The 72,089-nt window shown below is 40.8% G+C and overlaps 1 protein-coding gene across 1 annotated transcript; it reads right to left on the bottom strand.

The window, feature by feature from the left end:
- Nucleotides 1–13,034: 13,034 nt before the first annotated feature.
- Nucleotides 13,035–64,242, bottom strand: CRPPA (CDP-L-ribitol pyrophosphorylase A). Its single transcript, XM_033165360.1, has 10 exons — nucleotides 63,849–64,242; nucleotides 58,275–58,554; nucleotides 47,938–48,087; nucleotides 45,901–46,005; nucleotides 43,776–43,821; nucleotides 36,369–36,466; nucleotides 35,664–35,756; nucleotides 34,362–34,454; nucleotides 32,886–33,008; nucleotides 13,035–13,510 (listed from the first exon to the last, which is right to left on the bottom strand). Exons 1-10 carry the CDS (start codon nucleotides 64,217–64,219, stop codon nucleotides 13,406–13,408), a joined length of 1,464 nt encoding a protein of 487 aa, XP_033021251.1. The 5' UTR covers nucleotides 64,220–64,242; the 3' UTR covers nucleotides 13,035–13,405.
- Nucleotides 64,243–72,089: the final 7,847 nt, after the last annotated feature.

Here is a 72,089-nt window from a genome sequence, read left to right as displayed (position 1 = left end):
GGAAAATAAAGACCTGGTGCCCAAAAGGCGACCAGCTGCACCAGGCGAACTCTCTCTGGAGAAAGGCCAAGGCCAAGCTGCCATGACAAGGACATTCTCACCTTCAGTTGCCGCAGGCTTCACTTCTGATGGCAGTGGGAATAAAAACAGGGTAGTCATTTAATACATCGCCTGCCTCCAAAGAGGAAATGCATAACCCCCCAAATAATAATAATAATAATTTATTTGTACCTCACCCATCTGGCTGGGTTTCCCCAGTCACTCTGGGCGGCTTCCAACAGATATTAGGATACAAAAGGAGGATAGTGATGTTCTCAAAATGTGCCTGTGCTAATTGAGATGCGTACATGCACATTTTGAAACAATGACCACCATTTAGAATGCAGCCACCATAGTGGGAAAGGCCTGGTGTCTTGTATGCTTGCTGGGTCTGCTGCCCAGTTGCCTACTATTGGTGGACAACTTCAAGGTCCCTGTTTTCCCTCCTGGTGGTTCTCTGCCTTTAAACCAGACTTGGACAAGATAGTCCTCCAGCAGAGGACTTCTTCAGAGGACTGCCCTCTGACAGCATCTTCAAATACAGCTCCTGGCTCAGCTCTAACCATTACTTGTGGCTCAGCCTTGATACCCTATGAAGAAGGAGACAATCTATGCCTGCATCAGATGTATCTCCTTACAAACATCAAAGAAACACAGAGATAGGAAGCAGATGCTGAGCATGATATGAGACCTTCCGGATCATACAACTGGCCAGCACTCTCATTACATTAGCCAACTAAATGCCTATGGGAAGGTCACAAGCAGGACAGGGGCTGAAACAGTAGTGTGATCCAGTTCATTATGTGCGATAATAATCTTATTTTTATTTGAGCTTTTGCTGCAAATTACCCAGTGTACTATACAGGGCAATTTGTTCCTACATTCCACAATGCTGATAGTTGCAGGTGTGAGTAATCCAACCGCAACCAAAGCAAGGGCGTAAGATACAGAGTCACAGCACAGTAGATTTACTCCCTTGAAATCCTTGGCATGGAATCATGTTTAATAAAGTGAATTAGGAGGAAAACCACGTGGTGTTTTTTATAACTGCACTCCCTTAAAAATTGTCCAACTGCAGGGGGCATGAAAGGACCACTGAACAGTTATGTATCTTACTCATAGAATTTTACAGCAGATCTGAAAGCTTTCTAGGTGAATAATGAGCCTTGTGTTCCTTCTCCTTTTTGAAGCTTTCCTGAAACAATAATAATAATAACCAAAATGCATGGAGCCCTGAAGAGCAGCCCACACCTAACTGACAAAATGATGCTAATCAAGAGTATTTCTAAATACAATCTATATATATAAAACGCAAGTGTCTCTGCATCCAGTCCCTGTGTCTCTGGGTTTGCGCTACTGAGCATGTGCCCCACGGACACAGGGATTGGAGCAGAGAGACAATCGGGCCGGGAGCAGCGGCGGCAGTTGAAGTGGCGGTTGAAATGGAACGCTGGCGCTCCAGAGGCTGAAGGGCGGCCGAGAAGGGAGGCCACGCTGCCACTCTAGCCGCTGGGCAGAAGGAGGAGAACCGGGGGGGGGGGGAGCCTCCCGGGAGATGATGCCGCCGCCTCCGCCTCACCCCCCTCGCTTCCCCACCCACCGCCCCACACTCCAAAAGGGGCTGGGAGCCCCACAAATCTGGAAGGAAACCTGTTCTACCGTCCCCCAGCCCCACACCACTCCAAGGAAAAAAGCCCCCTCCTGTCGCTGCTCTCCCTCGGCTGCCCCTTCCCCCGGCCAAAAGACCTCACCACAACGGCGGTGGGAGCTCCGCAGGAACCTACCATCATGGCTGCTCCTAGCCCTTAACTCCATTCCCTCAGCAGCAAGCGCAGGCCTAGCCCGCCAGGCAGCCCAGACCGGAGGGGTGGGATTAAGGTAGGATTCTGCTGAGCTCGAGCTCGGCGTCGGCCGTGGGTGTCTGCGGCAGCATGTTATTTCTGGGTGAGTGATAGGCATGTGGAGAGCATCGCGTGCGCGGAAAGTGAGGGGAGGAGGTGGAGGCAGCAAGCCATGCTTCGTGCAGTAAGTATGTTTAGGACAGGAACAATAAAAGGAAACACGCTGTCATTTCTCCCTCAGGAATCTTAACGCCGTGTAGGGAGCGCATGGTTTGCCCTGCTCCCTGCACTTCAGGACTTTGGGTTTTGTGTCAGAAATGTTCTAGCGCCCGTTATTTTAATGGGTTTAAACGACTAGTAATATAATAATATAATATAATAACAAATATTGATATTAAAATTTGGGGTCATCTGTGTAGGCCCCACTGCATAGACAAATGTGAAACTTCCACTCATCCATCTTAGGCTTCCATGGGAGAAGTTCTGTGGATTGTGTCCCAAATGAACACAACTTCTTTGTTAACAGGCAGACAAAAGCAGGCAGATGTGTAGGTAATGTTTGTGGTTTGGGCTATCAAACCCTCTGGGAACTAAGGGAGTAGACCTAAGTTGCCACCCAGCCCAGACCAGACCAGCTGAGTGGGGCTTTATGGCAGAGCATTCTTGCCCTGCTGAGCATGGCAACTGGGGCAAAAGGTGGAGGTGGGGTAGGTGGACAGATTTCTCCACCACCCTAGAGCTGGCTGAGCAATGGGATTTGAACTGGGCCTAAGGCCGTCATCTAAGGCTGGCTCAGCTCTGCTCTCATTTCTTTCTTTTTTTGAAAACATTTTTTTTATTTTACAAATGTAAATTAATTACAATACCAAATACATATCCATAAAATGAGATTTCTCTGAATCTCAAGACTTTCCCCCACCCCCTCCATGGGTCCTATTGTCATCATTTCCAACTGCATATTATTTCATAGTCTATGTTTTGTATCTATCCATATTGTCCATAGCAGGCTTCCTCAACCTCGGCCCTCCAGATGTTTTTTGGCCTACAAATCCCATGATCCCCACCATACCAGTGGTGAGGGATGCTGGGAATTGTAGTCTCAAAACATCTGGAGGGCCAAGGTTGAGGAAGCCTGGTCCATAGTAATTGTTACATTACAAGTCAGATTAAAATCCTGCTAATGTTTTCATCTGCTTACAGTGGTCTCCTAAATAAATTATAAACTTTTCCCATTCTTTCTTGAATTTCTTGTCTTCTTGGTCTCTGAGTTTTCCAATCAGTTTTGCTATTTCAGTGTAGTCTAATAGCTTAGTTTGCCTTTCCTCTCTGGTACGGACTCTTTCTTCTTTCCATCTCTGGGAGCCCTCGTCTCATTTCAAGGCGCTCTGCTGGGTGTCAGCACAACAGTTCCTTCTGCCTGCAAATGGGGCGGTTCAGCAATGAGGACAGTGGGCAGCAAAGCCAGGAGGAAAATGGCCCTCAACGCATCTCCCCCTTTACAAAGAGTTCCTACATAGACCCTTTCACTGTCCCTTTCCATGAGCAGCAAAGCATAGAGAGGGCAAACAAGGACAACACTTCTCAGCTCTGCCCCATCCTTTCCAAAAAGCCCTTCCATGGGGAGAAGAAGTGGAATGACCTCAGCACATTCCATCTGCAACAAACAACTCAAAAAAGGGGTGATGATCCTCTCCTCCCCTCCCCAAGATGCTGATCTACTGAGGTGGCCATCCGAAGGCCGCCGCTGGAAGCTCTATGGCCAGTCTACCCCATGCTTGACTTCTGGACAGAAGCTTCCACCAAGACTCCTCTAACAGGGTACACTGCATTAGGGTTACCAGACGTCCCTGTTTCCTGGGGACAGTCCCCGGATATGCGACTAAGTCTCCAGACAAATTCCATCCCAGGAATGTCCCCGGATTTCATCTAATGTCCCCGGGAAACGCAGCTGCAGCAGTCTCAGCAGCCCGGAGCAGTTGGCTCTGGCTGGCTTCAGGAGCTGCTCAGAAGTCCCCATGTGATGGTAGTGCAGGGGCTCTAAGATGCAGCTTCCGGGCTGCCTCCACCTTCCCTGACCCCAGCAACTAAGTTGTGAAGAGAAGCTTCATGCTGCCTATCGTAGCAGCCTCCCAACTCCTACTTGCATGCAAGCAGGAGTGGGGCAGGGATCTCTCAGCTGTTTTAAAGGAGGCTTCACGCTGCCTATCAGAGCTTGCGTGCAAGCAGGAGGAGGCAGAGATCTCTCAGTCAGGCAACGGGAAGCCTCCCTTCCCAGCTGAGGGATCCCCGCCCCCTCCTGCTTGCACGCAAGTAGGAATAGGATTGGGGCTCCTCCGATGGGAAGGGAGGCATCGCTCTGCCCGAGCCTCGCCACTGTCGCCGCTCTCGGCCCTCCTTCTCCACCTTCCATGCCTGACCCACCGCATACCACTTCCTCACCACCACCACCACCGAAGAACCAACAACTCTCATGGAGAAGGGAGATAGAAGCCTCGGAGGAAGGGGAAACGTGGCAGTTGAGGTCAAGGTGGCAGCTGCCCCTCTGCCACCGCATCGCTGCAGCATCAACATCTCGAACGTGTAGAATTTATTTATGTATTTAATTTATTTATTTAAAGTGTCCCCAGATTCATTGAAAAAAATCTGGTAACCTTACCCTGCATACACCACTGGTTCAGGACAGGACACCACTTCACCCCAAATCTTGAAGACTAGGATTCCACCTGAAATATACTCGGAGTCAAAACACCACCCAATGCCTTAACCGCCACTCGTGGTGGTTCTTTAAGATGCCTTGCTGCCAATCCACCTACAGCTGCAACCAACCAGAGATCCCCTCAAACAAATTGGCCGCCCAAAACTCGTTCCCTACAGTGGATAAGTCCTAATTATCCAACAATGTCGGGATGGGGGGTGGCATGACTACCAAGTTGCTTAGTCGCTCCATCGCAATGCCTTGTTCCTTGCCACTGTTGCTGTGAAGGAGCTCTGACCAATTATGAGGCCTGGATACTGAGGACACAGCATTTAGACATCAGCAACCGCTGCCTTGAGGAGCTCAACACCCTTCATGGAAACCAAGCCATTTTCACACAGCTGGAGGCGGGAGGCATGCAAGTCATTGCCTATGGGGGGGCAGACTCTGATTGGCTTGATTTGAACTCAACTTTTTGGTGGGAAGTTCCTGCCCTGTGACCCTGCCAGTGAGGGAAACTCCCAAACAGCAGGCCCAACACATGTATTCTGGCTGGCAGGGATGGCAGGCAAGGGCGAGGGGCCGCAACCGCTGTGCACATGAGAAAGGGGTGAGATGCATGCCATTCTGGACAAAATATGGCTGAGGAACCTGGCTCAAATCAATCCCGGAATAGTCCTAAATTCCTAACCAAAAATCGGAAAATTTTAAGCAGAGGTTGGCATTTCTTTTTAAAAATATTTTTGTGCCATTTGCACTAGTTTGCTGTTCAGCTTGGAGGGTGGAGGGAAGAGAACGCTCGTCTGAGAAATCCACTTGCCAGACAATGTTGCAACTGCTGCCCATTTGGTTTGATTTATTAAGAGCAGGAAATACAATAATTCTAGCTTTGTGTTTTAAACCTTTGTGGGGAGGAGAGATTTGTGCCCCTTGAGTCTCTGGGTGGCAGCCTTCCTGAAGGTACACACAACACACTCCAGATTAATGAAGGATTGTTGTACTTTCAAACAACGAGAAGGTGGCTTTTGTCTTGTGCACTCAAGGCATTAGGAACCCTTTGTTTTTGCCAGCTTAGTATGATTTCCTTGAGCGGGTGCTAAACAGCCACTCCCCAAATCCTTTACAGATAGTTGGTTTCCTCCCTCCCTTTTCTCAGATGAGGGGAGAGGGAAGATTACAATTCCAACCCTTAAGACTTTTTAAAATATTGTTTTTATGGCAACTTTCAGAGAAAAGCCTGTTGGAGGTCTGGAGTGCATTGAGGCTGGCCCACTAATCCGTTTCTTACATGCAGGAATGGATTTTAAAGGAATTCCTGGCAGGGCAGGCTGGGGGTTTCTAAGGATTTAACTGCTGGTGCACAACGCTGCCACAAGCAGCTGCCATGGCGAAGGGTTGTCCCTTTCCACACCAGCTGTTGATCATCTGTACTCCGTTGGCAGGGGAAGGTACATCTGCTCTGAGCCCCACCAAGCAGAGCAGGGGGGTGCCAAAGACCAACAGCCTCAGTTCCTGATCCAGCCAGGCAAGGAAAGGAATATTGTGCCAGACCACGGTCTTGGGTTAGAACGCAGGAGGGGATTGCTTAAGTCAAGCAGGGTGGGCTTCAAATGGGGGGGGGGGGAGAGGGATGGGCTGGCAAACTAGGACACAAGGAAGCAGACAGGAAAGGAGGGGGTGGAATGGGAAAGCACAACAAATGCAGAGGAGATGCTGAGGAAGTGGGGTGGAAAGTGAGACAACTGAGAAATTCTCATTTTCTTTTGCAACAGCATCTGAGCAATCCAGTAGTCAGCTTTGTTAGAAACGAGGTGGGTGAAAGGAGCTTGGTTTCTTACGCACGCTGTGTGGGCTGGGTGTTGCAGGAACTGGGCCTAGAGGCACAGATAATGAGTCAAGAAGCAAGCACCCATTTGCGGAAGAACACAACCCTTGGCCCGGTGGTTGCCTGGGCCAAGTCTGAAGGCAAGAGCGAGGTCTCTGATTTAAGGTTCCTGGGAAAACAGAAGCAAGCAGAGTTTCGACCTTCCAGTTCTCTTCTGCTCAGAAGTCTCTCTCCTGCTTTGGGCTAAAGGATGGGGAAAGCTTCAGGTCAGAATTCCTTCCCACCTGTCACCAGCGCTTTTCCAATAAGAACTCCTCCTCCTGCTAGAACTTATTGAAATGGGCTAATGGGTGGCTCTCCATTCAGCGGTGCTGTGCCCTGTGGAGAAAGGTGGCTTTGCTTTTATGCTTCCTCTCTTCCAGAGCTGGCCCAAGACATTTTACTCTCTAAGGTAGAGAGCAAAATGGCTTTCAACAGGGCTCCCCCCACCCCAAGGCGGAGCTCACTAGAGCTTAGCTCCGGCACCTCACAGGGTGGGCACCATTGCCGTTCTGGAGGCAGTTACCTACCTTTGCCTATTGGTACTGCTAGCCCTGCAGCCTTTAGCTCTTGGGCTACTATAGCTGACTGCACCCTTTCACTAACTGGAAGTGGCAAACAGGTCAGCTGCATTGGCCCAAGCCAGAATGTCATGTTAGAGCATTGCTGGAGGAAAACTATTCCTCACTCTTCCCATGTGAGTCCAGGGTTTAGTGCCTGCTTAGGGCAGGAGGGAGAGTGGCAAGTCTTAGGCTATCCTGCCACATTTAGTTACATGATTATTTTAAATTAAAGAAAACATGTGTATCTCATGTGGAATTAATACTAGCTTTCCAGTTATGCAGATTCTACAACTGATGTGAGGTGGAGCCCCTCTTCATCCTCTGGCACAGTGGAAATGGACACACCTAACTTGTGACTGACTCACCGGATTATAAATTTATGAGTGCTCAGTATTAACTTGCTCTAGTAGGTTCCAATTGGATAGGATTAAGACACTTCTAATTGATTTATCATGCAGTTAATTGCTTTCATTTTCTTTTAGGCACACAGCATAGAACCTGCTTCCGCAAACAGGAACATAGAAATGGAAAAATATGTATTTGCCTGTCAACTTCTTGCTTCATTGAAATGAGGAATGCATTTTGTGGGGGGGGGAATTACCAATGGGGAGGAAATGCCTTTGGGAGAATTGGCCACACCAAAAAAGTGGAGGAAACAGAGGCAGGTAGCCAGTGTTTTCATGCATCAATTTCGTCAAAATAGGGATGTTTATTGGAATATGCATTCCATAAGAAGTAATTCTGCGTGGACCAACAACATCCACCTGCAGATGTGTCTTCCCTGTCAATGTTCTGCACAAGATGTTTTCCCCTTTCCTCCCAATCCATTTTCTTTTTATAATATAAGCCCGAGGGCAGGGACTGCCTTGCATGTAGTGATCTGTAAGTCACTCTGGGAACCTTGGGGGGAGGGCTAAAGAGTGGGATTTAAAAAAATACCTTTAAATAAGTTAAATGTAACCAGGTATGACTAAAGTTGAATAGGGGTGAGAGCATTGGTGCACTGTTCCGTCAGGCAACAATATTGCTAGTGCAGTAACAAGAGGAGCATAGGCACAGCCTAGGGGGCTGGACAAGAGGGATGTATTGCCTCAACTCACTGCTCTGATCATAGCTATCAACTTTTCCCTTTTCTTGCGAGGCGAGGAATCCTATTCGGTATAAGGGAATTTCCCTTAAAAAAGGGGAAAAGTTGACAGCTATGACCCTGATGCTTCCCATGTTTCTGCTGTGTTTTTTATGAAGTACAGATCTTGCCCACTTTGCTCCTCCCCCTTTGCACATGGGAGAAACAAACTATGATCGCTGACTTCGCATTATATCAGAACTGGGTTGATAATTGTTTTGCTCCAGACACACAATTACAGACTGAAATGTTACACAATGTGGTTTGCTGCTTCTTCATGCTAGCATGAAGTGATATCAGAGCAATATTGGTAAATGATTAGCTGTGGCTTACAGCAGCCTTTGCCAATCTGGTGCTGTCCAGATATTTTAGACTATAGCTCCCATTAGTTGCAGGCAGCGGTCATGCTCACAGCAAGAGAAGTTGGGAGGATGCCAGATTGGCACAGGCTAATTTATTGTGGGGTGAAAAGTCGGCCGATATGTGTGCTTTAAAATTAAAGAAGCACTGTCTAAATATTAGGAGGCATAGGACACACAAGAGGTCAAAATTCTGGTTGCAGGATGTGGGGAAAAATAGAAGAGACAATATAAGGGAAACTTTTCAGAATAACTCTAGCATTGTTAGTTTCTGATAAAATCTACTGAGATTTTATGACAAATTCTGTTTCAGGCACAAATAACTTCCCTCTAGTGTTTTTTTTTTTTTTTAAGGGGACATCTATATTTATCATCCGAAACAAAATAATTTATCAATTTAGCAGTAACAAAATGAAATTGCAAGAGATGATGAGAACCAAAGTAAAACAACAAAAATCAGAGCCGTGTTTTGCCTAGGGGTACTTTCATTTGCTCAAATACATCATCGAGATGTGTGACTGAAAAATAAAACTTTTATACTTGAGTCTATTGTACTGCATAAATATAAAGGTCAGCGACTCACAGAATATACTATCAGCTGGATCACATCAAGGGTTTATTTCTTTTGCAAGTCTTGGCATCTCTTCTAGTTAATTCAGAGACAAAAGCAAGATGTGGGTTCAGGTAAGTGATCCTTGAAACAAACAAGAGGAAATACCTTTGAATAGCTTTCTTTCAAAGTCATACAGAAAAAAAATATTTTATTCAACAAACCATGTATTTCAAGTCAGGATAAATATCCAATAATACATTTTTAAAAAGAAGAAGCCACTGGGATTAGAACTAAGTAATTCTACTGTCAAAAAAAGAGTATGGAATAATCAGGTGGGTTACTTTAAACAGTAAAGATAATCAAACACAATGGTTTGAATGACATAATAATATTTGGCTATGCCTACAGTTGCTTCTCTCTAGTGCAGTGTTGATTTGAATTGCTTATGGAAGATTTGCTTCTTATTGCCTGCTCTTTTCCGTAATCCTGTGTTTGAAGTGCATCTTGTGTCTGCTTGAACTGAGGTATACCAGAGCAAAAGGGCTTTCTCTCCGGATTTCTGGCATGATCAGGTTCCCAACATGCTTCGGTCTATTTCTTTTAAAAAGTAAGTTGTAAGAAGTGGTTTTTAAACAAATATATATATATATATGCTGGCTTTTAAGCTCAACCACTGAGCTGAGCCTAGATCCCTTCCTGCTAGTCCTCAACACAAGCTAGTATTCCTGACCATTCTGCTTCTCAATGCATAAAAACATTATACCAAACCTAAATAGTTTATATAAAAAATGGACAATGGGGCCAGCTGCTAGCATGATCCTGTATCATACTTTGCAGGACTCTAGTTAAAGAAAACCACAACTGGAAGGCTGCCTAGATAGTTCAGTTAGAAGATAATTAACCATGGGAAGGGAAAGCAAAGGCATTGGTGTTGCCCATCAAGAGTTGGCACCCCGACAGCACATCTGTCACCTGGCCAGTCTCACCCTACTATGGTGAGATGTACTCTTGCAGTCCAGGAGACTGCAAGAAGATCAAACCTATCCATTCTCAAGGAAATCGGCCCTGAGTGCTCACTAGAAGGACAGATCCTGAAGTTGAGGCTCCAGTACTTTGGCCACCTCATGAGAAGAGAAGACTCCCTGGAAAAGACCCTGATGTTGGGAAAGATAGAGGGCACAAGGAGACGGGGATGACAGAGGATGAGATGGTTGGACAGTGTTCTTGAAGCGACTAGCATGAGTTTGGCCAAACTGCGGAAGGCAGTGAAAGATAGGCGTGCCTGGCGTGCTCTGGTCCATGGGGTCATGAAGAGTCGGACACGACTGAACGACTGAACAACAACAACAACTCTATGTACTGTGTCTAATGCTGCTATTCCACAAGCATAGCAGACTTCCACTTGTGTGATGGAACTTTCCCCTTCACTTCCCTGCAGCGCTTTCCCCACCCTCAAAATCTTCTCCAGAGGGCAAAATCTGGAGCAGATTTTGAGGGTGTGGAGGTAGTGGAGAGGAAGTCCTCTTGCATGAGCGGAACTCTATGACTGCAGTGTTGGATGCAAGCCATAGCAGTTATTTGTATCTATAGATATTAATCCACATATATAAAAGTTATGTACAGTGGTACCTCGGGTTAAGAACTTAATTCATTCTGGAGGTCCGTTCTTAACCTGAGGTACCACTTTAGCTAATGGGGCCTCCTGCTGCTGCTGCGCCGCCGCAAGATTTCTGTTCTCATCCTGAAGCAAAGTTCTTAACCCGATGTACTATTTCTGGGTTAGCGGAGTCTGTAACCTGAAGCATCTGTAACCTGAAATGTCTGTAACCAGAGGTACCACTGTACATCTATCGTCTTCTGATCTATTTTTTGTGATGCCTTTTTTTTGGCAGTGTGTAAGTTATTATATTACCAACTGCTGCTGTTAAATCTGCATTAAGAACAAGAGCACAATCCAATTGGAAGTTAAGGTTCTTATGGGAAGATACTACTATTTGACCTGCCTGCCTGCCCTAGTATCATTAGCTGATCTTCCCTGATGTCATAGAATGTAGAGACATATTCTTTTCATGCCATGGGGTTTGAGTGGTGCAAAGAAATTTAAATCATTCTGGAGCTTTTTACACAAATATTCTAGACAGGAAGCAAAAAGGAGAATAGTCACAGAGCAACAACATGGCATTGAGGGTAGATGTTAAATGATGTAAATTCTATATTTGATAAAAAGTGGCAGGTAAATGGTTACTGAATCTATAGATGATGCTAATCATCATCATCATCATCAGAATTCATAGCATTATCCCATACAACAGGAGCCCTGAAAGGTAGGTCTGTATTATTATCCCAATGCTGTAGACAGGACACAGAGACAGTGGCTTGCCTAACACCTCTAGTGAATTCATGGCAGAGTTGAGTTGCAAAATCAAGGACTTTGATTCAAAGTTTCAGTCACGCATACTTTGTTTTGAAATTTCAGTCTATGCCTTAGGGAAATTAACCTAATACCGTGCTTCTTTGTCACCTACCCAAGCATTGAGAAAGGTTGGGAACAACTGTTCAGTGTAAATGCCTCCTTGCAGAAACTGCGGAGGCTCAACTGAAGGAGCACAACTGTACATATCAAACAAAAAAATGCAAACAAAGCTTTGTAAAGTTATCAAAGGACAAGAGAATAACAAAGATATAGAGCCTCGCATCCCATGTTTGTTTTTACAACTCTCTATCAAATTGCAAGCCTGAAGACTTTCTTACTGATATTTGTAAGCTCCTCTGTTAATCGTTTGTTGGCTGAATAGCAAAATTAAAATGTTCTAAGTAAAATAATAGTTTATATGGCCGAATCATGCAAGACAGCTCTTCCGACTCCATTTCTGAGTGTTCTCTTCACTATACTTCCTTGAGGGTGGTAAAAATAATCTTGCCAACAATGACATGAGCATTTGAAATGACCACAGAAAAATGTTGTGATGATTCAATCAGCCTTACTGTAATTGATTATATTTAGCTGCATTAAACAAAGCTGCACCCAAGGATATGGCCCAAGGGTCATAATGCGAGTGCTTTTTATTTGCTTGTCAAGCTCAAAGAGGTTGTGCATGAATACCCGTATGAAGCTGTGCACTGCTTATTAACCATTAACCATCATTGTTTTAGTTCCCTTACAGATTTACTGACATACTGTATGAAAAGAGTTGGGTTGAAGAAGATAAACATAACTGGGGTTTGCTCATTCATATTTTACGTTAACAAGATACAAGGCTTCCCAGATAAGGAGCAAGAGGCACTAACCACCTACTCCAAGACAAGAGCCCTACACTTAGGTATTTTGAGATGCTCCACATCTTACCTGGCAGGCTCAAATATTGTGGATACTGTTTTCTGTAGCTATCACACATGAAATGCAAACAATATACTAGCATCTTTAAACACAAGACAGATCCTTCTCAACACATTCTGTCCATGTTTAAAGATGTGGGTTATGTCATCCACAATGTATACATTTGTTGCAGGAAACACTGGTGTAGCCACAAAGAGAGTTTCTGCTGCGCAAAGTGTGGATTTGGCCTAAGGTTAACTGATGACAAGGCAGTATTCTCAAGAGACACAACCAGGAATCGGTCTTTCCTTGCTGGCACAGGGTGTCTAATGCATGACTTTGAAATATGAGGGGCTTCCTTCTTTTCTTCATTGCGAGGGACAACGCCACACATGAAAAGGTGAACATCTGAAGTCGAGCGAAAAGCCCACTTACTACTTTATCTGGAGTTCAAAGCACAGCAAGGTAGTGCAATACCAGTATGAAATGTTCTGCTTAAAGAACACCTGTAATTGATTTCCCCTGATTTAAACCAAAAAGTTATTTGAGAGAAAATGAGGGAAATACTGGTTGCCTTAAACCACAGGGTTGGGTGGTGGTGTTATGCTTGGATCCTGCTTTTGGGTTTCCTACAGGCATCTGGTTGGTCCCCGTGAGAACAGAATGTTGGACTAGATGGGCTCTTCTTATGGCTTTAATTAGCCAGTGCAATAATACAGTAGCACATGCTTAGCACTTCCTCGTGGTATAGCTGCATTTAAAGCACTTCACTCTGGCTAGATTATGTCCAAACAACTTTGAAACAATTCACTTCTGCAGTTATATCCCTTTAGAATACAAACAACCTTATTTATCATAGTCCTTAGTTCTCGCTGCCCAAAGGCACTCATGGTAACACATAGCATAACATTCTGAACCTTATAGTAGCTAAATTTCAAATAAGACCTCCCTCTTAAATATTTAACTGCCACCCTAAATGTACTGTTGGTAGATTTCAACTTAAAAAGCCTGCATTGACCCCCTCCTTGAAATATCTTCACATCTCCTTTTCACGCTACTAGAAGCTGTCCAACGTAGGCAGGGTTTCTGTCTCTTATTAATGCCACGATAAGAGCAGCAGCTGAATCCATGGCCTCTTGAGGCTTCAAATTGTCCTGAAAGAGAGCAAAAATATACCCACTATCAGATGCTTTCATTTCTAGGATGGGAAATTCAAAATATGAATTTAAATTATTACTGCGGAAATGGTAGGAAGTAGGAAGAAAAAGTAGGAAGCAGAGGCCCATATCTCAGTGACACCTGACATCCTTTGGCTGCAGATAGCCAGAGATTCAATTTTTGAGATCTACAATTGAAAAAGAATCTTAGTAGCAGAACAGAGAAATAACTTTCCATAATACAGTGGAGAGCAGGTTACAACAAGTAAAGCACAACATTAATATTAAATTTATTATTATTTTTTTAAAAAGCAATTTAAACAATTAAAAATTACAGAAATATGGTGGGTGCTAAATATATACAATGTATTTTAGTGTGTGTGTGTGTGTGTGTGTGTGTGTGTGTGTTTTTAAGGGCAATGAATGCTGGAACACAAGGCATTACAAATGATTCCCTCTAAGAAATAATCCCACTTTTATTTAAAGTATTTTGTTTAATGCACAAAATGCACTAACACTATTAAGTTCATTTTTTTAAACACTGGAGCTATTGTTTGAAAGAATTCAATACGATTCTTGGTGTCATCCACAATTTCTATACATTTCATTACCGAACAGTCTGTTGCTACCAGTACAGAAATACATTAAGCGACTGGCATGAAAACGAACACCAATACTATCAAAGCAACCAAACTTCCCCCATCATTTCCTACATATTTATTTCCTACATTTCCTACATATTTATTATGACTATCCTATTATTGGTCTCCTTCCTGATACCTCCTTCCAGTACCTAAGCATACTATTCACGTCTAATACTATTTGTGGTATTAATTTCTAGTTAAAGAAGTTTGAATTATTTGCTTTAAATATCAGTGCACTACATTATAGGGTTGGATCTAACAGTGAGCAGAATACAACCAGGAGATTTGGGCTGCATGGAGCAAAATAGTTAGATGCTCTTACTATGCCTGTGGAAACCGGTCTGTGCCTCAACTCCACTTCAATAGAAATCTGGAACTTAGCTGAGTATTTCCTGTTCTCTTCATTCAGTTTGCAAATTTTTGACTGACAATGGTCAATGCAAGAGGGTCTCCTCTATTGACAGATCCTTTGAATTTACAGATTGCTAAACATTTTTGCTGTGTTCCCAACATGTTTAAGTGCAGAACCTTTAGTTTCTGAATAACTGCTTTATGGTTCGGATTCATTAAACCCAAATAAAAATAGAAACCAGAATCAGACAGTCTTTCTAATATCTAGCTGGACCTGTGAGTGAACACTTCGTTCCAGTGATATTTTGATAGCAAAGAACCTTTCTTGGAGTTTCTAATGAATTAAACTGGCAATGCAAACTGACTCAATAAAAGATGTCATGGTCAATCATATTTACCACAAGTGCTGCTGCTTTTCTTTTTATACAACTTTCTTTCTATAGTGTTACAATCCTGCTTTTCAGTATTCTCATTGAGGGAAGCCAAATATTCAACAATGGGAAACATCACAGACTTAGATACTTGAAAAGTTTAGTCATATTGTAAACCATTAAAGACAGAAGGACAGGAAAAACAAAACGAGCAGCCGAGATCTTGTTCTTGTCCCACACCAATTATCTCACATTACCGACCACCCACTGCTGCCTCTATGGTTCTGGCATCCCAAATGTGTGATGCTTATGGAACATGTACAGAAAATTGTTTTACTCATTAGTAAAACCTGCAACAGCAATCCTAGTAATTGATCTTCCCTATGTATCACGTAAATTCTGTGGTAATCTACTTCCCCATCTCCAAAATGTAGACCGTATTGTTGTTGAACCGCAGGATCCATTAACCTGGTATAGTTAATGTTGTACTGAAAAATCTATCTTCCTGAAGTGTATTTTTTTAAACTGTTATTTAAATGGATGATTTACTGCATTAATATACCAACCAAAGAACAAAACATTTACAGCGCCATGTGAATGCAATTTGGAAAATAAAGCATTTTGGAATCTTGCCAGTCACACAGTCTATAAATTCATATTACAAAAGTTTGATTCCGCAAAAAGATATGCACCCTCTGCTTTTAAATAAGAAATGTCTTGTAGCTCCAAATGGATTCGGATGTACACTTACTACATCTGATTCGAGTGGTTTCCCACTATGTGTGGGCACCCATACCACACACTGATGTCTACTTTTGCTTCAATACTAGTTGGATTCTGGTAATACACTGCCGGAAAGCAGTCTCATATTAGTTTTCTAGTAGAGTTATTGGTGCTCAGTAACTTGTATTCTATACATTCAGCTATGCCACCGTATGAAGCGAGACCACACATACAACACACAAAACAACATTGCCTAGACAAGTGGGCGGGCCTTGGGAACGGACTGGAGGGGAGCAGGCTTCACTCGGGTCTGCCCTCAGTAGCTTTAAGGCATTCCACAATCAGGGTTCCACTGCCAAAAAGTCCTCCTTCTTGTTGACCAGGGAAAGAAACCGGGCTTCTTTATGTTCAGAAGCTTTCCCAGGCCCATGCCGCTAACCAGCTCTGCACCACACCCTCAAGAGCTTTTGCCTGGCTTAAGCATAGCCTACTATATAAATATATAGTATTCCATAGCTAGATGTAATTAACGAAGATGTGGAAAGGGCAAATCCACAAATGGTCAACTGCGTCATTCCAAGCACCTCGTCTACATCATCAAACCACAACTACAAATTGATTGTTTCCAGATATAGTGGTGACAAGGCTGGAATAGATAAGAGCCGTTTTATCATCAAAACGTCTCACAGGCATGTCACAGAAGTCCTCCAAAAGTTTTAAAATATCACTCACAAAAACTCTGCTGAATAACCTCCTGAGCAATCGTGAGCAATTCAGTGGGAGGAATCATGTTAATAGCCCAATACAACTCACAATTTCATAGTGAGACAAGGTTTTTAACAGAGGCACCAGCCACGTCAACTGGAAACTCCTAGAGTATTCATAAATTTATGGGATTCCAAAGTCTCCCAGGATGGACAAACTTAATGGGCCCAACTCTTCTGCACAGAGGAATGGTTGCCTGCCTAAATTCATGATAAAGCAATTTAACAGTCTGGCTCTGACTATGACAATAGGGTCTCACCTTCAAACCACCTGATAGGTGAAAAATACTAGGTTCAGAAATTGCCCTGGAGAATGCATAGGCCCAGTAACAACACATACCAGCCCCACTGTTATCATGAAGCCATGACAACCTGAGGTGAGCCTGTTAAGGCTGTCTTGGCATGAATGTTGGCCGATTCAGACTGCAACAGGTTAAGCCAACTTTTAAAAATCATGCTGGGAGACAAGAAGGCCAAGGCATCATTGCCCACTGTATCTTTTTACCCTGGGTTCAGCTGAGTTGAACTTCCACTCCAACTGAAATTAAGAATAAGCTTATTCTTGACAGCTGTGTGTAACTATATCAAAAGATGCCCAAATGTTAGTTGCCGCTAACAAGAACGTGAGGTGGTATTCTTCTGCGCAGCACATTTGGCATTTCTTTTGGGTGGTCTCAGTAAAGAATTCTGAAATAATATCCCATAACCTGTCTAACAGAATCAACAACACACCTGCCTCCAACTGAGGGGGCAGGGAGAGACTGACTGCTATAACTGTATCAAGTTTGGGAGGGTGAAAGCATTATTAAGATGCACAAACTTCATTTCCTTTTGCTGGTGAGGTGTGGCATCATCACAATGGTTTTGCTCCAAAAGCCCTTGGAAATCTGGATGATGTACTAAAACATACATTGTATTTTGAATACCCATCTTTCAGTACATCTGTATCAGTATAAACAGAAGATTGTCAGTTGGCGACAGAAGAAAAAGGATAGTCTGTAAACTATTTTTATGGCTGCTAGGAGTTACATTTGCAGCTTGGAAGACCCACCACACTCCTGTGTTAAGGAAAACTGGTTAGACATTTTTGCACTACTGGAAAACACCCAACCATTCACCCAGACCATGGGTGGAAAGGCAAAAGATAACGAAGGAAAATATGCCAAATTACCTTTGAGATGTAGATCACAGACAGGATGCCTGTGACCCTCCAGACTGGTTGAACTATATGAGGCATATGGTTCATATATATGCCTCACTCACTCACATCCATTTATAGCATGTCTAGTCTATTCTAAGAAAGTAAATTAACAATTTGAGGCACTAAAGGTGGACAAATTGTAACAAAAAAGATGATGAATTTACAGACAAAATGTTTGCGATCAGGAAACCTCTTTACCCAAAAACACAAGAATGCAGAAACTACAATCTTCCAGACACTATTGGACTAGAACTCCTGCTGACTGGGGATGATGGGAGTTGGAGTCTAACAACATATGGTAGGTTGAAGGTTCTCTACCTCTGCAAAAAATACACCCTTGCCATTATTTGTGCCCTTACCTTACAGTATTGTACTTTCACTGAACTGAATGTCTTTGGACAAGATAAGTGATGCAGAAAAACAACAGAAAGTGCAACTGCCCCATTGCTTCCTGTTTTCCTGCATCTTAACATCTCATCTAAAACAGAATGCATTCAAACTGCATCGGGAATCTGCCTATTTAGAGCAGGAAGAATTTAGAGCGGGGGAAGAATTAAGCGTTCTACTTGTGAGGAAGCATATCAAGAAGAAAACAACATTTTCATTTTCTGTTTTCCTATGTCCATCATGCATACACATATCGAGAATACAACCTCCAAATTCAGCTCTCAGGCTTCAAAACCTAGAAGTATGTCCGGTGTGACTCATACTTTCTTTTGCTGAAAATTCAAATTAAAACCAATTATTTGCTGAAAAACACTGAATAAAAGAAAAATAGCAGTGAAAATATATCTTCTGTAAAAAAGCTGAATTCCCATGCACATATCCCTGAAAGCAAGCATCACTGGGCCTACTTTTGAGTACATAGGTATAGGATTGTGCTGAAAATGCAAGTAAAACAGTGGGAGAGGAGGAAAAGAGCCAACAAACAAGGGAATTGAGTAGCAACTAAATTCTAAGATAATCTAGTTGTTTTTGCTTTTTTCCTCATTTCCACTTTTGTTCCTACAAAATTGTTTTGTCTCTTTCACTCAGATTTGTGTTTTTAATTGTGGCGAAGAGTTAAATAAAGATATTTAATTGCTCTGTGGAAAAAAATGTACATTTGTGTTTTCTGTTAAGAGTTCACCCTCAAAACTAGCTAGGCTTCAGCATAATCTAAAAAGAATGCTCCATGTTACTGATTAAAACAGCAAAATGACATGACAATGCCCATGAGTAACTCCTTCCCCTCCAATAGTTAGACAGCAATAAAACTTGCTTTCAAGCAGACATAAAATGCACCAACCAACTACAGACTGTACTAGACACATTTGCATAGTACACTACATAGCGCCACTGGTTTCAATTTGTATGCCTGAACCGCATCCCCAACTATGATTCTACTGGATAAGGATTGTTCTTGGCTACAGCTCATGGTTAGCAATCTAAACCATGAGCCCCGGTTTAGAAGCCAAACTGTGGTTTTAGCACAGCATAATAGTAAGAATGACCAGGGTAGAGCAAAGTGACTATCAACTCCTCTCCAGGGTCCTGCACATTCACATGGTTCAGGTACACTAAGGTATAAACACAAAGCTTGTGGTGTTTTATGAACCAGGACATAGTAAAAATAGTAAACTAAAAGCAGTGAACTACTTGAAGCTCCCATTTCACCCATTGCTGTAAATGGGCTCCACATTCCCTTATAGCTTATCTCTGTAAGGGAAAACATGGGGAGGGGTTTGGGAACATAGTGTTATATAGACCTTTGCTGCTTCACCACTGACTTCCAGCACAGTGTTTTTAGACTGATTTGTTTTTATAAGGTATTTTAATGTTATGTCTTGCTATTCAAGTGACCTACCTTGGAAGGTCTTAGCCAAGAACTATCTAAAATTATGGATCCTAAATATTTCCATTATCACTATTATCTGTAATTATTCTGTGTGGGAGTGCTGGGGTATTCATGCAAAAAAAATTGTATATGTACACTCCTTATTTAGCCGTTTCCTTTCTTTTCTACTACATTCCATGTATTGATCGTGAACGACATTGTGTCAATGGTTTCTGAAAAACATTAATTTAGTGCTATGGTCTTATGGAAATAAAATGATAAAGTTATCAGAGACGAATAGCCAAAATAATATTTTTATGCCATTATGATAGATGCATAAAACAAGGGTTATCTACAACATGTTACAGTAAACTAAAAGCATTCAAGGGTTGTTTCATACACTATGTGTGCAGGGATATTTTAAGAATATACCTAAAAATGTAAACTATAAATGCAAATGCAAGTATTACAAGGGCATACTTCCCAAGGAGCAATTATTGTGCCATAACATAACCAAATATTGCAGCCAAAACCTACCAAATTAATGATTTTTGGATATTTGTAGTTGTATCCACAATTGCTGAAAAGATTCTGTTACTAATCCCACTTAAAATATTGTTTTAAAAATGTCAAACATTACTGAATCAGAGTAGCTGGGTACAAAAAGAATGTCCTTGAACCCTGAATACATTAGGTCCAGAGAGAACAGGCAATACAATCCAGGACAAAGTTTTCCATGGACCTAGGATGGGGACTGCGGGCCAAACTGCGGGAGGCAGTGAAGGATAGGCGTGCCTGGCGTGCTCTGGTCCATGGGGTCACGAAGAGTCGGACACGACTGAACGACTGAACAACAACAACAGGATGGGGAAGCTGTGGCTGTTGAACTCCAACTCACACCAGCCCTAGCCAGCATGTCCATTAATCAGGAACGATGGAAACTGTAATACATTGACAGTGCGAGGGCACAAGTTCCCCATATCAGCCATAAACAGATGCAACCCAGAAAAGCATCTGCAGGACAAATAGTGCATGGTGACTCAAAGAAGGAAGCCAAAGCACATTCTGGGGACTAAGCATTGAAACTCCCATTATAAATATGTGTTCTTTTTTAAAAAAATATTTTTATTAGAGATTTTCTTGATTTACAAAGGTGCAATGTCTCTCTCATATTTTTTCCATGTAACATTTTTACACATCAGTTTTGTTTGTTGAGACATTCTGTGATCAAAGCTGGAAAGCAAGAATGGTCACCATTTAAACAGCATGAACATATTCATGTAGAAAGAAATGTGTTTTTCAACATTGCATTGTCAGAATGCATGCACTAGCATGTCTTGTGTCAATATAAAATGTAATAATTTTGGCAATACATTTATAATTATAATCAGGACAAAATGAAGATCTATTGCCTTTTACTGTAATTATATTAATAAAACCACTGCTGACTGATGAAGAAATATGATATTTATGCTCCAGGGATTGAAAAATGAGAAATAACTGACGGTCAAAATAGTTGAGCAATCTAGTTTCTGGTGCGGTATTTCACTAGAAAGATAACGTAAGCCCTTCCTGAACTCTGGTTTCTTCTGATCCCCCTATTTTAGACAGCCTCATTTCACTGGCAACTGTGTAATTGACTCACTAGCTTACAATTATAACATATAACAACAATGGTGATTATAAATACAACAATTCCATTAAAAATACAAAATGGTTGTAACTCCAAGAGCAATTTGGTGCAAAAATCTCTTTGACCTCATTGAGCTTTAACTAGCCAGTATATACAGCTGTACTCTTCTTTAAACTGTAACTGAAAACTAGTGTTAGAAAACTGTTTGCAAATTAATATTATTTATACCCTATTTTTCTGTAGAAGTACACCTAAAACAGCTTATAAGAGTAGAATGGTATCTGCCGCATTTTAAGAGTCATTTTAGAACATTCCACTCTTGCATGAAAATAATAATTTAGGGATGTCTTGGCTCCCTGGCATCTCCAGACAGGATTGGGAACATCCCGTATCTGAAACCCTAGAAAGCTGTGACCAGTTAATAGAGGCAATAAATACTGAGTTAGATAGACCCCTTGATACTATGCAATTTCCTATGTTCCTGTTTTAGCCACTGACTTCCCTAATTATTTTCTAAAAAGTAAAAAAATGCACTGCTGCATTCCCCCAGCCCCGCGTATTACAGTTCAGACACCTTGGATCATCTGCAATGAAGACCAAAATGTATTTTATATCTATTGATGAGCTAGCTCCTGCTCACTGGCGTAGGAAGGGCGGGGCGTAGGGGGCAGGGCGCCTTGGGCAGCGGGATCCCGATAGGGTTCCATCTCAGCGCGCCCCACCCCAGAACGCGAGCTATGTCCCTGCAGCCAGCGTGCCCCACCCCCAGAACGCGCACCAGCCCCGCCCCCGCCTGCTTCCCGCCCCCGGTGCCGGAGCATGAAGCTCCACCACTGCTCCTGCTGTAAAATTTTCCATGGGGTAAAGTAAATCGAATTAGACAAACTGATACTCTCACAAGCTACACATGAAGAGGTATCACATGTATGCTGCCTTGAGTACTATGGTGGAAGGAAGTCAAGATATAACTGTTATACAATATATTTTTTTAAATGTCCCCCCCCCCAAATCAGGCACTAGTTTGTGTGACTTTTTTAAAAAAAATTACTGATTTGTCAAGGGACACTCAGCTAATCATATATCATTTTTTCTTTATTTAGGAAGATATATAGCCTACACATTGGTACAAATAAAATGTGTGTGTGTGTTTGCTTTGTATTTTGCTCATTAAGTAGTATGCAAATGGAACCATGCACAACTGAAAACAATTTAACAAAAAGTACAGAAAAACATGGGGGCAGTCCACAAAGTAGGTCACACATTTAAAGGCCTTTTTAAAAACATTCATTTCTTCCCATCACTTTATTTCATTTTAACCAATACCACATCTCTCTTTTGTAACTTTGCTCTCACTTTCCCTTCCCTGTGTGTCATATGCTACTCAAAGAAGAAGAAGAGTTTGGATTTGATATCCCGCTTTATCACTACCCTAAGGAGTCTCAAAGCGGCTAACATTCTCCTTTCCCTTCATCCCCCACAACAAACACTCTGTGAGGTGAGTGAGGCTGAGAGACTTCAAAGAAGTGTGACTAGACCAAGGTCACCCAGCAGCTGCATGTCGAGGAGCAGAGACGTGAACCCAGTTCACCAGATTATGAGTCCACTGCTCTTGACCACTGTATGCTGGACCTCAGAGTACATGGCAGGACACTGTATTGGTGGCTTTATTAGGCTGTAAATATTTTCCAGTGTTACCTTGTATAATAATCTAAAGCAGAGGTGGCTACCCTGTGGCCCTCCAGATGTTGCTGGACTACAACTCCCATTATACCTTACCATGGCCATGCTGGCTGGGGCTGATGGGTACTGTATTTATGAGGGCCAATGGTTAGGCCCCACCCCATTCAGAAACTGTATTTTGTTCTTAATTCTATTCTTACCTGCCTGCAAACAGACATAGAGAGCCTAGATATGAGTTGCCTGCATATGGTTCAATAAAATGAGTTGTGTGGCCCATATCTTGTGCTACATTGGATACAGTTGTGTTTTTCTGCACTTTTGTCATGATCCATCTTGTTGTCCATGGGTTGTTAGCATTCTTAGCAGCATGAGTAGCACTTTAAATTTTACAACATCATGTAATATCACATTCCCTTTGATGAGCAACAAAGTAAAAGAAGAAACACAATCAAATTCAATGGATTCAACCTCCATGTCCATATACCTCAGATGTGGTTTATTTGGTACACACATCATTCTAGTACACACATCATCCAAGAAGCTTTATTACTATTAACCATTACCATTAACCCTGGTGGAAATAGCTTCAGGTTCAAGAAGAAACAATTTCAGTGGGACCAGAAGCACATTTATGAGCTAGTTCACAGATCAGGCCTACATGATTGTCTTGGGAAAAGAAAGTAATAATTCTGAGTAATACCCCTCCCCACTCCCTCACTATATTTAAGGGTCTGGTGACTTCTGTTTCAGTCAAAACAAAATCGAAAATTCTTTCCAGTAGCACCTTAGAGACCAACTGAGTTTGTTCCTGGTATGAGCTTTCGTGTGCATGCACACTTCTTCAGATATTCTTCTTCTTCTGTTTCAGTGTATCTGAAGAAGTGTGCATGCACACGAAAGCTCGTACCAAGAACAAACTTAGTTGGTCTCTAAGGTGCTACTGGAAGGAATTTTATTTTATTTTATTTTATTTTGGGAAAAGAAAGTTAGACTGTATATCTTTTTGAAAATGATATGCAAAGTAAATAAATAGAATTTAGACAACTAGAATTAATTGAATGTAACCAAAATTTGCATAAGGAACTGCTGATGTGGCCATCAGGAAAATTGCTCACTTCTTATCTTTTTTGAATTTAGTTAATTATACTACACCATCTTTTTTACTAAATCTACATGTACATCATCATGAAACACCCGCAGCCAGCATATTATTGCCTATCTATTGTAGAAAGCAATAATTATAGCATTTAGCTCCATTTGCCTTGATGTTCTGATACAAGTTACCACTGATTTACGTAACCATTACATTCCAAGTACAAGACGTATTTGAAAGGCCAATTATATTATAATTATTATTTGTTCATATAGCAATTGAATGAAATTTTTAAAAATGTTTTGGCACTTTTATAATTAGTGACATTATTTACACAGCAAACACTTGCTACACTCAAAAGAAAGAGCAGTGAAGTTTTTTACCTTTGGTTATAAAATACATTTCACCGTATGTGATTAATGAAGGAGTGGGTTTAGAATAGCATTTTGGCTTAAACCACAAAAAGATGTTTGCTTGAGTGATAGAATGCTTCTTACAACAATGCAAGTTACTGAGAGATCACTAAAGGGAATCAGGGCATGCGTGGAAATGAACCAGAGAAGGTAAAATAATATAGATGGCAGCAGAAATAATTTTAAACTGATTATAAAGAACTTTTGAAGTCTGCATGTGGGATTGTTAAAAAAATCTTTAATTAGGAGTTATCCCCACCCCACCCCCACCCCCCGCCATGGTATGCTGCTGCTGCTGCTGCTGTTCGCATCCATCTGTATAGGGCCTTATATGTTAGCACCAAAAGATTGAACTTGGCCCAGTAACAGATCGGCAGCCAGTGCAAAATCTTGCAAACAAGGGGATATATGCTGGTGTTGCAGCATGCAGTTTGTCCCTTACTTGGGAATAAGACCCACAGGAATTACCAGGACATAGACTTAGGATCCGGCTGCAAGCCCATATGTAAAACTGATGTAACTGATCTATTCTTTTTCCCCCAATTAAATATTTTCTTGATTTACAAAAGTGTGTGCAATGTCTCTCTCGTATTTTTTCCATGTAACATTTTTACAAATCAGATTTGGTTGTTGAGACATTAGGGAGAGAAGGGGGGAAGGAGGTGGGTGGGATGGGGGGACGGGTGAGGTGGGGTGATGATGTTTCTATTTTCCTTAATATGTGTAGGGTTTGGTGTCAACGTTGTTTGTGTAGGTTCTCTGTTGTTTGCTTGTGTTTCTTTGGCGATGAGAGAGTAGTATGGGAAATAGCCCTACTAGAAAAACTAACCAGTAACCTGAAACTAACACGGGGACAAACAGAAGAAGACACCTTCACCCCGGTATGGTTCCCCTTCATCACACACACAGCCCAACAAGACAATGACAAAAATCTACCGACAGCACACAAATCAATATGGCTAACCTGATCCAAAACTCCCACCAACCCCACTCACACAGAAAACCAAAGATCACCACAGCCAACCACAAATGAACAATCACACCCTACGTAACTGATCTATTCTGAAAAAGAATCAAACTGAGAAGTCATGGCTGAAGTGCTGTCATTAAAGAGATAATGGAGGGGTATTTAAGTAGCTGAACATATTTGATACCAAGCTACATCCACAAAATTCAGTAGCATGGATGAAATATTTTTAATGTTTCAGCACCTCAAAAACAAAATGAAACCTGAAATGCAAATGTAAGAGATTAGAGGCTAATTTCTCACAACAGTTGAGAAGAATGGTGTCTGTAAATTTAATCTTATATCCCAAGTTCTAAAAATGCTCGAAATCCTTTTAAAAAATATATATACTATATATCTGAGGATTCTGGCTCATTCTAGGAGCACTAAAGAAAACCTTTGCTGGTGCGTGGCCCCTGTAGGGTTGGTAACCCTGCGGTAACAGAAGATAAATTTAGTCACTCATCTTTGTCAGCCTTTTGAAACCAGCGAGCTCTGATTTATGACCCTGGCTTGTTCATTAACTAGTTCCCTCAGTTCAGACACAACAAGGAATTCCGTTTAGTTTAAAACCAGTAGCAAATGCTTCCGAACTTCTCATCTGGCACATGCCAGAGAAGGCAAGCACTCAAACCCAGTGCTCATCATGGTTCATGCACTTAACCATGGTTTAGTATTACATCAGAACTGGCTCAGTGTACCTCCAGAAATCTCACCATTGCAGACCTGTTTAGAAGCATGGAATTTATCCCCACACTAGCAGTCCATTTCTTAGATATGAATCATAACAATCAACACTGAAACATTCATCAAAATCTATATTTTATAAAACAATGCAAGAAGCACAAAATACATTAAGTCAATTTTGGAATGAGTAATTCAGATGCCCTGTCTTTGACAACTTGTCTCTGATCATGAATCAGTTGACACAGTGTGTACTTTTCACTTGTTTTGGCAAACATGCTGGTTTCCATTAGCAGCATACTCATGTAGTGTTTTCTTTATACACTGTTATGTTTAAAACAGCAAGTCTGTAATAGCTTTCAAAGAGGCCTGATGTATTTGTGGTGAGGTTTTTGTTTTGTTTCATTTCAAGAGATGGTTATAAGATTCCTGGTCTGTGGCTGGCCCTTTATGTTTGGAATAAAGAACCTTTATTAGCATCTCATATCAATAAAAAAAATCCACAATAATGTGGGTATTGTGGTATTGCACACACAGGATATTAACAATTTCCATGGTCTTTTTGAAATATCACTTTGTTTCTGAAAGGCATTATTCCTGCATACAGGTGGAAATTCAAAATGCAATTATTGTGCTGCTGGAAAAATTTAATATTTCCTCAACGAGTGTTTTTATTGCAAGTGCTACATGGTGTGGATTGTACCTGTGATATCGCAAACAAAAAGGGCTAGAACCCAGCCTTACCCATGCCATTTATATTTTGTAGATTTCTAGGGTTCTGTAATTAACCTAAAGAGGCCGTATCTCTGATTGCAGTATTTAAGTGTGAAACAATCCTCATTGTCTGAAAATATTTTCAATAACTGGGTCTAGATCCTGTTCTAAAGCATAACATTATTGCACTTTTATGAAGTTGCTTGATTACACATACTGTAGTTATTTGTCACTCAGCAATTGCAGTATCAATTGATGGTTGGCATTTGCAAAACAGTCTTCAAAGATAAAACTCCAGAGGGAGAGCTTTTTTATCATCTCATCACTCTAATTTTCAAAGGAAGCAATTCACATACTGAGTTGCAAGTCATTAAGTGATGAGAAATCAACTACATGCATGCGTGAATCGAGAGTCCAAAGAAACTAAACACACATCGCCTAGATTTTATGTTCTAACTCCATGAACAGTAATTTAATTACACCAAAAAATGAGGGGCGGTTAAGGTAACAGAATGATTGAATATGGAACACTACTTCCAAATTGAGTGGCTAGAGCAGAGGTTTTCAACCTTTTTGAGCCCACATCTCATTTGACCAACTACACTCTTTCTGCAGCTCCCCAGTGGGGAAATGCACTCCAAACCAGTTATGTCACCCCTTGCCTGCAGAGCTGACAGCCCCTCATCCCTTTTTGAACACCCACCCTTGGAGTGTTCCCTCAGCCTCCTCTCCTCTCCCCTCTCCTTAGCAGTCCTCCAGGCAGACGCCGCCACTGCCCCTGGTCTCTGAGCCGCTGCCCCCCGCCCCAAAGAGAGGTGCCTCCTCATGCTGCCCCACAGGGGCAGAGGTTGTCCTCAGCCTTAGAATCCTGAGGCCAGCACCTTATTCACCTTATTCACCTTGGCAGGCAGCAGTGACAGCAGTGGGTGCTGCTGGGCCTGCATGGTGGAAAGGCTCCCCTTTGACACCGGGCACTCAGTTCCCATCAAGCACAAGAAAGGCTAGTGTGGTGCCTGCCTGCCTGCGTGCCTGCCCAGCATCCCACATGTTTGTATGTTCCCAACAGCAAGGGCTGGGGGGCTGGCTGGCTAGGCTCCCTCACCTACTTGCTTGCTTACTTACTCTGAGGCCACCTCAGCTCCTGGCAACCAGCAATCCCTGGCCAGCCCCCAAGGAACCATTTGCCTGGGGAGCTTGTAGCCAGGGCTGCTGCAACAAACAGCTGCATAAGCCTTTGGGAGGCAGAGACATGAGAAGGCCTCAGAGGAGGGAGGGAAGGAAAGAGGGACAGAGGCCAGTGTTGCCTGCAGCACCCCTGTCCATCATTCAAGGCACCCTAGGGTGCCACGGCACACTGCTTGAAAACCACTGGGCTAGAGGATTTTGTTCCAGTTCCCGTTATAACAGTAGCAAACTTAAAAAAAAAAAACCAGACAAAAATCACATGCAGTAAACTGGATTGTATCCAGTGATGTCCTTGTGTTCATGGGATAGCTTTTGAGCCAGAGGAGACCTCTACTAATGGAAAAGCGAAGCAATTTTCACCAATTCCCCCTCTGCCCTCCAAATCTACTCTACTGGGATCAGGGACTCTCCTGAACAATGATGGGGTACAGCAGCCCTTTCTTTTGTTTCTTCTTCTCTCATCTTACCACCCCGCATAACAAAACATGGCAATGTGCAAGGAAAAAGAGGAAACAGCAGAATAGTTCATAGTGCCACAAGTTTTTAAAAAGCTAGGAGAAAGCAATGTTTCATCATTCACTGACTACAGTTAAATTGCTTTCACCTCTCAAATGTGACTTGCCCTCATCACTGTAAGAATAATTTAGTGCCTACAAGATGTGGGTCACAACATTGATTTGAATCGGTGGGAACAATTGTGAAAAATAAACCTAAGATTTACTGCTAGTTACGCATTAAAAGAGAACTATTTAAAAATGATCCACAGGTGGTATTTGACACCAAGTAAATTAGCCAAAATGTCTAGAATCTAGATCTAAGGATGACTTATGTTGGAAGTGTAAAGAAACATCAGGTACATTTTATCATTCATGGTGGTCCTGTAGAATAATAAAATAATTTTGGGAGATGGTATATAATGAACTTAATAAAATGTTTAGAAGAACATTTCCGAAAATGATTTTTTGGGAAGAATAACAACAGAAATATCAAAAAATCAAATTACTCTTTGTATGTATGTGACCATAGCCACTCGAGTTCTGGTAGCACAAAACTGGACGAAGTACCAACATGAAAAGAACAGCATCTTAAGCTATTAGAATATATACAGCTGGCCATCATGACAAATAGATTAAGAAATAAAGATGACAATAATTTGAAAGAGGATTGGGTATTACATATAGATTATATGGAAAACTATTATAACAAAAAAAAAAAAAACCGTAACAGACTGACAAAAATACTCAGCAGTAGAGTCTATAATGTGGGATAATATAAGGTAATGAAGGGTAGAGTAAGAAAATGAAGTTGAAAAGACAGCAGTTAGGAAACCAAGGAAAAGGTGGAAGGGGAATTAAAGACAAAGTTTAGGTGAGTAAAACAATTTGGAGGAATAAACTATGTTACCGTACTACTAATATTTATTTATATATGTCATATTTATGTTATTTTTCCTTCTTATTATATAATACAGTATGCATTGATGATATGATAAAACAGAAAAGCAAAGAAAAATAGATTTTTTTAAAAAAAGAATAATTTAGTGCCTAGAAGTCATTTGATTTTTTTGAATTTTAATGTTGTAAAGGCAGGATACAAATTTAAGAAACTGGTAAATAGGAGAGAGGTGTATGCACATATTACAGTGAAGGATTACAGTGCAATCCTTCCAATATACAATACATAGTGAATATGTAAGTCTTCTGTGCTTTTTCTCTAGCAGGATATGTTCATCTTATTGCTAGGAATACACAGATTTACTCAAGCCAGATGCAAGTAATTGCATTCCTTTTGAATTTGTGGTGGAAAATTCAAGAATTTATAGGCTGGCAATTATGGACAGAGTACAATATATTTATTTTATATATTGTCTGTTGCTGCTACCTAGCATTAAGAATCCCCATTCAGAATTAGCACAAAATCATACTTCACGGAATGAAATAGTAAACAGAAGCATTTAGCGGCTAAAGCAAAATTAGGTTTCCAGATAGATTGTAAAAATCAAATATAAGTGGATCAGATTGTCAAAAATGGAAATTTGATACATTATGACATTGTTCTTTTCCACCCATATGGTAGGAAAATGTTTCTCACTCTAACTCAAATACAATTGCAGACCAGTATGTATTTCTTCCACAAACTACATTCATAATTCTGAAGATTAACCCCTTATAGGAGCAAGCACAGGTGCAAGGGAAACAATCTGTATAAAATATATATGCAATATAATTTTTGAAAGACTAATCTGCAGTGAGCCGCTAAGCAACTTTATACACATGCATACTTGCATACAATTGAACTTTCTCAGTGCATTAAACTAAGCATGGGTGATCTGCCACATGTGCAGGTATCAGCTACAGATGTTATTAGGAGTTGCTTCCAAGTAAATAACATTAGGTTCAGGATGTCAAATTATAATAGTCATTCCAACCTAAAGGATTAAGCAACACTTAAAATGGAGCACCAGAGGTAGATGGGGGCTCTTAACTAGCACCTGAATAACCAGAATTTACAGATTTAGAAAAGTAGGGTTTGTTTTGCCATGCTAATGTGTCTGCTTGGCCTTGCTCACATTCCTCTGCATCACAGCCCAAGTAACTGCCCGAATCACAGTCTGTGACTCATGGTTTGCAGGTACTGATAAACAATGGGCTGGCACTTAACAGCCTTGGGCTTGTGCACAAAGCCTCTCTTTGCTAGCATAGTCATGATGAGATTGAATAGTTTGCTTCCAGTTTCAATTAACCACAGTTTAGTGTTATGGCCAAACCCTAAACAGTAGTTGGTTGAAACAATCAGCTTCATAACCAATGGTTAACCATCGTTCGGCTAGGTTTGAACACAAAACTAAGCAGGGGTTAGCCTTAATCTGAAGCAAAGCTTTCCAACATCAGGCTGCAGCGGAGGAGGAGAGGGAATGGGAAGCGCTTGAGCTAGGTTTGTTCTTCATAGTCATAAACAATTCTTTATCATGACATGCAAATGTGGGCACTGAATCCTAAGAGTCAGAAATTCCCTGAAAGAAGACCTCATTTACACTGTAACAATTCAGTAGAAAAGTACTGTATATTATTGTATAAAAGTATAGGCAGTGACCATTTTGAGTGTCCCGTTGACGCATGACCACTGACATATGTGCTGCTTTTGGCCTCAGAAGGGGGCAGAATGGGCTTACAATGTCCCAGAATGCAAGTTGCTTGTACTGTATATATTTCCTAAATCATTGGATATGGGCCTGAGAGATATCCATTAAACCATGAAACACTGTGGGCGATGTTGTGGGAAGCTACTCTGCCTCACAGGATTGTTGTGAAGAAAGAATGGGATAGGTTCATGTACTCCACTTGGGAGAAGGATTATTTGCAAAACATTTCTCTCAGTTAATTGATTTAACTTTCCGGAACAAAAAATCCTCAATATTTTCCCAGCCAAAAGCAGAAAAAGTAAGGTAATATCGGAGAAGAATCATCCAGTATTTAAATGCCTGAAGTAGTCACACAAGTAATTTCAAAAATTAACCACAAATTTAAATGCTCTCCCACAAATTGAAAACAAAATACCACCCTTGGTGAAACATCAGAATTTTTTAATAACAAACACAGCCCTCGCTTGGAAATGGACTGAGAAAGGGAAACTTTGCCTTTTTAGAATAAGCATTTCAAGCTTTAATGAGATTAGCCTTTCTAGAGCTTTCATTTACAAGAACTACTAAATCAGGCACCCAGTTTTTAGTTTCTACACATCTGTTGTCGGTATTCTTCTTAACCAAGTTTACCTACAGTTAAATGTAAGCCCTGACATCACCCTTTAGATGGCAATTCCTGCAGCAAACGTGTAGCATGAATGGTGGGAACATGCCATTTAAAAAGCAGTGGAGATGCACAGGGAAACCCAGAGCTCACCAGGCCCTCTGGCACAAGTACATAATGATTTAGATTAGATTCACATATGAATCAACCATTCACTGTGAAAGAGTGTGAGCTACAGCTACAATTCTGTGAGCTACAGCTACTATTTCTGGCATTAGCAAGCTGACAATATGCGATCTACGTGGAGATGCCAATTCATATAAACCACACAAATATCATCATATGTCCTGGCTTCCCTTCCAGCATAATCACATAGGGCCTCATGCGTCAACCAGTCCTATAGCACTCCCTGACGATATTGCTATGTACGTGATCATGTCAGGCTGAGCTTCAATCCTTTTAGGATTAATTCTCTGCTTCTGCACTATTATTTCATCACAGATTTGCCCTCATGCATTTCACAAGAAAATTGCAGCAAGTGTCATCAACAGCAATGCAGCTGATTTTATTTGAAAGCATACATTTAAGTGAAGATCTGTCTTTCTTGATTTCTTACACACAGAAAGTACTGCTGTGACACACTATATACGTTCTTGGAATTATACTTACTTGACATCAAGAATGGCTCCAGGCAATTATTCAAGGACTGACATTTAAAATGACAATTCCCCAAGGCAGAGTGTGATATATAAACAGAGCCAGAAGGAACTGTACTCCTGTAGCCCTCATTATACTGGGATTACATGGCTTTCTCAGAAACCTACCGGTACTTAGGCTTTTAATCACAAATTCCTCTCAGAACCACGGAACTGGAAGGGGCCCCGAAGGCAATCCCGTCCAACTCCAAGCTCAATGTAGGGAATTCAGAATTAGAGCATCCTCAAAAACTGGCTGTCCAGTCTTCGCTTAAAGTCTTTCAGTGAAGAGAGGCCACCCCACTTTTTTCCAAGTAATTGGTTCCATTGTTGAACTGCTCTCACTTTTAAGGTGTTCCTCCTAACGTTCAGGCTTTTCCTCCTTCCTACACCCTTCTTCTTTTGTGTCAAGTCCCTCAGACTGTAAGCATTGGGGCAGGAACTTCTTTATTACTAATATCTGCAAGCCACATTAAGGATTCTGCAGAACAACAAAAATGGACAGGAACCTTTCCAACCTAAAAAAACAGTTGTATTTTTGTCACCTTTCAGATTTTTTAAAACTTACCAAAAAAAATCAAATCAGGTGGGTCACAAAAATACATTCATAAATAGGTAATTCACAGATACTTCACATTCATTCAGCTACATACCTTTTGGTAATGTATACTGAGACCATATAGCAAAATATTTTTCTTTTCCACTTCCTTTGCAAATTTAGCGAATCTTTGCATTGCACTGATAAAAGACACATTTTCGAAAAAATCCAAGTATACCTAACAAAGGGAAAGAAGAGAAAAACTAATTTTTAAAATTAATTAAACTCCCAAGAAACAAATTAAAAAGTAAAGAAAGCCAATTTATTGCTATTTAGAACTGCACCAAAGAAAATATTCTGTGAAATCCTTTTCTATACTTTGTATATTTAAGGGTGCAGTCCAATGATCTTAATAGTATCTGCAGGCAAAAAAAGGGGGGGGGGGCTCTGGCAGATAGTGAAACTTTCTCCCATTCCTGATGCTTTGCTGGTGGTGTTCCACCAGTGGTGGAATGAAAAATGGGGTGGTTTAGAGGCACATCATGAGTGACCAAAGATCCACAGAATCTTAAACTCTCTTGTTTCAATGACATACCTCTAAACTGAGCCTGAAACTAGTTCAACCCAAGATCTAGCATAGTTAATGCCTATCAACAGGAGTCAATGGGAGGAAGCAAAAAGGATACACACACAACCAGCTTCCACAGGATGGTTCCACTGCCACCTGGACTTAATAAAGTGTGACAGGTCTGCCACAGATCTTCACACCATCACCATCAGTCGGATTAGTTTGGCCAACAGATGCAAACATAATCACGCTTCCTAGGGAGCAAGCTTGACTGGACATTACTTCTGATTTACCATGCAAACAATTGCAAAACAGATAGAGTGGTTCTCCAATACTATCAAAGGAAAAGTACCATACCAACCCTGCTTACTATTTTAGTACATTGCTTTAAATGTTATTCTGGTTCAGAAATTTCCCTTTAAAATTTCAGCTGGAGTTAGAGGTGACAAGATACACACCACCAACATGATTAGACAATCCTAATCTAGAAAAGCATGGAATTTTACAAGTTGTTGGCATTCATCTGTCTCAACCACTATGTTAGCAGGACCAAAATGACATCCCCGGGGTGCAAGTCTAGGCAGTGTGTTTGGAGGTCTTGGCCTGCCCAGATGACAAGACCCTTCTCTCAGCCTTGCTGATGTGGTCCAAAGGAAAGCAGAGCAATACAGTTGGCACCAGCTTGGCTGCAAGAGTTGCTGGAAGGAGGCATAAAGGGCACCATCCAGCCTTCTTAAGGGCTCCACTCCAGATTTTTGTAGAAGTCACAGGTGAGAGCTGAGTGCAGGGTGCGAACCAAAGGTGGACAGACTATCCCAGTAGGAGCACAATATGTCCCCTGCCAGAGGCACTACCCCTCCCCTAACACCCCATTCAATAAATAATACAGTTTTGACTTGCCTCTACTTGGTATCTATTACATGTTACAAAGGTGACACAGACGCTTTAAAACAGAATCTCATATGCAGTTTGATGTATTGGAAAACTTACATTATAATATAATAATGTAATATATTAACCTACCGAGATAAGAACAACAGAGTATAAAACAGAAGCATTTGTGTTTTCAAGTATTTCCACTAAGTGATGTGTTTCTTGGAAGTTAGACATGTTATCCTAAAGAAAAACAAATTTCCAGTTAAGAATAATGCTTTTAAAATGCATAATGTACTTATTTAATTACACTATCAACTTCCCTTGCTCAGGGAGGCTGTGGCACACCTCCCTCAAGCCTATACCATACTGTAACAAATGAAGCACATGTAATGTAAATAAAAGGATATTATTCCCTAATTTGCTACCTTCTCCCCTTCCCTCTGTTGTCTTTTTTTGTGTTACTATAAATCCCTCGGGGGAATTTACCTATTCCCTTGTACTTTATGAAGTTGATCTCCACTGAAGTGGTGCTATATGACCAAAAAAATAACAATACATTTGTAGTATTGCACTAATATTACAACTGGATTCCCCTTTCCTGTGCATTGTAGGGTTACAGAATCTCAGGATTTGTAATGGACAAAAAATTATCGAAGTGATTTTTTCCATAAGGAAAGAAAAGTGCCTTTATGGAGCCACAAACAAATGTAACTTCACTGTAGAAGAGACAAATTCTGCCTTGGCAACACAGCAGGTGCATCGAAGAAACATGTTGGCAGAGCAAATAGAAGAATGTATTTTTAAATGGCAATCTGCCTAATATGTTAACAATCATATAAATAACTTCCGATAAAAATCAATAATCTCATACAAACCAGCCAAGTTGCAGCATAATGAAAAAAAACAGGATCGCTGATTGGGGGAAAATGTCTTACTGATTACAATTGAGGTAAATCATAGAGACACTTTGGGATCAAAAGCAGTAAGGATTTTGTGAAGTGTGTTATACTCTTTCAAATGTACTTAAACAACTGTTTCCCCTAAAGTTATGGCTTTATGAACATGTAATATTAAATAAAGTGGAAATACCGTAAGAAATGAAATTAAAAAGACAATAATTGTACTGATTTAGGAATAACTTTCTACAATGTATTAAGAATATGAATAAAACTTTAAATGGGATGTATCTGGTTGTAAAATATATCAACATTAATCCACCTCAGTCAATAGTTCAAGTATCAAACTGACAGAACTGATGTCTACATACGACATATGGCTCTGTTAAACTAAAACCTGTCCTTCACAATTGCAGGCCTGAGTTTCATCAGTTTGACAACAGACCATGAAGCTTGTAAGGAAGCCAATTTTACCAAGGACAATGCATCTAAGTGATGCTGTAAAGTTAAAATATGTGCTCGGAGACTGCCTTTGATCTTCCATAATACTTACATTTATGCAAATAAAGTTGTAGCATTGTCCTAGTAATATATTTTGCAGATGACTTTCATTTTTGCAAAGGGACGTTGATATAGCTTTAACCATCTGAAAAGGGAAATTAAGATTGTATCAATGAATACTCCCCTAAACAATGTTGTTATCCTGCACATCTTAAACCACAAACCACTGAAGAATCCATGTGTTAACTACCACTTTTAAACAATGTAAGTAACACTTTGTATCATCATACTCATGAACAGAACAAGCATACTCAGGCCCAGCTCCCACAAGGTTTGGTGTGAACTAGAAGTGTTCATTGTGGGAAATTTCTAAACTATGGTTTAATAGGAACCAGGCCATAAACTCATCTCATGCCCAGCTATAGGCCTCCTTAGCCAGTCCAAGCAGAACACTTTTCAAAATACTGGTCTGATCTGACTGTCCTGACTGACTGTAATAAGACCCAAGGAAGGAAGCAATGTATTAAAAACCCTGGTACAAGGAGTGATTGATCAGCTGCATATGTTCTGGGAATCTAAACGGAAAACCAACTTAGGATGCCAATTCAACCCAAGCTATAATAATCCCGGGGGGGGGGGGGTAATGCCAGAGGCCACTGCATTTAGTGGCATGCTAAAAAAAATACTTGCACATATCTTTCACACTGGAATTCTCCTTATGTTGATGATGTCGAGAATCAAAATCTAGTGTACTTACTTTCACATGACTCTTCAGTGTTTCATGAAGGAGAAATCCTACTTGCACGGCATCTTCCTTCATATTAGTGAGAACACAAACTTGTTGTGATATGGTGTCTAATAAAGAAAATTTAAAACAGAGAGGGGAAACAGTTGTTATCATCATCATCATCATCATCATCATCAATTCTCTAACTTATTTCAGTAAACAATTATTTTAGACAGGGTTTGTTTTTATAGAAAGAGGAATCGTGTTTTCTGCACTTGGAAAAAAGGTTTTATGACAAGGGTTATATACGGGTAAATAAAGCATTAGATACATCATCAGCTACCATGAATATACTGTACTCCCTCCCCACAACCTGAGGATTGGTAAATTTAACTTCCTGGCTACTATTACAGATGCCATCCCTATCCAACTCAAAGACAGCTCAAGTTTGTGAAAAAAAGAACTGACCATACACAGCCCAATGTTTTATCCCATGGGACCCTTTGGGAGGAAGAGTATTCCCTACTCTTTCTTTTTTGTGTTGTTTGGCAAACCATTGAATGTGTAAAAACCATGATTCAAAAGCTGCTGTCACTGGAATAAAAATGAACTTAATAATACAATAAGCTTTCTCTGTTCTATTTCTGTATCCATTTCTCCCACTGCATCTGTCATCCCATCTATGTTACATGACCGAGCCTTGTGTTCCATGCACCCTCCTACTACACACTGCACTTAATTACTTCCTCAGTTGCAGCAAACAATCAGGATTGCAAACAAGCTTCAAACCATGCTTTATGATTTTGGTTTGGGAGGCAAGCACCAACCAGTTGGGATGCAAAGAGCATACTATGATTTGCCTCAAGCCAGAAACGTAACCAATTACACGGAGTGTGCAAGAGGAAGAGTTAGTGTGCCTCTTCCCACATTGCATAACTATGATTTGGCACTGCATACGAACTGACCTACTGGGTGCAACCTTAAGCAGCCAACAGTGCATGCAGGAGAAAAACATTCACATAATCGAAGGAGTTTTGGATATTTTAATAGAAGCCCATCACTGAAAAAAACAGGCAGCCTAGATAACTGATCTGTTCCACTATATGACCAGCTACAACAAAAAATAAAAATAACTTCACTGCACTCATTTTTCACCCCACTTGTTCATTAGCTACCTAGGTTTGTATTCTATGTGAAGAAATACTAATGAACAAAGCCCAGTGTATTCAGCACCATAAAACATAGATATATGATTATCCTTTGTTACACAACACACTTAATTCAAGTGGGATTTGAGCACCCACACTCTATTCCTGTGATGTGGGAGCAGAGCAGAAGCTACCTACACTCCAGTAAAGTGGCAGGGTGAAAGGGCGCTACTGTCAATGCAAGTGCAACTAGGGATAGGTTAGATAGCACTGATATAAAAGGGTATGTTCATTCGAATGGAGAAGCATGTGGCTGCACAATGAGGTAGTACGTCCAAGCAGGGCATAGTAAGTGATTTATTCCTTAAGGGCAGCCCCACTGTGAATATATTAATTAACACTTTTTTAAAAAAGCGAGGCTAAACATTAATCTCTCATTAAGCAAGTCCTCCATTAAAGAGGGCACGTGTTGCGGTGTGACCTGGCCACCTGACCTAGTGATGTGGGTGGGTAATCTTGGAACAGCCACAACCCCTGATAGGTGAGTCCCGCGTTGCTTGGGCTCAATCTGACCAATGGGGTGCTCTAGAAAGTAGCAGCGCGGGACCTATATAACCCATGCGAAGCTTATGAGCTTCCTCTTTCGGGTTTTCGCATCAGAACACGGAACATAGGATCGTGGACCACTGTTGCTCTGAGAGACTTCAATCGTCATTTGGTGATTGCTTCCCCTTTTTACCCTCAATCTTCCCTTTAGTTTTCCCTTTAACTATCCTGCTTCCCTTAGTCTATCCATCCCATTATTTGAGACTTTGCTTTGGGGGCTTGTCCTCCCCCCCCCCAGGCCTGCAGGCCTTCGCAGATAAACCTTTCGATCCCCCCCTGCTGTTTCCTCCCGGGTTGCGGGGAGCCTGTTGGGGGGGTGAATTTTAGTCCATTTAGGAACAGTTTCCCAGCGGTCGTCCTCTTCCATCGGTACGTCCTCTGACACTAGCGGCGAGGAAATGGATTCCCCTCCCATCCTTTATTGGGGCCATATGGAGGGGTCCTCTGGGCTGCCTCGTTTTGGCGTGGCTGAGGAGAGCTAATACACACAGAGCCAAATATGGGAAGGAGTTGGCAAAATAGGGAAGGAGTTGGCATTGGGCAGGATTGCAGGCCCATTCCCTATCCTTCCTTTCCCTGACCTCCACCTTTCCCCATTGGGGGTAGTGCCTAAGAAGGCGCCAGGGGAGTTCCGGCTAATTCATAATTTATCTTACCCACAAGGGACTTCAGTTAATGATGCTATTCCTGCGGAATTAGCTTCAGTTAAGTATGCCACGTTTGACCAAGCAGTCAAATTAATAATGAGTTTTGGGAAGGTAGCTTTGATAGCCAAATGTGATGTGGAAGCCGAATTTCGCCTGCTCCCGGTGCATCCCCATGATTTTAAATTCCTTGGATTTAAATTTGAGGGGAATTACTATGCAGACAAGGCCATGCCAATGTGATGTTCCGTATCTTGTGCAGCTTTTGAATCGTTCAGTACTTTTTTGGGATTGAACTTTGTTTAAAAAGTTAAATACCTGGGTGTGAATATGACGGCAAAAAAATTAAATATGGTAAAGGAATCCAGGGACTCACTGGTTTGGCAAACCCCAAAAGGGGTTCGGCCCGCACCCGAGTCCAGGGGACATCAGGGTGGCTGTTTGGTGCTCCCTCCATCAGCTGTCGCTGATGTTCATCCTTGGCTGTCCTATGAATGTGGCTCTGGGACAGCGCTGCCTGCATGGGTGCAGGGAGATAGTCGAACCAGAACCTATGCAACCACTCACTTGATTGTAATCAAGAAAGTTGTGGCCTGAATTCTGTCAAAAACCAAACCAAATATCTGACTCTTGTGTGAATTTATCTTGGGGAAAGGTAAAAGGTCTAAACATGCAACTGCTAAAATTTGGGATCACATAATTCAGCAGTCAAGCAAGTGTGCAAGGCAGAGCTACAGTTCTAAAAATTATAGGCTCATTCTTCATCTATTTTTGAATGCACATTTCAAGGTATCCCGAAAGGGAGACTGAAGCTTTACATGTTTCAACTGGAGGTTCAAATATATAGTTGCCCTAGGGGAAGAAATCCTTAAAGAGATTTTTTCAGGATGTTTTTGTACTATCCAGGTTCTAACTACTTTTCTAAATGAGTCATCCTAACTGCAGGATGAGGTTTCCCTATTTGCAGACTAATAATATGAGAAGGGGGAGAGAGACAGACATGCGCCACTTTGTCTGCACATCCAGCAAGTTCTTACCTGTTTTACTTCAAGAGCATTAAGAATGCTTTTTTATTATTAAACACGTTCTATTATTTTTCCAACATTGGTTGTTGAAGAAAGACAAAGCTAAAAAATGGAACACCATTACACTTTAAGAAATCATTTTATGAAGATAGTGAATCAAATGTTTAACATATTGGAACCACATTGTTTGGTACTTGAATGATCATTATATTTTTCTTACCTACATCAGTGCTCAGTTTAAAAGAATGGAATGTGTCCTTTATCAACAGCTTATATTGCCTACAGCAGAAAACTTTAGCTAAGCTTTCCTAAAGCATTTGGAACTTGTTAGCTGTATGTGCATAGGTAGGATTACATTTGTAATACAGATCACCAAATACTGCTCACATAATTAAAAGCAGATATACTAATTTCTTTTAAACTCTTTAATGCCATATCTTAATTGTGATTTGATCAATCACATCGGGAAACAACAAGATATTATTTGCATTTATTTGTTGTAAACTGCTGCTCAAATGTCTAGGGAAATATTACTGAATAACAACTTAATGTTTGCACAGCACAGTTTGCACTGAATAATAACTTAATATTCACTTTCAGGTGGTCATAGTACTTCATATTCTGTATCTTATCATGATAGTACTTCATATTCTGTATCTTACAAGGATATATATAATGGTTATATCCTTATAATCACTACCATGTATAATTATCCCCATATTACAAGTAACTGAGGGGAAATCTGGCTCCCTTAACACCACCTAGTGGCTTTATGGCAGAGACAAGATTTGACCCAGTGATTTCCTGGGTCATAGCTCAGATTCACAGGAATGGGGAACCTGTGACCTTCCAAATGTTGTAGGATTACAACTCCCACCAGCCCTAGCCAGCATGGCCAATGGTCAAGGATGACTGGCATTATAGTCCAGGGACTTCTGGAGGGCCACGGGTTTCCCATCCCAGCTATGATACCTCTCCCTAATCCTGGCTCACCAACAGGAATGGGAGAGAAATTTGATTCAGTTTGCATTTAAAGCCAAACCTACCAAATATGCGAACTGAAACATAGCTATTCTTCAAATTTTACACTCACTAAATTGTGCAGTGCCATTCGCCAGCCAGATACTTGTAAGACTCTAACTTGCTTAGCTTCCCATTAGGTACCATTGGACAGCTCTTATCTTCTAATAATGGATGTACTTAAACCAGGTTAATGTTTAAAGTGATTTAGATGATTATAAAACTGATCAGCTACTATATTATGCAAAATAAGAGGCCATTAAACTACAAAGTTAATATGATCATACATCTATAAAGATAAGGTTAACCCCACCTCCCCTAACTCCACCTCCCTTTTTACATTGGATTCCCACATCCTCACTTTTTCCATGAATGAAGCAAGCTGGATTTAAACACATGGATATGTCACATTAGCATGGCCCTGGTGTGACATATATGGCATTCTCCTAGTGGTCTCTTATCCAAGTTCTGGCCAAGTTGTGGAGAGCCAAATCTCACCCCCTGATCATACAGTCTTCAAGATAAGATGTATAGTTTGGCTATGTACAATCCTAATTCTGTAGGAGAAGCTCACAACCACTGATTCAATCAATAAAACAGTGGAATGCATTTGCATTAACATAGCCTACAGAAATGGGTCGACTTCAAACACTTGAATACCATTGTAAAATCCCATTCCTAAATATATTACATGGAAAGAAGCCCCATTGCGGTCAATTTATATTTAGGGTTGGCATGTAACATTGCTACTGTGCAAATATTTACATTTTCATAATTCTCATCAAGGGTTCAATGAGACTGTAGCTGGGCTAGTTACTGAAGTTGTCACACCTAGTGATTTATACACAGCAGCTACACTACCTAAGTACAATCATTTCTAAGACAGTTGCCATTATGTAAAATGTCACCTAAGGAGCTATAATAAGTACAGTATAGGCATATGCTTGGAAGAATTGCGGATAGGTGGCTTGAGACATATACAAATTCCCTTTACACACAAATCTGGAATAATTCAAGCAACCTAGGGTATATGCTATATTAATCTCATTTGTTACTTTATATGCATTGAAGTCATTCACATAATTTTAAAGGGTGATCTCCTACTATGCTGTACATAGTATAGACCCACTGCAATTAACTGACTTAAATTAGCATATAATTTCTCAGCAATTAAAAATATATTTAAATGTCATTAACTTTCATAAGATGTTTGGAGAAAACTGAATATTTTACAGCTGGTTACAGCTGTTGGAAATATTTGTAGAACAAAAAAGAAGAAGAATTTGTATTCAAAATTCAATAGTCTTAATAATCAAGTACCTTTGTATGAAGACATCACAGATTACTGACTGGTATAACATTTATACTACAGAAGTAGAAAAATCTGAATGACTTAAGAAAATATTTTATAGAGTTAATATTTGAACAGAATGTACTATCCAATTGTACCAAAAGAAGAAGGTAAAGAAGAAAATAGAAAACATAAGATGTGTCTGGATATTTTTTGTTTCTACTAAGGTGACTAGTAGAATATGTGCCAAGAAATGCTCATTGTAGAGAATAAGAAAATCCATATTGCTTCAGACTGGTTTGTTTATGTAAATTAAATTCAGCTTTTTTAGTCTTGGCATTGTGAACCAGTTTAAAAACTTGTTAGTCTGAGCTTGCACAGCAACTGTGGGTGGGCGAAACAAGTCTGCACAACAAATACAATGTTGCTTTGCTGAGAGAATGTCCCTAAATACAACATGAAGTGTGGTTTTAGCTCATTGTAACTAGTTCCGTATTTACAGTATTTGTAAATCTGTCCTTCACATAGGAAATCCCCATATTTAAGTGGCTACAATTGTTTTAGATACCTAAGTGCACCAGAAATCACACATTCCCATGAATCTTCTAAATGAACAAGTACCGTATATGCAAAATGAGGAGCCAGGATCCAATTTTGCTTCTAATTTGTAAGTGAAGTTTAAGTATCTCCTTCACACAGGTGTTTACCTTTCAACGACAGCCATTCCACTGCAAACCATAGCAGTCTTAAAACTTAAACCGCTTGAAGAATCAGGTCCAAATGTTTTCAGAATACACAGTTACGAAAAATAAAAGGCTTCAGTGTGGCAGAATCATAGTGTATCCTCTAATGACTCCTAGGGCTGGTTTCCCTTTGCAGTGAGAGGGAATTGCACAGAACAAGTCGCTATAGACACTACAGATGAGAAAGCAGCTCAGTCAGGCTCAGTTGGTTCTCTTCCACTGTTTCTCTAAGAAGATACAATGATTGCTACCACCATATCCTATGAGGAACAGCAGCAGCTTGTCAGGAGTTCTGAGAAAGAAAGAGAGATATCTTTGTATCCAAACCAGCCAGCTAGGACTTCTTCCTCTTCTTCCTCCTCCTGGAATCAAAGCCCTAATGGTGCAGATCTGTCTCAAATAAATGTGGAGTGCAACACTAAATGAGATGTGAGAATCTGTCAAGGTGAAATATGAAGGTGCAAGGTGATAGCAAGGTGAATGTTTACACTTCTCACTAAGAAAGAATCTGTAAAGCTACTTTTACATGTTAGAGCCTTGAAATAGAAGCCAATACAAGTTGAATCTGTGCAGCAACAACCATGATGTGTAGTGTCACTAGCCATATGGATCTTTCACATTGTATCTCCCTGCTGGTGCAATGCCCATCCACAGAACAATGAAGTCCTCACTACTATCTTGATTATGTACTTCCTGAAGTTCTGTTTTCCCCTTGGATAGGCTTTCATTTTGGTTGAAAGGTCAGCATTCTCTGACTTGAATCAGAGACAGTGCCCAAGGCCTATTTTCCATTTGCCTGTTTCCTTTATGCAACTTTACATGATTAAAGGAATAAGCTAAAGCTATTTACATGGTTTTATTATTTTACCAGTCAACTTTAATATCTAGTGTTTTCACACACAAAATGTGGTTTCACCTTTGTGACTATATGAACTGGCAGACTCAAGGAGAAGCACATACCCTTAATTAAAGAATCAGCTGCATACAGATCCCGCTTGTAGGTCACCTAAAGGACAGATAAACCTAATTAGTTCTTCCACAGGTTTTTAATAACACACACACACACAGACAGAGAGAGAGAGAGAGAGAGAGAGAGTACCTAAAGACAATTTTCCAAACTGAAAGACCATCAACACATAATATTGTCATTTTATTATTGTTGTTATTTTAAGTAGCCTTCCATCTCAAGGCTATGTACAAAGCATAATGGATGAACTGAAAAACAGTTAAAACACACACAAACACCAAATATGATTTTAAAAAAACACACAGAATGGATGCATAAGGCAAAGACCTATTCATTCAGCTGGTAATGCTTGTTCGTAGAAAAGGGTCTTCAGTTATTTCCAGAAAGTGCAGATAGTGGGTACCTGTTGTGTCTTGACAGGAATGTTGTTCCACAGAACAGGGACAGCCACACTGAAAGCTCTGCTCCAAGTTACTGTATTATATTTAATTTAATTATATCTAAATTATATTTAAAAAGCACTAGAAGCCATGAGAAAAAATGTAAATCAGAAGATATTCCAAATCTGTATTTGTATTAAGCTTTAAAATCTGTTCAGTATTAATTTTATAATTCTTTTTTAAAATGGTTACATTTGGTTTAACCACATATGTCTACCATATTCTTTCTAAGAGTGTTCACCTTTATTCTGTTTTAGTGAAATAGTAAGTTTACTATTTGCATATCTTCATGTCAAGAAGTTCATCTAAATTACTATGATAATTACATTATTTCCCAAAATCTAGAGTTAACATCTTTTATTTAAAAACAACAACAATCCTCTTGCTGTAATACTCTGAATGTATTACTAGTTCTGATCTAAAAAGTACTTTGGAGCAGGAGTGTTCTTTGAACAAGACACCTCATAGAGGAGAGCTCTTATGTCAGTTTTGGTAGTGAAACGAATAGGTTGCTCTGAACCTCACATGCTTAATACTGACACCAGAAAATAAAGATAAATTACCAAAACAGATTTGTGTGTGTGTGTGTGTGTGTGTGTAGTAAAAAATGTCTTATATAAACTGAATATACTGCATAGTGATACATAATGATATATAAAACAGTTGTTACAGTATGATTTTAGCATAGACATAATAACAAAAATGTGGAAAGGTACATCCTAGAAATTCTTTTAACACAAGATGTATACATGATTTTTTAAAAAAATTAAAAAAATGTATCTCCATTCATTTATAATTATGTCACATACTTTAATGATATTGTAGTAATTCTTGTTTTTTTAGAGATTAAGGGTACAATCCAAATCCCCCCACATGGTGGCAAGTGCAGGAGGTGGTGGAGGGAGAAGCCTGTGTCGGCCTAGAGCCAAAGCAGCAGCTGGCCTGAAATAGAACCAAGGCGATCATAGGATGCAGTGAGAGTGGCTTGGGACCCAACAATACTTGGCTGGCCCAGTCCTAGCCCCTCCAGTAAACTTGTTTCGGGCTGCTGTTGACACTTCTGTCCATCCACACATTCAGCAAGTGGAGTCGAGTAACACACGGACAGAATGACATGCCAGGAAGCTGACTTTGCCAGGAGAACTAGATGGAGAACAGGGAGGCTTGAATTCTCCTGTAACTTGTGTTTTTTATGTATTATTACCTCCATTCAACATATTAAAATATATGTTTGATGTATTTGATATAAACACATCAAAATGTGTTGTCTCAAAATCTCAAAATAATATTTGAATAGTATTGTTCTGTATGAGCTAAAAGAGAAATCTACCAAAGTTGTGCCATTTCAATAAACTTCCTTTCTTGAATCCTGCCTAGGTACTTAAAACCAGGGGAGAATGGGTTTGCCTAAGAAAAGCTGGATCAGGCTGATGAGACAGGCATCTCAAGGAACAACCTACATCTCAATTTTACATTGCAGAAGATTTATTACATTCATCTGTGGCAGTGAAAAGCGAGTTGGGCATCTTAAAAGTTCCAACATGGCTATACAGCTTGTTATAATTAAATTGCATTCATGGTTTGTAACATTTGAACAATATTTTTCAGAAGTGCAATCATGTAACTATCATCAACTTTCCAAAGCTTCCCATTTACTAAAGAAAAATGTTGTTCCTACCTTCCATAAGTCAGCGGGGCCTTCAATAAGTTTTGCATTTGTTTTGTTGTATTTTAGTGCCAGATGCAAACATTCTGTTCCATAATCCAGGTCATAGTCACTGCACTGTAGACAATGTTGAAACAAAAATCATTGTAGCCTACAGAATTTATATACAACATGGCATTTTAAATTACTGTTTCTCAAGCTTTACAAATATACAAAGCCGCAATTGTGTACAGATTGACTGAGCACCCTAGTCCAGGTGCAGTCAATGTTTGGCTAATAGACCTGTATCAGCTGCATTTGCGTGATGAAATGTTACTGCCAACATCAGGTTGTGCCACCATGGTAATCACTGCAGAGGTCCAAATAAGTCATCCTGATCCATATTATTTTCTGCTTTATACTGTTATATGCCACATCAGATGATGATAGCAGTTGCTCAGCTAACAGAATCAATACTGAGATTATCATATCTGTTTCAGATTCGGCCTATATTGCAAGCACACACCATGAGCGTACTACTGTGCTGGCACAGCTGTAACTGTACTCCTTCTAAACATGTATTTTCTAGTGTAATGCCTCACAGCAACAGGACAGTAACCTAACATAATGTAACTTTGCCAATTTACTCTCAATAAACTGAAAGTGTTATGTCAAGAAAGGGCTAGATTATTTCCTGAGCCAAGATCTTCTGTAATTCTGTTCTTTGTTAACTGTGCCAGTGGAGAATTGTCAGAGTGCTGTTAAAGCCCTTTCAGTTCTGACTATACTATGTAAGCACAGTATAGCTCCTAAAATGGTAGAATCCCTCCTGTAATGCATCTGAGACATTCTGGAATACTTCAAAGCAATGCAAATTCACCAGTCGCAATTAGTAGCTTTCCCTCTACACATTCTTAACTACAGGAGGAAAGAAAAAAAAAGCCTGAAAAACAGAAACGCAACAGGAAAATGAGCTGTACATAAATTCCTCAAAATGTTTGTTAAGATCAAAATAACTACCGGTAGCAAAATTTAAATCAGTATGAGGTAGATTGAGATGGTGAACAGTAGTTAAGTTTACCTGGAACAAGTACAGAATTTCAAACCTTTTTTTTTCCAGTGATAGCAGTAAGTACCGGTTTTCAGGAGTAAGAGAGGGAAATAAGCTAAAGCTTCCTGCAAACAGGATTTCTTGTTTGATAATGTCGCTTACCAAGTCAAACTCTCCTGTAGCTGTGGGAGATGCTACAATAGGAACAAGCAGAAAAGAGGAGATTGCATCCTCCTAAATGCAGGGTCTCTGTTAGTCTTCACATTTGGTTACCAATATGGTGTGCTTCCACAGGAAAGGAAGATGCACTGCATCAAAAATCAAACATGACCAAAGAGAAACTAGATGTGTGTGAGCCAGTGGCCAAGATGTGAAAATAGGTGTAGCAGTCGTGCTGTGAGCTTGTGTTTAAGAAACTCAGTAGAGTATAACTCCAACCAGTATTTGTAAAACTATTTTAAAGACAGGTGGAATGGGTCCCTCTTTCAGTCAGAGGGCAATTCCATCATGGGCAAATTTCCAGAAGCCACCTGCCAGTGGAGTGTGTGGTCAGAGGTAAAACTGGTCAGAGCCTTGGATGTGACTTTTATCACTGTAGCTACAATAGGCTGTATCCCAGCCATGCACAAGTCAGATGTTTCTATGAACCCACATAGGGTGCTTTCAGTTTCACTTTCCCCAATCAAAATAAAGAGAAGACACACTTAGTAGCACAAGCATTTGTCCATTTTGACTGCAGAATCAACTACACAGACTAGTGTAGGTTGTACATACCCAACACATAAACCTTTTCATCCATTTTGTGTGGATATTTGTGTGGAAGTTTGGTATATGTATCATAACATAATTATACAAAATGCTACCATTTGGTGACAAAAAAATATAATTTATTAAGATGAATATTTACTAATTCACTCCCCAAATAACACATGCAAGTCGGTTGCCTCTTACAGTATGGGGGTGGGAGTGGGAGTGGGAGGAGAAGAGTAAGTTTCTTTTTTAATTGCCAAAATTCTTACCTGATGATATGCTTGATGGATTATATCAAATAAGAAAGCCTGAGGCATTTCACTTGCTCTGTACTTGGCACGATCTAGTGAATGGTCTAAACATCCGTCAGCAGAGGAAGCAATAACAGTGGAGACAAGAGGACAGATTGCTCCTGCTGCCTTGGGAACCAAGAAAAAAAAGGGGGGACTTTAAACACAGATTTACATGTTTACCTTAGTTAATCTCTGCTTAAAGAACAAGTCCAAGCAAATTTAATATTTTGACTTCCACATATATTGTTGGCCTGATCCAGACAGACATTGAACTCTTCCTGATATATATTGCACATCCTACTCTGCATGATGTCGATGAAAGTTGAGCCTCATACTATGGGAATAGACAGCTGCATGCATTATTTTTATCTTGTTGTAGCAAACAGTGAAAATTAACACTAAAACCTTTCCCAAAAACGTTTAGCACCAATCTTTCATATTTGTGAAAAACTATCTAAAGCACACAAATACCTATCGTATTTTCAGAATCTTCTATTTATGGGAGGCAAAAAACTTACTTCATAATGAAGGCTGAAGAACCAACTGACAAATTATTTTGATTGTTCTGAAATATGGAATGAGTGTAAGCATACTGTGGTAGATAAATGGCAAAGTATTAATGTGACCAATTCACCAAACCCAGATCTGAATTCACCAAACCCAGATTTGAAACCATGACCACGGGCATGCAGAGAAACAATCAGATGACCCAAGCCATCAAATTAAATATGACTCAGACTCTAGCTCCAGTTACAGGTAGGTAGCCGTTGTTCAGACTCTAGCGGCATCTTTTTTTAAAAAAAATAATAATTAATTAATTAATTTTCCAAATTATTACAAATCAAACCAAATTATTTTAATTTAATACAATTTCATAAACATGGTTAGTGAAATTCTGTTGTGTTGCCTTCATAGGCTTAAAAATATCTTAGTTTCAAATGTTTATGTAAGTACAGTAGTGAATTAATTTGTAGGACAAGCTATCAGGTAAGAGTTATGACACGACAGGCTAAATTTAGCCAACAATTCTACAACACCACACTGGAATATGTACAGTACTATGTGATTACCGGTAAGTATTTTGAACTTCAGGCAAAGACCATTCCTAAACAACAGTCTTTAGATCTGTCTCTTGCTCAATAAATATTGATAATTCAACTCTGACAGAATTAGTTTCATTTTGTCCACCCTCTCTCTCACACACACACCATTTGGTGAATTGTCAGAGCCTCCTGGCTATTCACCCAATTGGTCTTATTTTCAGTTCTCAGCTTCCTTCTGATTGGCTTCAAATGCCAGCAATAATCATGGAGATAGTCAGGACTTATGCTTAGGAAAATAAGAATGTCTTAGTTGGAATCCTGTCCTCTACTGCAGCAGAGAAGAAATTGAGAGGGGGCAGTTGTCTAGGGGCTGACTGTTGACAACAATGGTAGCATTATAATACACTTCCTCACTTACAGGCATAACATTACACCACTGAAGGAGACAGGAGCGTGGCCTGAGAAAGCACACAATACTGATTAAGTTCTGCTCTTCCTTTGCAATCCCTAATCCACCCACTTTTTGTCCCTTGTACTGGTGTCAACGGAAAGGGCAGCAGTGATGTGATATATTGAGGTTGAAATCTATCCCAGTGTATCTTCAGGCTGAGCAAATGCACAGGGACTTAGAAGAGAACCTCTCCCTGCCCAGGAGGCATAAATAAACTCAGGGATAGTATTGCTCTGTAAATGAATATGATTAATGTCTTCACATCCTAATTAATCAAACTCTTTCCACATATTACTGCAGAGAAAATATTATTTTACACCATTGAAACAACTTCCATTAGTGGGCATTCAAAACCACATGTATTTTCTAAACTAAAGTAGAAGAATTACCTGTATATTTATGTTTGCAACAGGTAGAAACATGTACATCTATTCAGACATCTGCGCTCCCACCAATTATATCTCTAGTAATCAACATGCTTCAGCCACATACTGTAATTACTACTTCTGTTAGCAGAACTGTCTTAAAAGAATACTTACCCTAAATTTACAGAATACCACCTTCAAAGATAAAGCAACCACCAGCAATTATGAGATTAAAATATTTCAACTATTTCCAAAAAATATTTTGTTGTATATTTGAACATTAAACTGATACTGTATTAAGCTACTCTTTAGCATTAAACTGATATGTATTAAGCTACTCTTTTAGCATTAAACTGATTTTAGAAAAATTATTCTAATTTAGCAACTTAATCACCAAAACTTATGACAACATTCATGTGCCTGTTATTGATGCTTTCGTTATGCTCTTTTGTAAGACCTCAAACCCATCCCATCTTCAAGTAAATGTAAGGGATGCCAACAAAGTTTGTCCACACCTGGCTTGGAAATAAGCTTTTAGGGTACTTAAAAAGCCACCTCCCCACAATTCTTCTCCAGCTCATTTCAGTAGTCAGGTGCATAGCTTCTCCCCATCCCTAGTTTTACTAACTGGAAAGTCACACAAGAACTCAGGGCTTGATAAACGGTGCAGCGTTGACTTGATCAATTTAAGAAATTGAGATTTGTCTTTAGTGCATCTAGGAGTTCCCCTGGCAAGCGAGGGAAAGATTGGGAACCTCTCTTTTCCATGTCAAGGAGAGGTTGTCAAAGGACCTACAAATACTCCTTTATTGGCCTTTACAAACTAATGTTCAAGAAGGACTAAAAGACAAAATGACAGTGTGGGGACAAAAACTGTGCTGTCTTTCCGTCAACAATACTTGTTTGGGGTCCAATATGGCTGGTATCAAGACTTTGGCTCAGGATTTGTCTATCTATCTTGTACAGTAAAAAGGTAAACTTGTGGGTGATAAATAAATAGTCCATGGTATTCAATTAAGACTATAAGCAGGCCTAGACAGAATGGTTACAGACTAGAGTGGTTTTGGAATGTTAAAAAAGACAGTACAATGCAGAGTCTTAAATTCCTTAATTTGTAATGCTGAGAATGAACTGTTGAACCTGTGTAAACTACTCTGTGAAAACGGAGAATGGTGTCATGAGTCACTGAAGAGAACGTTTAACATAATTTTGAATTAAAGAGAAGAGGGCAAATTAGATCCTTAAGGCTGTTTACCCAGCTGGAAGGGGCCAGTTGTAGAACTTGTTGGAATAAGGTCAGCAGGAAGGAAGTTTTAATCTGTTTATTCCAAAATGCAAAATGAATAGATAATCAGACGCTTAAAGCAAACTTTGAATCAATGACCTGACACCTGACACCATGGTGCATATTAAGCAGACTTCAAAAACAAAGGTTTAATGTACACAATGTATATTTATAATGCATAATTACAAAATTGGATGTCTACTAAGTAGTAATTTCTATTGAATTCAGTGGGACTTACTCTCAGGTGGGTGGGGTTAGCATTGCAGTCTTTGTTTCAAAATTTCTTCCTTTACACAGTTTCTACTATGTTTCTGAAAATTCTAATCATAATTTCCAGTTAAAACTGCTCTTCTCTTGGCCGTAAATTTACACTTATGCATAAAAAGTTCCACACACATGTGCCTGCTTCAACTGAGCACAAGCCATGGCACTTAGCATGTGGTGATGGCAATGGAGAAAGCTTGCTTCTCAGTCATCACTGTGTCCACAAGTAGCTGTGAGCAGAGCTCTTCCAAATGGTGGATGGGCTTGTGCCATATGACCAAGAGAGCATTGCTCTGACACCCTTTAGCAGCCTCTTGTATACTTGCAAGGCCCTTTAGGGGCAAAAATCACTCAGATTTGGACAGTTAGATACCAGTTAGAGCAAGTCCAATGGAAGTGGTCCAGAACCCTGTCTTTTCTATTTCTACTCCCTTGCCCCTTGCCCACATTGGCTTCTTAGAGCTAACGGAAGGGGATTTGCTGGGTAGTGAATGATTAATGCTTCATTGTAGGAAGGGAAGCAAAAGGAATCACTATCCAACAGGAACTCTAGGGCTTGAGCTAGAAACTTCATGACTGAAGGCTGGAGTTCAGCCCAGAACTGAAGGGAATGGGAATGAGCAATGTCAACCTCTGTAGTTTGCACCTCTGGATTAGCAAGGTACATATACTAGAAGCCTGACCACCTGCCATTGTGTGGTCAACAGAGCTGTTCTGCCTGCTTCGGTTCTGGCTTTAGTTCAAGCCCTCTCTCTTACTCTGTTACTTTCCAAATGTGGATTTAAGTGCAGGACGCAAAAAATAAATAAATAAATTTAATTGTCCCTTTCTTTAAAATTGTTAAATTGCTTTTTAAAAAGTTAAACAATCCTTTTTAAAAAAATTAATTACAAAGGGCTATTCAGTTATTATTTCTATTAAAGACACCTCTACTTTCTTGAAATGTCCTGATTCTGTCAAGATACTCCAGAAAAATTACAATCAAATCCTAAATTTAAAAAGCATTCATTTTAAGGAGCAGTACTTATTTCTTTAGAAACAGTGGTTTTCTTAAGCTACATAACTTTATTTCTAAAGATCTGTTCATAATAGATAAGAATTCCTATTCCTATCAAAAAACAGATACACAAGCAAACTGGATTCTAGTCAGTAGCTGCATTATTTCCTGAGGATTCAAGGTTCCCAACTTTCTACTGTATCCAGTCTAAATTAACTATTGTTTCCTTTTGGTTTTTACAGCTAGTTTTACCCAACAAAATCCTTTCATGCACAAAGAAGCTTTGTTGAAAGTTTTTCTACAGTAACAAGTTTCGGAAACACAAGTCTCCTTAAATACTACCTGCTCCACTGATTCATAAACCTGTTAAAAAGGTGAAAGTACGGAATAAAAATAGGTTTCAGTTTGTAAAGTCCATTATGAAGGGTTTCATTATCTTTTAAAAAGAAACATCTAGGAATTTCAAAGTTGTAAAGGTTTAGAACTCTGCAATGAGTATCATTAGTGTGCTCTCTGTGCACAATAAGTTATTGGGTTGGGGAGAGTCCAAGTACAAGAAATATTTCTAAGAACATTGAACTTGTCATAATTTAAAAACAGTACCACTTAAAACTGTTTTTCTGCAGCCTGATTTGGGGTAGTCATAATTTTATAGCTGAATGGTGTATAGTGCCCCACAAGTTATGAATCATTGGGAGAGTCCTTTAGACTGCCTTGGGGAAAATAATATTTCACTAATGAGCACTATAATGAAATATCTAAAATTTGAAGGAAGCCAGGAATAGGATCCAGAGGCTGTACCAGACCTCCTCCGTCTCAACCCACAGCTTGTTGGCTTCTTGCCCAACAACAAAGGAAGTCAAGAGAATCAAAACATTACTAGAAGGTTCAAAGCATACCTGAAAATTTAAACACAGAATAACATATACTGCACGAGAAGGATTGCATGAGATCAGTAAGCTTTGGGGAGCAATAGAGCACTCAAGGATTTTGCAGGGGCCCACTCTGCTATGTCAAACAAAACCAAAACAGAGCAATTTTGCTGTCTCTCTTGCAACTGGTAAAGAAAGAAGGTAAGCTTTCCCCAAGTTTTCAATACTGCACAACAACATTTGCTGCATTTTCTATCCGATAACAAGTTGCTGCAGGTATGTGCAAGCACAGTAGCTCATTTTGTAATAGCACTAAGGCAAATTAGAAATCAGAAGAAAGGCACATGCCTTAAGGATGTTGATCATTTAAGTTACAGAGTTGCACTTCTCAATGAAATGACATGCACTAATTGCATTAGGAATGTTTTCAGCTAGTCCCTGGAGCCACCATGTATGGCTTGGAGAGGGGGGCGGTGCCAGCCATCAAGCAGCTTCAGAAAAAAAGAAAAAAGAAGCACAGCAGAAAACCTTGCTTCTAAAGAACCTTCGGTCATACAAATAGTATCTAAAAGAACAATGAAATTCACCCACAAGCAATTTTTAAAAAACCCTTCACTGATATATTAAGTGGTGTTCTTGAAGTCAACCCAGGAGCAAATAGTCCTCAGAGCACTAACTTTCTGAAAAACAGTAATGGGCATAACAACCAGAAAATGCTGGCTCTTATAGAGTTCATCTAGTTATTATTCTACATGTTCAGCAAAATGAAGTAGTAGAGTGAACTCCACCATGTCAAGGTTGTTGTGTTTTTAATCTCTCCAAATAGAAAAAGAAGGGAGAAGAACAACCTCATAGATTCTTTTTTACTTTAAGTGAGTGGTTTGTTTGTGCATTTCACAGAGAGGTGATTTTTTTTAATGAAATGCCTCCATCTGTAGCCTGAAACAGGACAACCCAAGGACAACCATGTTCTAAAGCTAGGGCCCCCAACGTGGCAGCCATTGGGTTATTTGATTGCCTGTTTGGGGGGTGTTGTCTGCTTTTTTTATCTGTTTCGTTTCTGGGGAGTTGTAGAGGGTTCTGAGCATCACCAGCTGTTATTCTAGGAAATTGGTATTTTGTGAGGCCCATGACAGTTTCTTATGGTGGTAACCATCAAAGTAGTTCTGCTAGCACAAGGATTCTGCTTGCGTAACAGAACTTTCCCTCCTCACCTTTCCCCATGTGTAAATCTGGGGGGAAACCCCAGAACAAATTTAGATGGGCGCAGGAAGAAGAGCAAGAGGTGAAATTCTGTTTCACAGCCAAAGTCCATGCCCTAGCAGAACTACTTTGTTGGACACCACCCTAAGATTTCTAAACATGCCCTTGGGCTCAAAAAGGTTGAGTATATATCTGATCTAGAGCTTGTTGCAGGGAATAGTGCATTTTATAAACAACTGATGGAAGGGATGACAGAATGGCCATCTTTCACTAGAAAGCTGTTTAGTGGTAACTGTTCCACAGACTTAGTGGACAACTGCTCAATTTTTTTCACATTTGTCAGCTGCAACCAACATACAGCATTCCTAATTAGGGGGTGAAAAATGTATTCACTAGCTTAATAAGCATTCACAGAAACTTCATCCTAAACATATGCACAAGGGTACCTTTATGTGAGGTTGACAAAGCCTCCCCTTTTCTTTAATTCAGCACTTATGCAATTGTTCTGGTGTTCTATTGTAATTGCATGTGCAGATGGTTTTGAAACAGTGTCTCCATACTATATCTCATCTTACATGTCAGTCACCTATACAGCCACAAAATCAGATATCCAACAACAAAATTTCATTCTGAAGTATAACAAAATCTATACACATAGATTTCTTAATATGCTGTTCTAGGAGCAGCTGTATAGTTAAAACAGCTGCTTCAGAATTCCATTCATAATAAAATCAAGATGATTCATCCTATCACTATGCAACTTGGCATGGCGAATCTACCTGGCAAAGGGTTTAAGCTAGCCACATTACCAAAAAGAAAGAAAAAAGAAAACAAATGAAAATGACTGAATTAAAACAGTTCATTTTTTATCTTTGAAGTGCAGGGGGATTCCGTGTTTTCTACAATTTTTGGGTACCTTCCATTTTTCCTTTTTGTTTAAATTATGTAAAAGATGCGGGTGGCGCTATGGGTTAAACCACAGAGCCTAGGGCTTGCCAATCAGAAGGTCGGCGGTTCGAATCCCCGCAACGGGGTGAGCTGCCGTTGCTTGGTCCCTGCTCCTGCCAACCTAGCATTTCGAAAGCACGTCAAAGTGCAAGTAGATACCCTCTGGTGGGAAGGTAAACGGCGTTTCCGTGCGCTGCTCTGGTTCGCCAGAGGCGGCTTAGTTGTGCTGGCCACATGACCCAGAAGCTGTACGCCTGCTCCCTTGGCCAATAAAGCGAGATGAGCGCCGCAACCCCAGTCATCCGCGGATTGGACCTAATGGTCAGGGGTCCCTTTACCCTTTACCTTTATGTAAAAGAAAAGAGATACTTCATGGGTTTCCCTTTCCAAGAGTTGGGTGGGGATCCACTGTGTGTTCCTAAAGTTATGAGATTTCAAAGTTTCCAATGTAAACTAAGTGTAAGTTAATTCAGTACATGCTCATTGCCAGATTGATATTGCCCAGGTAAAGTTGGGTCCCTCCTCTGCCCTCTGAAAAAAAAAAGGTAACCATCAGGCTAAAAGGCTGAACAAACAAAAGCCAGCAGGTAGGTAACATTAGTGCTGTGTCTGTTTTTATATGTGAAACACTGCCAGATGCATGTGAGCACCTTAAAATGCTGGTGTGTGTTTGCCTGTGTGTGCAAGGATGTGCTATGGCTTCACTTGATTTGCAGTTTCTGGCTCAGCTTAGCTTCCTTGAGTGACCTGTTTTACACCTCTTTGTCACATTCTCTCAATTTGCAATCTTTGATGACTGCAGCAGACTACATTCTAGGGCTGCAATAGACACTCTGTCTCAGCCTTACCTTCCATTCCCATAACATGAGGATAACAACAGATTACAGTGTATGCCAAGTACACTTCTTAAACTACTAGATATACCGGGAAGATAATAAAAACTAGGAGAAATACTCTTAGAGGGCTGACGTAGAGTTTACTACTATAAATAAATAAAAAAGTATTTTCAACATGTCAAATTGCAGTATGTTAATGAATATAGATCCACAATTAAGTTAGATTTTGATGGATGTCTCCCTCCAATGTCTATGTCATTCAGTGAATTCTCTTTAAGAAATACAATGAAATTGTAATATCAAGAAAACCTGGGGCTAAGATGCTTACAAACTCATTCATCGAAAGCATGGAAGTTATGGGCATGGCAATTCCATTCCATGTAAGGCCAATATATACTATATATTGTGCTCATCTGCAATGGAGCTTCCATTTATCTATGTGATCCTTCAGTCCAAATTCTGTTTTTCTGCAGTTTGGCAACTCTGAAGGTGATTTTTCTAGCCCTAGATTACACATATATGTACATGGTCTAAGTAAAGTACACAGGCACTGAACACAAACACAACAACATCCTGAATTCTCACTCAACAGAAGCTAGATTCTACACCTGGGTATTCTGGCAGTCAACTCCTTTCAAACTAATCACATTGCTATACCCCTAATCATATTTATTTTCAAAATGTACAATTTCACATTTAACACTAAAGGTTTATTTGAAAGCATGAAGAAGCATCATTCTCATCTTTCAATTGGCTGCCTGTTTCATGTGAAATACAAATCCAAAAAACAATCAGGAAAATTCTAACTTTTGAAAACGTGAAAGTTTTTGAGTCACTTTTTACTTATAACAGCAATAGTTGTAAGGAAAGAAACAGACTTAATTCAATACTTGTTGTAATTATAGAGACTCTGTCTCTCAATTCTATCTTTCAAGCTGGACTGACAAGTTCAATTTAAAGAAAACACGCTGCAAGCATTTCTCTTTGTGGTGCAGTTTAAATTGTTGGCAATGAAAAACTTGCTAGGGGCTTTGGAATGCTGCCTTCTTCTGTTTCTACTACTTTCCACAACTTGTATTGGCAACAAAAATAGTGGTTTTTAGAAATGTAAAATTTTAATTATAAATTGCTTCAAAACATAAATGGAATCTAATTGGTTACAAAATTATATTCTAACATTATCAGGAGATTGTTTCATAGAATTAATTTATTAAGGCCTAATTTGGAAGTTCTGGAAAGTTGCACATTTTGAATCCTTCAGGCAAATAACAAACTGATTAGTAAATGTAATAAAGCAATTTATTCCACTGACAAGTGGAATTAAGGAGTGCGATATCCTACTTGATCAATTGCCATTTTAAGAACATTAAAACTTCATACAATTATGCTATCTTTATGGTATGCAGAACCTGAACTCTAAATTAGCATCATCTTCCTTGCATGAGTGATTTAGTATGAAGTTTCAGACAGGTGATTTTTTTTTAAAATGAAAAAGAAAGGAAAGAAAACCAGGAAGTCTCTACACAAACAATGTAAGAGGAAATCATTATTTTTCATAGAAATCTAACTACTATAAGCATTAAATGTTCTTTAACTCATTCTACTTTCTAGGATATCTTGGAATGCTTTATTTCCAGTGTCTTTCTCTGCATAGATCAGCATAACCAGACCACTGTAGTCCATGCATTGGTAAACTCAAGGTTGGATTACTGTAATGTGCTTCTATTGGGGGGGGGGCTGCCCTTTAGCCTAGCCCAGAAGCTCCAGCTGGTACAGAAGGCAGGAGCTAGGCTGATGATAAGGTCAGATGGTGAAAGTATGTGACATCTATCCTAGAAAATCTATACTTGCTATCTCTATCCTACCAGGCCAGGTTCAAGATACTGAAAACCCTCAAAAACTTGGGACTAGGATACATTATGAAGTGCCTGAACCCTTATATCGCAGTCTGATCACTGAGATCATCCAGACTCAGAGCACTGTTAGTTGTCTCTGTGTTACCACCTACTATCTCAGCATTGGAGAGTTCTGTAATTTTACAGTACTTACCCCATGCTCTTTGGCAGCCATAACTACTTTAAAAAGTATGTCCTCCTCAACAAATGGTCTCACGGCATCATGGATTACTACTACTTCTGGTTTCTGAAGTGGTGAACTGAGAAGGTGGCTCTCTGCAAATTTTTTCAATCCATTGAAGATCGATCTATGACGAGTCATTCCACCTTCGGCTACTGTTGTTCGTTTGTGACCATATTTTTTTATAATAGACTTCATTACTTCAACGTTCTCCGGAGACACCACAACAACAATATCAGATATCCAGCTGATTCTATAAGGCATTGAATAAAATTATTTAATGCACATGTCTAAATATTCAAGGATTCTGCTAGTATTTTTTTTCTAAATATGTAAAAAAAATGGTAAAAGTATCTTTCAGAGTTTCTTTAATTTTACTTGTTTGCCATTTAGGGAAACTAGCAAAAAAAAGTGAGACACAATTCACATGTTCAGAACAATGGTGAACTATGTTTTACCCAACAGAAACTTCTACATTTGATCTTCGAATCATAAATCTTCTCATTTACTCAACTAAATAACCAGCCTTGTGACCAGAATTTACTCACTACTGCAATCTATTTGTTCAGACAAAAATATTATTAGACATATACTATTTACTAGAGGCATATACTATTTACTAGAGGCATAGTGTATTAGGGGTTAGCAAACTTTCTCAGCAGAACGTCCACTGTCCCTCATGCCTTGTGGGGGGCTGGACTATATTGGGGGGGGGAGAACGAATTCCTATGCCCCACAAATAACCCAGAGACACATTTTAAATAAAAGCACACATTCTACTCATATGAAAACGCCAGGCAGGCCCCACAAATAACCCAGAGGTGCATTTTAAATAAAAGGACACATTCTACTTATGTAAAAACATGCTGATTCCCGGACCGTCCGTGGACCGGATTTAGAAGGTGATTGGGCCGGATCTGGCCCCCGGGCCTTAGTTTGCCTATCAATGGTGTATGGCCTTAGGGAAACCTGTAGTGAATTTGCCAACTGTGGCCCCATCTGCACTATACATTTAAAGCAGTACCATACCACTTTAAATATTTAAATCTTTGAAAGATTCAATCAATGGTATCTCCGAAAAATTTTACACATCACTGGGGAAGACAGCATTGCTAATAACAAGGCCAGTGGAAGTGATGATATTACAGCTGAACTATTTAAAATTTTAATAGATGATGCTGTTAAAGTGCTACACTCAATATGCCAGCAAGTTTGGATTGGAGAAGATCAGTCTACATCCCAATCCCAAAGAAGGACAGTGCCAAAGAATGCTCCAACTACTGCACAATTGCGCTCATTTCACATCTGTCTCCTGAGAAATCTCTATGTGGGACAAGAAGCTACAGTTAGAACTGGATATGGAATAACTCAGTGTTTTTCAACCACTGTTCCGCGGCACACTAGTGTGCCGCGAGATGTTGCCTGGTGTGCCGTGGGAAAAATTGTGTTTATTTGATTCCTATTCAAGAGAATTACTTTATATATAGTCAATATAGGCACAGAGTTAAATTTTTTAACATTTTCTAATGGTGGTGTGCCTCGTGATTTTTTTCATAAAACAAGTGTGCCCTTGCCCCAAAAAGGTTGAAAAACACTGGAATAACTGATTGGTTCAAAATTGGGAAAGGAGTATGACAAGGCTGTATATTGTCTCCCTGCTTATTTAACCTATATGCAGAATTCATCATGTGAAAGGCTAGACTGGACGAATCCCAAACCGGAATTAAGATTGCCAAAAGAAGTATCAACAACCTCAGATATTCTGAAGACACAACCTTGATGGCAGAAAGTGAGGAGGAATTAAAGAGCCTTTTAATGAGGGTGAAAGAGGAAAATATGGTCTGAAGCTCAACATAAAAAAACTAAGATCATAGCCACTGGTCCCATCACCTCCTGGCAAATAGAAGGGGAAGAAATGGAGGCAGTGAGAGATTTTACTTTCTTGGGTTCCATGATCACTGCAGATGGTGACAGCAGTCACAAAATTAAAAGACACCTCCTTCTTGGGAGAAAAGCAATGACAAACCTAGACAGCATCTTAAAAAGCAGAGACATCACCTTGCCGACAAATGTCCATATAGTTAAAGCTATGGTTTTCCCAGTATGAAAGTGAGAACTGGACCATAAAGAAGGCTGATCGCCGAAGAATTGACTCTTTTGAATTATGGTGCTGGAGGAGACTCTTGAGAGTCTCGTGGGCTGCAAGAAGATCAAACCTATCCATTCTGAAGGAAATCAAGTCCTGAGTGCTCACTGGAAGGACAGATCCTGAAGCTGAGGCTCCAATACTTTGGCCACCTCATGAGAAGAGAAGACTCCCTGGAAAAGACCCTGATGTTGGGAAAGATGGAGGGCACAAGGAGAAGGGGAAGACAGAGGACGAGATGGTTGGACAGTGTTCTCGAAGCTACGAACATGAGTCTGACCAAACTGTGGGAGGCAGTGGAAGACAGGAGTGCCTGGCGTGCTCTGGTCCATGGGGTCACAAAGTGTCAGACATGACTTAAATGACTAAACAACAACAACAACAACAACAACAAGGTGGCTAAAGGGGATTGGTGAAAACTGGGACCGGGCATTAGCTGAAGTACTTTTCACCAAGGCAAAACCACCACTGGATAGAGCTGAACTTCTAAGTAGATGTTATTTCTACCAAAATGCAAGCACAAAAATTACACTCAAAGAGAATATTTTTTTTAAAAAAATGTTACTTTGTTTTCCTTTAATATGTATCAAAACCTTTGCATGTTTTCAGATTACATTCTATTTTGAAACTGAAGCTAAATTGAATGTTTTATATTAAGGGGTGATAATTAAGCTTGGGAAAGGAGGTCAAAAGGCAGAATATAGCAAAAACAACATTTTATATATATATATTTTTAACCCAATACTATTCAGTGCTCGCTTTACTTATGAAATAGATGGAAGAATACAGTGTGTGGTACTCATGAAAGAATTCATGAACTCGTTTTATCAAGATGATGAAGCAGATAACTTCATTCAAAGAAGCAAAAAGTAATAGATGGAATCAATTTGTCTTTTAGCAGACTTCATCAAGACATAGATCCAAATATATCACAAAGCTAATCATGGGTCATAACTCCTTGAAAAGAAAAAAAGATTCTGGAACATAATGGAACTTGCAACTTTGTGCTAAAATGTTTTCCAGATGTCCTTTATTTTAGAAGACGCCAGCTCTCAGAAAAGGTACATCACTTGGTACCCTTCGGGGTGGTGGCGGGATATTTGATCTTTCCAGCTAAAGATACCTTTTTACATTTGACCAAGGACTAGATGGTGCCTGTTCAGGGCAAGATGCCATCAAAGAGCTATTGAAAAGGGAAGAAAGTCTGCAATTAGAAGATACTGGAAAGCAAGGAAGCCACAAATCATTGGAGTGGGGGGTCTTTTCATATGTTTTCTGAGAAGGGTACTAGCTGCTGATGAGTCCCAGAGATTGAGGCAGGAGTCAATTAAATTGTTAGCATGACACTGTATAAAATGCTGCCAAAGCTCAAAGAAAGACACAGTAATCCTCTGGCATCTGTAAAGAATGAAAGCAACCCACCCAGGATGGGGTCAGAGAAGGCTTCTTGGAAAGAGCCAATACAGATGGAAAGAGAGAAAGGACATTCAGGGTGGCACAAGTGGGGGGCTAAGACAGCTAAGAATGAATGAGCATAAGTTGGGGTGACAAAACAATGCTCATTCATCATGCCAAGGTATGCATAATACCAACATATGCAGAAATTAGTGATAATGGAATATTAGTCAGTGTTAACCACACACAGTAGTGTTTCCACCACTACCTCCACAGGGTTGTGTTGGAGAGAATGGTGATAAATCTCTTCCTCTGGCACCATTGGCATGTAATAGGGAACACTTGCAGGGGTTCATCACAGTCAGTTTAAACCAATATGTTGATTTTGTGTGGGTGACAGCACCGCTCCGTTCCCTTCTAAAAACTATTTTTAACTCAGCTTCTGTGCTGTATATTTTGTATCTTTAAACAAATTCACGTGCAAGTACTCTCTTCTGCCCAAGTGTGAAGGCTTTCTGGAAAAGAAAAACACTCCACTCCTGAACTCAGATGCCTCTTTATTGATTCACATAAACAGCCATTGTATTAAAAACAATCTCCAGGGCTAAGCCCTGGGAATTTCTGACTCTGTGTTCCCATTGCCCACCTTAACACACTGTTTGAAAGACTGCTGAGTACAACCATTCTTCCAATATCCAAGTCATTTTCCTTTCTGCACATTTGCACATGGCAAAAAGGTCACTGACTGACTCATTCTTCACAGGCAAACAGAGTTTATTGTAATCCGCCACAAACTGTCCTAAAGTGGACAGGGTAGTGGTGTGCAAAATTACAATTTATGCACCTGCCAAACTATTAAGACAACAATTTACTCTATGAGGAACAACAAAAGTAAAGAAGGGCAAGCCACAAAGGGTGGTAGGCAACACAAATGTGCTACAACAGGGGCAGAAAGAAAGTCATTAAAAATGAACATGAGAAGGCAAGATTGAATTCAACAGATGGGGTAGTAAGCATGCACTGTGTTGTTTCAAAACACAATAAACTTAACCTAAGTCAATGTTATTTCAGGCTCAGTCCTAGAATCTATTTTCAGCAAGCAGGGCCTCAGTCACATATAAACCAGTTCATTTCCAACATTCCAACCGACTCTCATGTAGAATGTTCAACCTTTTCAGACTCAGAAGCTCCATTAGCCCATACATGCAGTACAGGACTGAGCCACCTTCGGCTCCTTAGAAAAAAGGTGGGGTGTAAGTGTAAAAGATAAATGAAATAAGTAGCCTACAACACATGCTTCAGCTTCCATTAGTGATCATGAGCACTCAAAACTGCAAATATATTTTACTAGCTGAGGCTCCATAGGGCAAGAGGTCCGAGTAGGTGGGGCTTGTGAGCCAACTTCTTGCCTTTGAACATCTCCCTCATCTTAGCAATAAAGCCCTGGAATCAAGGCTGCAAAACTCCTAGTGTTTAAACAGAATAAACACCCCTGTATTGAACAGGTAAGTAGGGGCACGACTCTGAAAGCGAATCCTCCTGAAAGCAATAGGTCTTTTCAAGTGTGCACATAATACAGAGCTGAATTTGATTTCCTTACTCCCCTTCCTTTTAAAATGTTTATGAAACTGTAAGCTTCCAGGCAGAGCTGTGTCTCCTTCAAAATCTCAGCTGCGTGAAGGGCTGTTGCCATGATTATGACCCGCATTTTTGGCAAAAACCCTTATTGGAACCGACCCTAACGTTGCCTAAATGCGATTTTTTTTGGGGGGGGGGTGTTCCCTCATACACCCACGCTGCTTCCTTTGCGTTTTATGCGTTGACAGTTGTTATTTATCTCGGAAAGCAGGGGGGGGGGGGCTGAGGTGAGCGCGCCATTCCTGTCAGCCCTCGAGACCGTTTTGCGCATGCGTGGGTGAAGGGAAAAGCCGTTGGCCACGCTAAGTCAGGCCGGCGTGAGGGGAGACTAGGCGGCGGCGGCGGCGGCGGCGGCGGCGGCTATTTACCTTTCCATTGCTCGCACCGTGTAACTAACGAGCGGCCTCCCCAGCAGAGCGCAGAACTGTTTCGGAGTGCAGCCGCCCAGGCGCTCCCCGCTTCCTCCGGCGGGGAGCACCGCCGCCACAGACACCGGCGGGCGTCGCTCCCGAGGCGCCTCCGAGCCCCTGCCGCCGCAACTGCCCTTCCTTAGGTCAGTCACCGGCAGCTCCATGGTGGATATCCGAATTGTGGCTCCTTTTCTCCCTTCCCCACCCCCACCCCGGAAGAAAAGGTTGTTGCGCGCGCGCCACGGACGGAGAAGGGGCTTGTCTCGAGCAGCCGCAGCCGCCCGCCTCACTTTTGACCCCCAAGCCTGTCTGGGAGTTGCAAAAACCATCGCGCGCGCTATGCCGGCTGCCTGGATACCTCACATATTCTCAACAAGCCACCATCCTTTTACTTGTTGATCCTCTACCGCCTTCGGCATTTTTTAAAAAATTTTACTTTGTTTTTAAGTGGGTTTGGCTGGCCCTTTAAATAGCCCCTCTTAGAAACAAGGGAGGGAAGGAGAGAGTGACGCTTGCGTTCTTTCTGCGCATGCGTCTTGCCCATTAAAAAAAAAAAAGCTGGGATTCAAAGCGGAAGCCACGTGCCTGCAGTCAGCGTGGCACTGCCTTCAATTTAACGCCTGCGACGTTGTGGTTAGACATGGTTAGCTTGTAGAGTGTCTAGTTAAGGATGCTGCCCTAGCTTCTTCACTACAGCTCAATGCACATGTAATGTTTCAGCACAGAGACCAGTTACTTGTTTTGTGTCACTGCAGTTCAGTAGCCTGGGTGCAGGACAGGACAAGGCAAGCTATGGCGTGCAAGGAGTGCTCTAGCTACTTTGCTGCTCCCTTGCCATTTGTACTGCCGCCTCACATGCACTATTGCACATGGGTAAAGAATGTGATGCCCTTCAGATATTGCCGGACTCCAGCTCCCTTCAGTTCCTGCCAGAATGGCCAGTGATTAGGGAAGAGGGGAGTTGGAGTCCAGCAACTTCTGGAACTCACCATGGCCCATAGGCGTAGCTGAGTAGGCAGCTGCCCCCCCCCATCAAGTAAATAAAAATACTTAACTAACTGACAAATAATGCCTGCCTCCCCCCCCCCAAAAAAAAATCCTGGCTATGGATCATGACAACTCCAGGATTAGCATGTTGATTGAAACGGGGATCACAGGTGAGCCGTCTCCTTACTAACCACAAGCTGTAGCCATGATCTCTAATGGTTTTGAGCTTTATAATGCTGTCTTGGGATCAGTGCAAATTGTTGCTAAGCGGTAAATGCTGCAGAGTAAACCCAAATTAAGTCAATGGAACTTAATTCAGAATTAACTTTATTCTGGAAAAGCCCAAAAGAATGATAGAATAATACCAATATTAGAGGTAAATAAAACACCACTAGGTAGTAAGGTGGTTCTGGAAACTTCAAAAGCTTGTTCACTGTATTGTGATATTTTTTAGTTGACCCTAATGACATTAGTAGATGAGTTCAGAGGTCAACTCGGCCATTAAGTTTACTGGGTGACAATGGACAACTCACTATTTTTTCAGTGATTTGTGAAAATAAAATGAGGCAGGGGAGAATCTTTAGCTCCTTGGATGAGATATGGGAAATAGACATAATTAAAAAAAATGCATTTATAAAAAGCTTACCCAAGTTCAGCATTTGAAATTCTCCAGGCACATTTTGTACCTGGCTACTGGCCACTTGCACCCAAGAGAAGATGCCTGGATGCCAGGATAGCTCCTGACGTCTCTACCATGCCGAGGTGCATGTCTGGGGATCCTTGGATCTTGACTATTTTCAGACACTAGCAACACATCCTGTGGAACTGTATCCGTTATATTTTCTCTGCACAAGCAGAATGAGTTTCGTCTAGTCCTGAAAGGGCAACGAGGCATTCTGTTTTGGCGTCTGTAAACTTGGTTTAAGGAGCTTAATATGTAAAGCAGGAGAACTGATAACACTCCAAGAGGCAGAGCTACTTAGGTAGGTACTGGAGCACTTAGGGTTACCATTAATTCTGCCAAAAGATCAAAGTGTACGGATGTCAATGTAATCCATGGCTAAGGAGCCTGGACTACCTTACTGGACTCATGTCATCTTTGACTATTGGGCAGGCTGACTGGGGCTGATGGGAATAAATCTTGCAAATTCTGGATGCTCCCCACCCCTGAAGTAAACTCTTGTTTCTGACTTTTATTCATCTGAATGACACTTCCAGACTGACATTTAGGGAAGTGGGATAGAGCTAACTATACCTCTTTGTTTCCCATTAAAATGCTCTTGACATATGTAAATAGTCCTTGTGCCCTACAATGAATGGCAGCTGTCTTTAAATATTTCAGTACAATTGCTTATTCACTGTATGCCCAACAATATAAGCTACTGTTGATATTTTGAAAGGCCAAGGCAAAATTATAGCTTTGAGGGAGTTCCTGGTTGTCTGCTAAAAGGTGCTCATTGTGCACTGAGATGGAAGTTAAATGGTTCCTTTTCCCAAGTTGCTTATCCAACCAACTGGTGACTGAAAACACATGTATATATCAGTTGGACCTTTCTTTTTTAAAAGAGCTACTTAAGAAGGTATTTCTTAATCCACAACAATAGCTGCCATTCTATGCACACATATAACACATTGTGGAGATTAGGATCCCTTCCTTAAGAGATAGCATGCTAGACATGCATTTATTTACTTGACAACACAATCCTATGCATGTCTACTCAGGTGTTAGTCCCATTAAGTTCAGTGAGGCTTCATCCTAGACACCGTGTTTTCCGGCGTATAAGACAACTGGGCATATAAGACGACCCCCAACTTTTCCAGTTTAAATATAAAGTTTGAGATATATTCGACCGCAGATTCTCCACCCGGCATATAAGACAACCCCCAACTTTTGAGAAGATTTTCCTGGATTAAAAAGTAGTCATACGCCAGAATATACAGTAAGTGTTTATAGGATTGCAACCTGAAATACTTAGTGACCTGGGCAGAATCTAGCAAAAATCAGTCACGACTAAATTCCATTGAAAGCAATAGAATAGAATAGTTATGGTTAAAAGTGAGAACTGAAACAAAATGTCATTGTATGTCTTCTCACTTTGGGGTCTTACCTGTTATGCTATACAGTGCCAAAGGGCTGCCAGCTGACCCCAAACCTGAGCATTTTATAGCTATATAGGGGTGGGCCATGCAGTTCTGGAGATGGGAATGGCATCTTCCAACCTAATTCCAAACTCTTCTAATTCTGCCCTTCAGGAAACAACTACAGTATAAGCTATCAGGGGGAGCATGAGCAGGCTGTTTCTCAGCCCCTCATTTTCCTTTCAGTTGGTTGTTTTCAACTTACACTCCACATTTCCAGTGGCTCTCAGTAACCAACAAACAAAGCCATGGGAATCCAAGCAACAGTAATCTAGAAGTCATTACAGTATTAGCATGTAAACAAACCTATGCAAGTGTATGTATATACAATACAAAAGATAAGTTATCCAAGCCACTATGGCCACTGTAGAAAATAAAAAGTTCCCCAAATAATGGGGCTGATGGGAATTGGAGTCCAACTGCCTGTGGAGAACCACAGATTCCCCACTCTTGCTTCCTCGGGGTTTACTCCTGAAGCTTTTCTCGTGAATAGCTGCAAGGCAGCGGAGGTTTAGTTTTCAGTCTCCTAGAAGTGTAATAATAAGTAATTAATAATTAATAAAAATTAATATGCTCCGAATTGTATGGTTATTGTGTTCAGTAAATATCTAATGAGTCTAAGCAATAAATATCTGTGGTTTCTCTTGCTGTTACATGTTTGTGCAAAGCGCATGTTGGGGAGAGGAGGGAGTATGCACTGAAACCTACTCGCTGCTCTCAGTTTTCGAGCCAATGGGGTTAGGTCCTGGGGTCTGAAACTGAACTTGATCCCTGCCCTTGCTGATCTGAGTGACTGGAGTGAGAACTGTGACCCAGATTCTTGAGTGTTTATTTTACCCCATAAAATGTGAGAACCGATAAGAACTCATCTGCATAGTGCTGTCTGAGAGGTTGTGGGGTGTGGCTTTTTGTTATACTAAAACATGATGCAATATTGGAAGATTGGCGTAGAATACTGGGGACAATCTTGTACATATACTGGTAAACAAGCCATTCAGATGCTGAAAATGTTCAGTCCTTGCATAATTTACTGGGTTTAGAGTTTGTTTCCAATTCTATTTGGGCAAAACATTTGGAGAATTTATCCTTGCCATTCCAAGTCCTCTACCGTCACTCGGTCATTTCTCCAGACAGTAGCTGTGCCCCCTCTTTTCTCCCCAACCCTTTACTGCATATAACATCAATGTCTCACAACAAATGTAACTGAAGAACCCGAAGAAAGAGACAATGCATATGCTTTTGAAACAAGGGGAAATTATTTTTTAAAAGAAGAAAAGGAGTGTGTGGCAGCCCCCAGTATTTAAAGAGCCCCCCCACCCCTATTACATCATTAGAACCAGAACATAAACCTATGAAATCATAAAAGAGCAAAAAATATCAATGTTTGGTCCAGATCCTAGGTATTGCACCCTCACTAAATGAGACTGTATGGATGATTCTCTAAATGATTGTAGGACGACGTGTGTACCTGAGCTTAAGGCCTCAAATTCTCTTTATCTTATATGCTGCTTTATTACAAAAATGACAACTAGACTACTGCTCCTAAACTAGTTACCGGTAGTTGCCCAACCACCCCCTCCAGAACCCACTGCTCTCAACTGCCTCACATTCAAACTCCCTTTCAAATCCTCATCCAATCGTCACTCACCACCAGAATTCCACAATCTCTCTTTCCCCCTCCCTCCTTAACATTCCCGTAATAATTCTGATACAATTACCTTAATAACCCTATTGCATTCAATATTTTATACACACTGCTCCCTATAACCATACTGTTAGAAGCACTTGAGCTTCCCATTCCTGGTTCGTAGGAAATGGGGGTGAGCAAACTGCAGGTTCTTCATCCTTGTTCTAAAAAGCAGGTGTCTTCCCCCAAATGATCCCGGGGATTGTAATTTGTTAGAGGTTCTGGGGATTGTAGGTCTGTGAGAGGGAATCCACAATGGCACGAATCATTTCAGGGGAAGTAATGTGCTTTAGATGCACATTGGATGCTCTTTAAAACATCACATCATAGAATTGTAGAGTTGGAAGGGACCCCGAGGGTCATCTAGTCCAACCTCCTGCAATTAAGGAATCTCAAATAGATGATCCATGGCTGGTGGCCATCCAAGCACTGCTTAAAAACCTCCAAGGAAGGAGAGTCACTGCTTCAGGCCCTAAGGGCCTGTGGAGCAGGAGAAAGCAAACTTGCTCCATGTGACAGCCCTTTAGACTTTAGTTGAAAGGGCTGCATGGTGTGGATCTCATATCAGTGTTATGAGAGTGTAGCCTAAGCAACACATATATCTCTCCCCTTTCTCCACACCATGCAGAATTGCAATGGTAACCAGAAGGCTGGAGTTTGGAGCCCAGCCAGGGCTGGCTGTGGCAAGGATCCTTGCATTACTGGGGGTTTGACTAGATGACCCTTGGGATCCCTTCCAACCCTGCCATGATATGATTGTATCAAGCAGCTAAAGGAACAAAAATATGCTTCTGAAATATTTGGGAATCATAGGAACACTCTCCCCACCAGTGACTTCCAGCAAAGGCTTGTGTCTTCCTTAGGAGAGAAGCAGTCCAGAAAGGCTCAGAGTTCAGGTAGGTGAAAATGCCAATTGAGTGCGCTATACTACAGTGATACCCTGGGTTACATAAGCGATCCGTTCCGGGTCGCGGTACGTAACGCGGGCGTGCGTATCACGAACGCACAAAAAAAAAAACCCGGAAGAAGTGTGATTTGTATTTCTGCGCAAAGTGCGCAGAACGCTTCTGCACATCTGGGGGTTGTGCATGCTCCAGAAACACCTATGGGTTGCGGGCGTTCGCAACTCGAACGTCCGCAACATGGGGGGTATGTAACCCAGGGTTCCACTGTATAGGAATGCTTCCTTCCCGGGTCCCCCACCCTCATGCACCAGACTGGTGCTAGCATGGCTGGCAGCCAGGCGCCTGCTGATTCCTCAATTTTCTTTGCAGGGAGGGAGCCTTTCCCCAACAGATACTTTGTTCTGGCCAAATACCTGGAGTGATGTGACAACCCTCAGATACTGGGGCAGATGGAAGGAAGGGGTCCTTGTGGAACACGTTTGGGGAGTCTGTAACTTGCAGCAAGTGCTTTTCAGAAACATTGCTCCCTCCAACCGGAAGCTGAGCATAGCCATCACAGCTAGTTGCCTTTGATAGGACTCTCCATGCAACTGCCTAGCCCATGGGTAAGCAAACTAAGGCCCGGGGGCCGGATCCGGCCCAATCGCCTTCTAAATCTGGCCCATGGGTGGTCCAAGAATAGCGTGTTTTTACATGAGTAGAATGTGTACTTTTATTTAAAATGCATCTCTGGGTTATTTGTGACACATAGGAATTCATTCGTTTCCCCCCCCCTCCAAAATATAGTCCAGCCCCCCACAAGGTCTGAGGGACAGTGGACCGCCCCTGTGCTAAAAAAAGTTTGCTGACCCCTGGTTTAGCCCTCTTTGAAAGCCATCCCATCCAAGATGCTCTTGTGGTGCATCTGATTCTCTATGCTTCCTTGCTCCTGACTATTGTGAGATCCTTTGGTTAACATCTATATGGACTGGAAAATATTAAAGAATCAGGACTGGTGAGCTTCCCTTGAAGCACAACTGATCAAAGGCAGGCAGATCTGTTAGCATCTTGATAAAGTTGCTCAAACGACAAAGGATGCTATCATAACCCACAAGCGTCTCGGCTGATGGACAGTGGGGCTCCAGGTTGTCATTTCTGCATCCCACCACAGCTCTTCCAAGTTGCCAAAGAAATCAATGTCACAACAGTTTTTTCCTTGCACCTCCTCCTCATGATCCCACGTGGGGCCTTCTCAGACATATGCTGTGTCTGAACCAGCAGATCCCACCAAACCAAATAATCGAGGACCCAGTCAGAAAAGGAGTGTGCGCAGTCATACCAGAAATAAACAAAATAACTAAACAGGTGTTAGAAGTCACCCCAGAACTGGCCCTACTGAACACCTTCCAAGATAACAATGCCCACTCACACTATAAAGAGCTCATAACCCACTGACAGCATACGATTCAATATGGCTAACTTAACCTGACAACACCCACACACAAACAAATCCCGCTGCAGCCAGCCAAAAATGATCAACCACACCCTAGGCCAACCCAACCTCTCTCACAACCAAGGAAACATAACAAGCGAATAGAAAGAGAACTTCCCCAAGTGACGCTGACAGAAAAACCCCAACCATACACTAAATAAAATAACTTAAGCTTTGCCACCCCAGTCCCTCTCTCCTCTCCCCCCCCCCTGCCTCCAGGGCCGGATTTAGATGAAGAGAGACCCTAGGCTACTCCACTTGGCATCAGGTGCACTTCTGTCATTTCTTTGCTGTTCCCTCACTCTGTCTCCTTGTTTTGTAGTTAACATTTGGCAAGGTGGCTTTTGCTTGTTTCTCATGCTCATCAAAATCTTCTCCTTAAAAAATCCAGAAGTGAACTGTACAAACTTGCACAAGAACTCAATAACAGCTCTGATTTCTGAAGGGCTTTGCTGACCTTGTGAAAATGACCTAGCACACCTATATCTCTAAGATTTTGCAGACTTTGCCTGTGAACTGGGGCCCAACAAAATATTTTCAAGTGGGGCCCTAGAGTTTCAAACTGGGCACCACTGGCTGGCCCTGAGTCTCATAGTTGCTGGGCCCTAGTTGCCCTGCCCTCGCATGAAGTATTGGGTTTGCAATTTTGGGAGAGGGGGGACTGCCTGCTGGTGGCTGGGTGGGCTGAGGAGATTTAGAGGCCGTAGGCTTCAGCCTAATTAGCCTGTACATAAATCCGGCACTGGTCATGCAGTTTGACGTTCTCGTCCATGTGTCTCTGACACTTCATTTTAATCCCTGTAATCCTTAGTAATCATTGGCTCTTAAGCAGGGTCCAGTGTAGCGCAGATGTTTATTTCCATATTTCTCTCTCTCACTGATTTCACAGCATATAGCTTGGCAGTAATTTCTTTCTGTTACTGTTTAATGCTGTTACCCTCTCTTCATGATTATAGTGTAACGTCCGAGTGCTACTGAACTGACCAAAAGCCGCTGCACTTGTCACCAGC

The sequence above is a fragment of the Lacerta agilis genome, chromosome 12 (genome assembly GCF_009819535.1).
Source record: "Lacerta agilis isolate rLacAgi1 chromosome 12, rLacAgi1.pri, whole genome shotgun sequence".
Taxonomy (NCBI): domain Eukaryota; kingdom Metazoa; phylum Chordata; class Lepidosauria; order Squamata; family Lacertidae; genus Lacerta; species Lacerta agilis.
Note: the sequence above shows the minus strand (reverse complement) of the source record. Positions and strands in the feature narration are given on the sequence as shown.

What these genes read in the sequence shown, in the direction of transcription:
- CRPPA (XM_033165360.1), bottom strand. Translation starts at nt 64,219, where the DNA reads ATGGTTTTTGCAACTCCCAGACAGGCTTGGGGGTCAAAAGTGAGGCGG. An exon ending in TCCATCAAGCATATCATCAG is followed by an intron (nt 46,006 to 47,937) that starts GTAAGAATTTTG and finishes CATTGTCTACAG; the next exon opens with TGCAGTGACTATGACCTGGA. An exon ending in AGCTGATTCTTTAATTAAGG is followed by an intron (nt 36,467 to 43,775) that starts GTATGTGCTTCT and finishes TTTCTTTATTAG; the next exon opens with ACACCATATCACAACAAGTT.